This window comes from Nuphar pumila, chromosome 10 (genome assembly GCF_984573655.1).
Source record: "Nuphar pumila chromosome 10, dmNupPumi1.hap1.1, whole genome shotgun sequence".
Classification (NCBI taxonomy): Eukaryota; Viridiplantae; Streptophyta; class Magnoliopsida; order Nymphaeales; family Nymphaeaceae; genus Nuphar; species Nuphar pumila.
In genome coordinates, this window is record NC_143258.1 from 107668894 (window position 1) to 107740982 (window position 72089).

Genomic DNA, 72089 nt, shown 5'->3' on the forward strand with positions numbered 1-72089 from the left:
TTCTAATCCCTTTCCCCATGTGTTTTCTTAACCCATGTAGTTACAGGAAATAAGCTTGTTATTATACTTTATATTTATTTTATTTCTTCTCAAGGTACATTATTTTTTTTATTATAATCATATAGAAAGAAAAATAATTTTTTCGTGCCCTAATGACGGTTCAATATTATGAAAAAGTTTATATGCTCAAAGTGTATAATGTGATTGAGAAGAAAAGCAATTTTTGAGAAAACCATGCAACCATGATTATTAGAATCACGTCCAAAGTGAAGAAATTCAGATAGTTGTGGTTCATCTAAGCAAAATCTAATAGATTTCTTAGAAATTTAGATTTCTTTAAATAAAAATCAAATTTTTGAATGGTTATAGCTTTTGAAAAAAAATGAATTTTGGATTTGAATTTATTTAATTAGATTTTGGATTTGGATATACCTAAATAGATTTGGATTTACCCAAATGAATTTTGGATTTGAATATACCAAAATGTATTCAGATTCTTCTCAAATGTATTCAGATATTTCTCAAATGATTTTGGATTTGGATTTAACCTAAATAGATTTTAGATTTGGATTCATCCAAATGGATCCTCTCAAATGAATTTCAGATTTGGATATCGGGTTTGGATTTTCTCAAATAGATTATTGGATTTGGATTTACCCAAATAGATTTGGATCCTCTCAAATGGATTTACTTAATTGAATTTTAGATTTGGATTTATCCAAATAGATTTTGGATTTGGATCTATCTAAATGAATTTGAATCCTCTCAAAAGAATGTTTTGGATTTAAACCAACTCAAATGGATTTGGATTCATTCAATGGAGCTTCATAAATTGGATTACTTAAATGAATTTTTGGAATCCATACTCACCCAACTATACCTTGGGAAAATGTCAACAATATTCTACTAAAAGAATTCTTTCCAAATATGAGTCTTATGCAAATCTTTAGAAGTGATTCGAAGTGAAGCCCACGCACCCTAAGGGTGTTATGCTCAAAAAAATGAGGCTACCATAAAGCTCGCATACAACATTCAAGTTGACATGCTTTAAATCATTACATGAGACACAAATATCATTACCTTAGAAAGGGGCTAGATATGTCTATACTTAGACCATAGCCAAATATTGAAAGAAGTTCACATATGCAAGAAGTAATTAAAAACTCTATGAACTCACGCCAAAGGGTTGGGCAACAATGCACCAAAGTTGCATATGAAAAATACATACATGTGCTTATAAACGTGATGAATGTGCATTGACTTAGATTAACAACTTATGCTTGAAGTACATTACACACTTGTCTATGCATAGGCCAAATATCATGTGGTAATGTGTGTATTGCCTACAAAATGAAAGGTTAGGCAAGAAAGATGCATATCACAAATGAAAATGCTTAAGTAGGACATGTTGCATATAGGCCAATGATATTAATGTTCATACTTTCATACATGATGCTTTTGTAAAATTAAATATTATTGTACTCAACTCAACATACTAATTATTGATGTATTAAGGCATGATGAACATCTCATATGTGTGTGAAATGAATTATTTGCAAAAGACAAAAGTGCTCGGTTGAGAGTTGGGTGGCTGCACACCGTGAGATAAAGTCTCACTACTTGTACTAACTCTCATACATTTAAATCTGATATTTACGTCATCACTGGCAAGGTGCTTTTCGAAGGAGCACATGATTTGGGCTGATTATAGACCTTGTAATGACATACTACATTGCAGAAAGTATGGGGCTATTGAGCCTTAAACCCTCGCATGACACGAGAGCATCACTACTAACATACCCATAATGAAGATGAAGTCGCCCAAGTCACTCATTCATAACTGGTTCACCAAAAGATGATGGATGGTATAACCTCAAGTGATAAATGTCGCATGTAAAATTTTAAAATTACATGTCATACCGACTTGAAAAACGAGGAGCAAGGCATCTTCAGACTTCCGTCACTCGGAGTCAGGGAGGTTCAGGTCACCAGACAGGGTGTAGACCTTAGATGTTGCAGTAGTAGGGATTGAAATTCAAATTTATCCATGAACAAATCATCTCTCAGTTCTGAGGAGACCGTGGCTTGGGTTAGAGATCCGGGCGGCAGAGACTACAACAAATTCACCCCTTGCATAATAAACCTCATAGTATCTATCGCTATCGCGATGACCACCTCCGCATACCCGAAGGAGTAAGACTATCGAAACTTAATACTAACACTGCTAACTTACTAACATAGCTAGATGCAATTTATTTTGATTATATTGCTAAGATCATGATGTTCTTATTGATGTCTCATTATCATCTTGTTATTATTATCAACTCATGTTCACGACATTTCATATGATTCTAGCATGTTACATACTGCATACTAGATATTGATGCCTTATCATAATGCATGTTGTTTAATTTTACTTACCAGCTAGCAAGAGTTTGACCTCGTTGTTATGGGGTGCAGGTAATAAAGAATGATGCAGTGCAAGAGCTCGATACGTGGCGGGATCTTGAATCTAAACCTTCCTAACTAAGTTTTGATCTTGGAACTAACCTTTTCTTATCTCATTTTTATGGGATATTTTGGTTAAAGTTTGATGTATAAACTTTGATAACTTGTTCTATTTACAATGCATGAAATGGTTTTAACTTCTTAAGATTATGTAACTTTGTTTCAAACATATTTCTTATCTCTGTAATCTGCTGGAATTGTCCAACTCTTTCAAAACTCAAATTATTTTCGATGTGCTATTTAAAAAAAAAATCAGGGTTAAAATTTTATCTTTTTAAAGTTAAAAATTTTAGGGCGTTACAGGGAGAGTCCGACTGATCTAGTACTCCTCTTTTGCTCATCTGCAGACTTCTTGGTATAGTCCCTCATATAGTAGCCTATGGTTGTACTTTTTGCAATGATGATTTTAAAAAAATATATTTTTAATAAATATTTTGGAAAATTGGCAACCAAATATATAAAAAACCGAACTTCCACAGGCATGGTGAGTATGAGTCGAATCAACAAGGAAAAGGATAATATTCAATATCAAATCTAATTACTTCACTTTATTAATATTTTAAAATGTTTATAATAAAAAGTACAAGTTAACTAAAAAGAATATAAAAATCTAAACTACGTTGCTCAAGTACTTCTTCAAGTCCAAAACGATATTTTTCTCCTTTCACAAATTATGGCATTCCCACCCATGGCATAAATATGCTTTTTGACCTGCATTATGCTTGTCAACCTATAAAAATGAAAATCACAAGTTAGCAATTGGGATTACTACAATTAATTCAGAGATGCAACTAAAATTAATTCTAAAAATAATTACTATAACTAATTTACAATTTAAATTAAAGCTACACTAAGAGGTAAATTCTAATAAAGCAACTAATTTATTATAATACTGACTACTCTAAATCCTGTAATTAAACTATGTAAGCTGCAAAAAAATATGAAAATTACATAAATCTAATTGACTACTAAAATGTCTATTTTGCCCTCGCTATAGTGCATAATCCATTTTCTGATAGACTTTCAAAAACATACAATTTGAAGGGTCAATTGAAATCCAATTTTATTTTGTTGGATTTTTGACACATGCAGAAATCAGACCCTTTTCACAGAATTTAAAAATTCATCCAAAATCTTCAGATATAAGCGTTTCAAGAACACCTAAAATCTGAAAATTTGTCTGTCCCAAAATTCAATCTGCCGCTAAACCAATTTTTGAAAAAATACTTAAAAACTTGACCAAATCAACTCTGAATGTGTTGAAATTTGATCTGCACTTAGAGAACATGCAGATGAAGAGAATAGAACCAGTTTCATTTTAAAACTCTGAAAAATTTTACATGAAATGATGAGTGGAACTGACTGTAAAATTTGGTTCTAAAGTTCAATTCAACTTTAATCAAAGGCAATGTAATTCATGCACATCCAGACGAGAGAGTTACGAACGATTTAGTGTATACTTATATTTTTTTGTTTTGATTGTCACAAAACAGTGATCAGTCCATGAATAGAGCACAAAATTTCATAAAAATATAAATTTTTTTATTTTTTCAATGCAACAAACCATTCATACAAACTCCTCCAGATGAGGAAGATACAAATGATTTACTGGTCAGATGTTAGGCCTAAAATACATATTTACAAGAAATATGCATTCGGGTGGGCCAAAACAGGCCATCCGAATCCATATTTTTGAATTTTTTGACAAAAACAAGTTAAGTAAGGTTATAAAAACATCATTGCACTTCTTTTAATTAGTCTACCATGGACGAATCTTGTTTTTGCAACTGTTATGCTGGAAAACAGACCCGTCTCCCCGAATCCTATTTCCTCAAAAATAGTTTCGATAAATTTTGCAAAAAAGCACATAAAAATATGTATTTTTTTGTGACAAAAATAAGAAAAATTATGCTAATCATTTCAGTACATTCACATGAATATTAACTATAATTTTTAACTAAAATTTGTAGGCAAACAAATAGATATTACATGTATTTTTAAAAAATTCTAGAATTTATTTCTGACAAAATTGATAGCATGTATACATAGTTCTTTTTTGTTTTTAATTCAATAATTTAACTACTTTTGGGGTGAATCAATCTCTTCTAGGAAAATCAAAATCAATCTCTTTTTATTAAGTCCAATACTAATTTTTACATAAATCTTCTTTTTTATTTCTTTTATCAAAAGTTTGAATTGGGTCCTCAAACTCGATTTTGGAGGAAATGATTTTTAGAGGGTTTTTTTTTGAAAACCCTCTCTATCTTATATTTCGATAACCCTATGCCAAACTCACGTGTGGGAGGCATGGTATAGGGTCTATTCTTATGAAAAAATGGAAGAACTCATGCCTATGAGTTTTGATTTACATGTAGAGAATAGAACTCCTACCTTTTTGCAAAAATTATGAATTCGATCGTTGAAAGATGAGTTCTTCTACTCGATCTATCTTCTCCCTTTCGTATAGTGGCTGCAGCCCTATGCTCAGCCTTGGTTCAACGTGGGGTCTGCCCCTTACTTAGTTAAAGAGGAGAAAGAAAATTCAAAGAAGAAGAAGAAGAAGGGGAAGAGAGAGATGGAGAGCGAGAAACAAGAGAACTAAATAAAAAAAACCAAACCAATAGGAGGAGAGGGAGGGGGGGGGGTGAACCTCTCACCACCCCTTATATGGGCTGGCCAACCCCTCATTTCCCAATAATTTCCTTTCCCCATTTTTTGTTTCCCCCCCTTTTTTTTGTTTTTGTATTTCATTAAATTTTTTGTTATGTTTTATTTTCTACTTAGCTAGATTTAGGTTAATACTATATTATATATTATATGTATAACATATAGTATACAATACACTATATAGTAGAGGTCAATATGGGCTGGTCGAAACCCCCCATTGGGGGTTTCTTTTTTTTTCTTAAGTATTTTTTTCTTTCTTTCCTTTTTGCATATTTCTTGTTTTTTTTCTTCCTTTCTTTCTTTTTTCTATTGCTACTTCCACATTGTTCTTATTGTTCCAGCCTTTGTCGTCTCCTAAAAGGATATGAGAAAAATATGTTAGTGGATTTTACATGACAGCTTGTTGATCTTGCAATGAAAAAATGTTATTGTGGTTGACTGACTAACATTGACTAACATTCTCCAAATAATGTAACCTTATAGTGGTGGTGGTTGATTGCTTAGCTACAACTTTTCATTTGTTTTTTTAGCCCATCCTCATACAACCACGATGGTAGAACAAGCATTCATGGAACATATTCTCAAATTCCATAGCGTGCCAAATATATATTTAGTGGTTGACATCATTCACTTAAGATTATATTCTGGACTAAGATGGTTTGAGCATGAGTTCATCTTACCATCCTCAAGGGATAAACAAATTGAAGTAGCAAATAGATGAAGAGACTTATTTATGTTTGAGCTATAAGTAAAATTGGATCAAGTGGTCACCTTGGGTTAGACAATGGCCAAATATAACATATCGTGCTTACATGAAGATGAACCTCATATGAAGTTGTCTATAAACACCTCCATGAATAACACCACATGAATTGGGAGATAGCAACTTGTTTAGCATGTTGATATGAATTAAGGAACTTGACCTTCTTGGAGCTCTTCTGAGCTCTTTTTTTCATTTCTAATGCAACATAGCCACCAAAGTAGAGGCCTCCCTACAATCCCCTCAGAGCTGTGTCAACAGGTGGATTTCCACGAGGGTCGGCAGGACCCATTGTTGTTTTGAGTATTTTATTTTTTTCATAAATTACGTTTCAATCTCTTGAAACTAAATTCAAATTTATTGAATTTACATTACATACATATCAAGTTATCATGAATTTATCTCAAATCCTATTCGACTTTATTTTGACAAAGTTTATCAGTTATTTTATTAAATTCTATCATTTTCATAAATTTAATTTTGAATGCGAATTTCACTAAAATCAACATTAATCAACTTTATTTTTTCATAGAATGTTTCTTATAATTCATTTTAGGCTAATTTATATTTTTACACTTCTTTCTTGTAAAGTTTATTATTAATATTATTTTATTCATTAAAAATACCCTAAAAAATTTGTAGGTATTACTTCTAGATTCAATTTAAGATTCTAAATTAAATTTTAACAAAAATTCAAATTATTGTGTATTTCAAACTTGAATTAACATTCAATTAAGTCTTAATTTAGATTTGAATCAAACTTAAATCTAATTATAATATTTGAGATATATTTATTAAATCTAGATTTGAATCCAAATCCGATCTAGATTCAATTTTCTAAATCGAAAACCCAAATTTGATAAACTTCAAAAATTGAAATTGAAATTGAAATTGAAATTGAAATTGAAATTGAAATTCTAGTTAAGTTTAGCTTAAACCTGGATTAAAAATAAAATATTCATAATAAATTCTCAACTTAAAATTTATTTTGAATCCTAATTAATATTTAAATTATAATTACATTTTTATCTTAATTTTGGATAATATTTTAGCCTTAATTCACTATTATTTCTCATAAAATATCAAAAAATTATAGGTTTTACACATATAGGTATGAACATGTATGTGATTAATTTAGATCATAATACACACATGTAGTTATTAGGATTCATAATGATATACATGGCATAATAACTTATGTTGAATAATGTAATACAATACTAGGTTGTGTAATTAAGTATACTTTCTAAATGAGTTAGAGATATGCAGGTCTATGAAAACTACGTATTAGTTATGGGGTTTTGTAAAAGGTTATTTTATGAGTTTACCCCTTATAATTAGATTAGACTTTGAGAGATGAGATATGCCTATGTGTGAGCTTACTGTGGATGATGATAAGGGTTAAAAAAAACATGATGATGTTGAAGCACAATGGTGGCCCCAAGTGTTCAACTAAGTGTTGGCATAAGAAATTAAGAATCTCATAAGTAAAAAACTTAAGGTAATTTGTTGGACAAGACCCTGTGTACTCAAGGGATACTATGAGAACTAAATTCATAATGCATAATAAGTAAATATAAAATAAGTTACACAGAAATTGAAAGCCACAACTTGAAAGATGTGGTGACTTATAAATGGACTCAACTCATTGAGCAAGTTAGCACCAACATTGTGGGTGTTGAGTTGGAGGCGGTGGCAATTTTTGGTAATCCCCTATTTTGGTCACTGAGGGTGAACCAGTTCTCATGGCTTAGGGGACGAGGACTCCTTTTAGTTGGAGGTCTTAACTATGTACAATAAGATAAATGCAAGATTTATATAATACTTTCATGCATCTAGGATATGCATGTGTGTGATCAATCTCTTAGTTAGAGGTTGAGTCGAGTCATTCTTGAAAGGAGTCGGGAGTTTGGACTCGTGTTGAGTCACAAACTTAGTTGGAATTCAATTAGGCTAGTGACCTATTTGTGTCTGCTATTGCAGGAGAGGTGGTGGTGTTCCTACTGAGACATGTGGTTAGTCTCATCCCTATTTTTTTTCTCCATTTTAGGTACCCGTGGGAAGGTACGCATCAAGGATGATGGATGCTTAGGATTCTATTTCTGGGACCTCAATTATATTTTGGACTATTTTGCATTTGGGTCAGTTGTGTGTTTTGATCCTTGTATTCTTTGTTTACTATTACCCTATGTTGGATATGTTTTTATAAACAATATTAGTTGTTCACCAAGTTTTTTTAGGTGAACATTGAATTTAAAAATGATGAATTTTGTAACCAGTTTATAATTCAATAAATTTTTGTATGAAAAATTGAATACTTAATAAAATGAACTGTTTTTGTAAATTTTTGGTGTGCAATGAATTCCCAAGTGTGAATAAGTTTCTTTCTATCTAGTTGGTTTTAAGAGAAACTCTTTTAATAAGTTTTCTTTGGCTGTGTTCTAAATTAATTAAATATATATATAGGATCATGTCACCCTAAAGGCACAAGCTAGAGAACAAGCAATGAAAAGAAAGAAAGTTCTAGCTTCGAGCAACTATATTTCAAGAAATAAAATTATATATATGTGTATATATATTCTAATAATAGAATGATGCTCCGTTCTGTACCACTGTGGACAGGATCAGTGGGCAGGGGTCAGGCAGACCAATGATGGTGCAAGACTCTCTTTTACCTTAAAAGCAGGAGATGTTTGTCCTAAGGAAAGCAGAATATCTCTTTCAATGGTGACAGTGGGTTTTCTTTGCTGTAAACGACGATAGAAAGGGATGCGACGTAGCGCTGTCCTTTACTACGTCTTGACTTTTGTATCTACAGCATCCAAAGATTTGAAAAATGGGGTTTTTTACTTGCTCTTTTTACTCCCATCCTTAACCTGAGGTTCCCATGCTGTTAGATTCCTTGCCTTATGCAAAGAATATTATGATTGCTCCTTTGATCTGAAGAACTGGAATATTATGATTGCTCCTTTGATCTGAAGAACTGGTTTCAGTGCTGAACCTGAGAAAGTGAGCCCCAATTGTACAACATATTCTCTTGGAAAAATGAACCCAAACTTCAACACTAAAAATATGTGTTCTTTTCCCCGGTCAGTGGTTTTATGCATGTCACTAGAGACAAAATATGCCTATTAATCTGAATTCTGTTGTAATTCAATGCGGTGCAGTTGCCTATTAACCTGAATTCTCCTTCCAATGGAAGGACTGTGTCAGTTGAAAGTGTACCCAATTTTAGCACTTGATGGGGACCACCTTATCAAATATATGACATGGTCATTGCATGGTTTATCAGCAAAAGACAGCTCAGATTGAAACTTCTAGAACATGGATTTCAATGGTAGAAGACACCTAAGCCCAGCTTAACTTTAAAAAAAAAGAAAGATAAAAATGGGTCCCAGTACAAACCATGGTTTGTTTGTTTTTTGTTGAAAGGCAAGCTGGCTTGACACAGTACAAACCATGTTGGTAAAGCTAATATAATATTAACAAAAGTACGTCTAAACCAAGTTTATAATTTTCTTGTGATGATTGGTGCGTAATTATTATTTTAATGATTGAAATCCTGAAGCGCTTGTATGTATATAATCGTTTGAGCGACCAAGAGAACTTCTAGAAGTTTCTCTTTGCCTACGAATGCATATTCAAGTAGTTATTCTAAAGAGAACTCTATTATTTGAACCTTAAGGTCCACGTTTCCAGAGCTTGTGGGACCTCTTTTTCACATGAGAAAGTAGACCATTTTTCTCAGGTGACATAGTTCTTTAGAGCTTGCAAACATGTGATTTATTTTTTTAAGACAAAATGAAGAAAGCTGTCATTTTCATAGGTGAGAAATGATATATGTGAAAGTTCTCTCAGATCTTGGTCTTGAGAAGGTAAATCTATACCGCTTTTTTAGGGGAAGCGGTCTAGTTTCTTGCTTGCAACGTGCCCTTAATGATCTTCCTGCCTATGGTACTAATTGACTGTCTTAAGATCTGGCTTGCACAAACTAGCTGTATGATAGAATAACTTGGTTGAAACCATCTAAGTTCGGAGTTTGCAACATGAACTTTTACCCATAGAACATATGGCATGACTTAGAGACAATTGAACAAGTAGGAATCCATATCAATCCAATTGCCATTACAAAAGATTGGGAGTTTTTCATTACAAGGAGTTTTGGCCTAACTTCTAATCTCACCAGCTCTGCAACAAAAACCACACGTTCCTGGTGAGAAGCCATCAAGATGCTACTGAACATCGTAAAGAATGGTATTAGTATAGCTATTCCTTTAATTTTGTTAAAATAACAAGACGTATTCCACCAATACTTGTTCTTCACACAAGAAGCTAAGAAATTAAAAGAGTGTTTACAATTGATTCATTGAAGATTTAATGTGAACATGTTTTCTTCTTGCTGATCACTGCATTTCTTGTGAAGATTCAGTTATAGACACATTTTTATTTCTGCAACTTCAAAACTTATGCAGCCTTGGAATGAAAAATCCATTTCGAGATAGGCAGTTATCAATGAGAAAAAAGAAGGCTATTCTTTCCACTGCCATGTCCATGCATCTAAAGATTGGAAGAGTTCATTATGATGTTGCAGAGAACAAACAGTTCCTGCTTATACCATTTTGATAATCACTAGCCAAACAAAATTAATTGTTTGAGGCAACTCTTGAGATTAGTCTTTTCCATTATCTTGTCACTTTTAGTTGTTTGAGGCAAGAGTGAATATTTCTAGCAGCTTGAACATACTTTTTCGCTGGTTTCAATGGTGATAATAAAAGAACAGCTTTTATCAAAGTACACATGATGACAATTCTCATGCTGTTAAGTCATGTGAGAGGCCTTTTTCTTATGAATAGCTCAAGTTTCCAGAATTTAGAACTGTTAAACAAGATGGCATCCAAGTTTATTCAGTGGACCAGCACTATAACCTAAGCAAATGCTGAATGATCGTTGGAAAGAAAGAATTCCATCTCGCAACAGATGAGAGAGAGAGGGTTTAATATTCATGATACTCGAAGGAATCTGAGCTCGACATGGAATGGGTTCGACGTGACTCCATGGTTGGAGGCAATATCAAGATCCAACTCTTTTTCAGGGCTGTCGCTGCTAATGGAAGCGAAGGCTCGACATCACGATCATATGCAGAGGTAGTCAGATGCTGAGGTCAAGGCGAGGGTTACAGCAGAGCAAAACATCACTGTTCATGAAAGCCGAGCTCGGATGATATCATGGTCACGATACAAAGGAAAGCAGCTTCAGCTCTGGTTATTCCGAGAAGAAACTACGAAGAACATAGAAGTCAGAACAGGGGGTCTTCATTGGCGACAATCCAGTGAGATTAATCTCCTTGCCATTAACGAACTCACAAGAATCTTACCTCGTTTGAACCCTCCAGAATTCAGGAAATCGTGGGTCCCCACCATAGTCAGGTGTGTTCAAGCCGGTGGTCTGGAATGGGCGGATGTGCAGCAGATCCTGGAGAGGATGGGGGTCGACTACGTCCATCAGGGGTCACGTCCATATGTTGATCGGGGAGGCGATGCGCTCCTCAGGCTAATGAAGGCTGCACAAATATACAGACCTGAGATCCAGGGCTGGTGGTGCCAAGAATGTGCAACCCTCAATGCGCTGGCCTCCACAACATGCCTATGATGTCGATTTGACAGAGATTCTTGTCACCCACACTTGTTCACCATCGCTGCATCGAGGCCGAACGTTGAACGGCAAGAAGGCTGGACGAAATACATATGGTGGTCATCTCGATCGAGAGCAAGGCAACGTAAACCGTTCTCAGTAGGGGTGGCAAACGGGTCGGGTTGGCGTGTCAGCATATCTCAACCGAACCCGACCCGTTTATTAAACGGGTCGGCTGTGGCAAACACTAACCTGACCCATTTAATAAACGGGTAACCCGACATGACCCGCCAACCCGTTTAATAAATGGGTTGGGATGGGAAAATGGGTTGGCAGGTAGCGGGCGGGTTGTCAGACGGATTGGCAGGTCGGGTTGGCGGGTTGACCCGCCCGCCTAACCCGTTTATTAAACGGGTCATCCGGGTTGGCAGGGTGGCATACCCCCAACCCGAACCCGACTCGTTTAATAAACGGGTTAGGCGGGTCAACCCGTTTATTAAATGGGTTGGCTTAAGCTCAACCCGAACCCGCCTAAGAGGCGGGTTGGCGGGTCGTGTCAGGTTTTGCCACCCCTAGTTCTCAGCGAAGGGAAGCGTTCAGCTCGCACTTGGGGACTGGTTGTCTGAAGCGTGTCAGTACTGTAACTTTCGGAGACGCACCTGCTGCTTGTGCTGCTTAAGGCCCAAGGGAATGATCAACGACTCCTCTAAACCCATGTATGCTGCCCGGAGCGATGCCCAACCAAAGGAAACACATGGGACATTAACCTTGATAAAGATGAGGTGATCCTATTCGGACAGATCTGTTGCTCGCTACGGGAACTAAGGGGCGCCAACCATACACAGTCACATCGAATGGGTTCCGGCAAACCATTGCAGGAACCACTGTCTTCTCCACCTCCCTTTACTTCTGGGCCAATTTTGAGGGACACCGGCCTGACCTCTTCTCCGGCCACCAACATGGTTGGTTCGTTTAACGAGGAGGGGAACCAAGCTATCATTACCCTTGTTGGGAGGGGCAATTACACCTCTCCAATTGCCAACGTTTGGCCTTCTCTTTCCTGGAGGTTGACGTGTCTAACCCACCCCTCTCCTTGGAGAGGGGGTTGTGTTCTCCCCAAAGACAAATTTGTGTGTTTCAGTGTGTACCGAAGAATATCTTGTGACCCATGATAATTCATATGCCAATGTTGCCCGTGATGATTTTTATAATAAAATAACATATAAAAAAGATAAATAACATATAAAAAAGATAGATATGTGTTTGACGAAAATATCCTTTCATAAGATAGATATGCGTTTGACGAAAATATCCTCATTTAAATAGCTTTGCACATTCCCGCGAGTCCAGGTTTCCGCCTTGGTTTTTAGCTTGTGTTACAACACATTGTCGCCTTCTCGTTCCTGCCTTGTATTACAAAACATTTTCGGGTTTGTTCCTATCTCATGGAGATAACTATAAATCGATCGACTGGTTCAATCATTGGTGGGCATCATAGAGAGATTTGTCGACCATCTCTTTTTACAGTTTTCTCTTCTTCTTCATTTTCGTTAAGCAGTATAGAAAAAAACAATGACACACAAACATCTCAACAAGTGTCATTAAGGCGTCGTAAGTACATTTCCATGTCATCATGCTATTGTTGTCATCATGAGTGTCATTAAGGTGTTGTTTTGTTATTGCAGGTAGATGTTGACTTTTGGACGGTTGAAAAATTAAAGATATTTGTAGGATGTTAGGACCTGTTGATAAGAATGCTTGGTTACAGATGCGAGAAAGGGCCTCTACCTCATCCAGTATCGTCCATTCACTCAGTATATGCAATATATCGCAAATCGCGGTTGTAGTAACATACTACCGATTTGTGAGATATTATTTTATTTGTTAATATCGATTTGTAAGCCATTATGATAAATTACCATATCGATTTGTAATATATTATGCGATATGTATATCAATTTCTAAGATATTATATGTTTTCTAGTGTCGATTTATAAGATATTTGTAGTATGATTTTAAAACATGTGCGTGCAGAATTTATATTGTTGCGTGCTTGCGGTGGCGATTTGCTTATTCAAATCATTGCTCATTTAGCGATTTTTATTAAAATCACTTCACAACGTTGTAGATATAATTAAATCGCTGTCATGTGAATCGCTATCGTCAACACACATATACGATAAGTCATTTTTTTTATTGGCATGGTAAATAACAACTCGATGCATAGTATAAACAAATAACAGATCGTTGTTGCTTTTATATTGTGATTCATTCAATCATTTCTTTGACTTGCTTAACTAATCGGTATTCGTTGTTATATGCATCTTGAATAAATTATAGTAAACATATGCGTTGGCTACCACAAATTGATATCTTGCTTATGACAATGGTGAGTTTATCATCTGGTTGCAGTGAAGATGATGTATCTTAATCAGTAGAAAGTTATGGAGAAGTGAACATCTGTACTAATGACGCACCTGAAGAAATGAACATGTGCACTAATGATGCACATAATAAGAGGGGTGCATGCATTGGATTCACTCTTGACTTGAATGTTCTAGTAGAAGAAATGTAATTCGATAATGAGGTAGATGATCGTGACAGTACACTTGACTTTGTTCTTGCAGAAGGAATGCAGTTTAATATTAAGGAGGTTGCATATAAATTTTACAGTGATTATGCCTTCAAACTTGGCTTCAGTGTTAGAAGGTATCCTTATTCTCACTCTCCAACATCTCTAACCTTATGGCGAAGACTACCTTCTTTTTTATGGGCTGTATTGGCCACAACAGAACTATAGACCACTCTTCAACATTTCACTTATTGACCAGGTGGGTCATGGTGTTCCAGCATATTTTAAAATAATGTTGGTTTAGAAAGCTGCCAAAGTACATATTTCGTAAACGGTCCTTTTGATATTCACTCAGTTGTCCATACCACAATAGAACTACAGGCCACTGACACCTCCCTCTGTTCCTGTAACACAAAATAAATATTATTCGTATCAAATCATAATTAGTCTTATTTGTACTTATACATGTCGTTGTACACAGTAATCGCTATATATAATAATTGTTGTACACTCACTATCACTGTAATCGTATACACAGTAATCACTATACGTATTAATCGTTATTATGGTAATCGCTATGCATAGGTCACAGTAATCACTATACATAGTAATCACTATCACAGTAATCGCTATACATAGTAATCACTATATATAATAATACATATCACAGTAAATAGTTATATAATCATTATATGTACTAATCACTATTATGGTAATCACTATATATAGGTCACAATAATCGTTATACATAATAATCACTATCACAATAATCACTATACATAGTAATCGCTATTACAGTAATTTCTATATAAAATAATACATATCACAGTAAATCATGACAGATATGAGTGATTTACGTACCTTGGTCACACTTTTCTCCTCTTCATCCCCTCCCTCCATCATCTGCCTTTTATAGTTGCTCCATCATTCGCTCCTCCTCCTCCCTCCTTTGCCTTTCTTATTCCCCATTCATTCTCCCATCCTCCTCCTTTCATGCTCATCCTTTCTTGTTGCTCCTTCGCTCTGTCACCTCCCTCCTCTGCTTTTTTACTTCTTTCTTTCTTCGCTCCTTCGCCTCCCTCTTCTGCCTTTCTACTTCTTTCTTCCTTTCCCTTTCCTTCTCTTCCTCCTCCTGCTTTTTTCTTTTCCTTCTCTTCATCCTCCTGCTTCTTCTTTTCCCATTCCTTATCTTCCTCGTCCTCCTTCTCTTTCATTTACCTTTCCTTCTCTTCCTTATCCTCTTTCTCCTTCCTTTGCCTTTCATTCTCTTCCTCATCCCCCTTCTCCTTCCTTTGCCTTTCATTCTCTTTCTCGTCCTCCTTCTCCTTCCTTTGTCTTTTCTTCTCTTCCTTATCTTGATGCTTCTTCTTTTGCTTTTTCTCTTTTATCTTCATCATTTGTTTTTCCTTCTCTTTCTCCTTCTCCTTCTTCAATTGTCTTTTCTTCTCTTCCTTCTTCTCCTTCTTCTTCTTTTATCTTTCCCTCTCCTCCTCCTCATCCTTCTCCTTCTTCTTCTTCAATTGTCTTTCCTTCTCTTTCTCCTTCTCTTTATTCTTCATTTGCATTTCCCTCTCTTCCTCTTCCTCCTTCATTTGTCTTCTTTTCCTTTGCTTCTCATTATTCTCCTCCTTCTTCCTTTGCCTTTCCCTCTCATCCTCTTCTTCCTTCTTCATTTCACTTTTCTTCCTTTGCTTTTCATTCTCCTCCTCCTTCTTCCTTTACCTTTCCCTCTCCTCCTCCTCCTCCTCCTTCTTTATTTGCCTTTTCTTCCTTTGCTTTTCATTCTCCTCCTCCTTCTTCCTTTGCTTTTCCTTTGCTTTTTCTTCTCTTTGTCATCCTTCTTTTTTTTCTTCATCTTTAGTTCTTCCTCATCATTCTTCCTTTGCTCTTCATCTTCAATATCTGATGGATCAATCTCTGCATTATACAATTCAATGCTTTGTTCATATCTTTATCATTCTCAATCTTCATTATATTTTAGTCCATTTCATAACGCTCATATATATCGAATTGGCAGATAATTTCTCCAATAGTCATCCCATCGAACGATGGGGGCTTTCTTGTCTTATGAATTTTAGTCATTGCTAACCTACACAACACATAAATTTAACCGCATCATTATATGTTACAACTGCCTCTCCAAGTATATATTATTACAAGTTATCACATTTGTTACACAATCACCAACATTACAAATCATCATAATATTTAGCTTCATAAGTAAACATCGTTATAAGATTTAGTAAACTTAAGTACAAATCAAGGTAACTTCATAAATACACATCACTACTGCATCAAACATATAAATTGTTGATACGTCAAACATACAAATCGCTACTGATTTAAATATATAAATCGTTCATGATTCAAACTTATAAATCATTGTAGAAATCACATCCTTCATAAGTACATATCATTGTAACATTTGGGCTTCATAAGTAAACATCATTGTACGATTTAGCAAACCTAAGTACAAATCGTGATAACTTCATAAATCATAAATACACATCGCTATTGCTTCAAACGTATAAATCATCGCTGCATCGAACGTACAAATCGCTATTGCATTAAATGTATAAATCATTGTTGTATTCCAACGTATAAATCATTGTAAAAATTTAACCTTCATAAGTATATATCGTTGTAATGTTTGGCCTTCATAAGAACAAATCGTGCTAACTATTTTTCGATGCCCAAAAGGTGGATAGGTACAAATCGATTTGTTTCAGTACGAAAATAGGTGTTATTTAGCATGAATAATATAACCAGTTGTAAGATTTAGCATTCATATTTACAAATCGATTTGTTTACATAACGAAACTCATCAAAACGATAAGAGTTTTGGTAATCCGATAGTACAGGAGAAACACTCAAAAAGTAGATGCAACCAATGGTGGCAATGATGCTCCCATTGCGCAGACAACGACAAAGGGTACTCCGACGACAGCAGACGATGGCAAAGGATGCATCGTCAAAGGGAGCTCTTATTACAACAGATGTTGCGTCGTTTACTGCTTAGGGCAAAAATGAAATATTTGGACTTTGAAGAGTTAAGACCATCCTCTCTTTTCTGGATGAAGGATATTTTTGTCCTTTTCTCAAATCATCATTTCATGGCATCTTCCCTTTTTTGGATGGAGGACATTTTTATCTTTTTTTCAAACCATTATTTTATGGTGGGAATGGTGAGAAAGGGTACTTAAGTCTTTGCAACCGCACTGGACTCTAAGGTTAAGTGATGCTGACACACACGGGGATAAGAAACCCCACGTGCTTATATACGTGACGCTCATTCGGACCCCCAAAGATGCACCTGCGTGTTGGGGGGGGGGGGGGGCATATAACCTGGTTCACTCCCCTTGGCACCCAATAAACTCCAACCAAATCCCTTGAAACGTGAGTTTTATTTGGATGGATTAGCATTCTATCCCCATCATGAGTTGTTTGGGAAAGCTAACCACTTCACCTCTTTTGGGAAAACTTGTGGGCCCACTACGTGCCCGATCCTCCTCATAAACCGGTATATGAAGAGGGCCTAACGTCTACTCCCCATTTGACATGTGGGCACCAACAAGGTCCCTCTTTTGGCCACTTTTGGAGGATGTTCAAACGTCACCCCCACGTTTGAAGTGTGGGCCTGATGACACTGATCTAGATCCAAAAAAAACTACCATGGGACCTGTACCAAAATCAGACACTTGGGTTGACCCTGGATCGATACATCGTCTGACCCACTCCAAGAATACAAACCATATCCAAATCCAACTGAAGTAGCAGCGTCCCAGACTGTGCATGTTGAATCGACCTCTGTTGAACCAATCCCTTTGCTGCACACTGAACCTGTCCCAACCCGTCTAGAACTGGTTCTTCAGGAATCAGTTAAGCAAGTCGTTCCTTGCTGCAATGTTGGTTGTTCCTCTATGGCCGACGTACCTCACTTACAGGATATATGGTTACAATGATGTGTGTGAACCCATGGAGACAGGTATTAAAAAGGACGGGGTCTTTGATGACGATTATATTCTTAGAGATGTTCTCAATGTCACAAAAATTGAAGATGATGCCATCCACTTGTCAAGTGATGATGGCAGAAATGCGTAGTAAGAGAAATTGTTCTCGTTTGAGAACGGGTGACAATTGGGGGCTTGACCATTCAAGGTTTACAAATAAGGTCAAGCACAAATAAGCAATACACCACTACCATGCACAAGTTTGCACATCTTCTCGATGATTGTAACTTATAGGAGATCCCTATGCAAGGGGCCAAATTCACTTGGTCCAACAAAAGAGCACCACCGTGTGGAGAAAATTGGATCGTTTTTTTTTTTCTCATTATCAATGCTCAATAGGCTTCATGACAAAATATTGATTAAAATATTTAAATTATTATTTTAGTGAGTCGCAACTCATCTAGGTTTTTGAGGTGTTTTGAACTTAACAAGACACATTGTAATGGTTTTAGAAAAAAAATTGCTTAAAAAAAGGGTATTTTGATCATCAAATAATTTATGAGAAACACAATAATCAATAAATTACTATTTTAGAAAAAACCAAAACCTTGAACTATTTAAAATTATATGAGTAAGTAATGCAAATAAAATGTGAGAAACTAAATTGGAAAAACAAATTGGAAATTTTATAATGGACCCAAACTTTACATGGGTTGGACCCAAATGGATCGATCCAGACATAAAAATTTTAAGGATTTTACACAATAAAATGAGTATTATATACTTTTTTTTATCATGGCTTTGTTATTAAAACAAATTTTGTCTAAAAATAACTATTATTAATTAATTAAGTTTTGGTTTTTATTTGAGTTTTGAGGAATCAGTGTAGTTGGATGCAAAACAGATCCAAATAGAACCCGGTTTGCACTGTGCGCCTAAGAGGGGCTGGGTGGGGCCCACTTTCATTTTTTTTTCCTTTTTCTCACCCAGTGGAAACCTCAATCTATCGAAACCCTCCCTTCTTCCTCACCTATTTTCGCCGCCCTCTCCTTCTTCCTTGGGACTCCACGAGCACCGCACACCGCCGCCACTATGCCAGACCCGACCTGCTCATGTTTTCCGGCCTACCCTCGGCTTGACGTCCCTCTGCTTTCTCGTCTTCCTCAGTGTCGACACCACAAGAAGAAGATATGCCCGAGTTATTCAATTATGGTCGTCTTCTAAAGCCACTTGGGACTTGGTACTAAGGAGAAACCCTTCAGATTTAGTCTTTGATCGGTGGTCTACTCTCATCAATCAAGTTGAGATTTCATTGAGGCCTCAAAGAGAGGATAAAGTGAAGTCGAGGTTCTCTGGTGATGGTGCTTTTAAGACATCATCCTTTTACTTGGCGTTGTCCTCCCCGACTATGCAATGGCTGCCAAAGAAGGCGCTCTGGGGTGGTGGTCTACCGCTTCGGGGATCACTCATGGCTTGGAAAATCATACATGGGCGTGTTAATACCAAAATCAGATTGAAAAATAGAGGTTTTCACCTTGCAAGCAGGTGTGCATTATGCTGGGAGGAATCACTTACCTGTTTTGGGAATGCTAATTCTTTAGAACCTTGTTGAATCAAGCCTGGGGAGACTTTAATCTACATTGGGACGACCTAAATTTCCATAGGGATATGGCAGTTGCACCGCATTTAGCTTGGAAGGGCAAAAAATGATGTTTATCGGGAGAGTTTGGGTTTTATCAGCCTGAAAGTTAATCCAGTCCGAAAGGAACCAACGTCGGTTTTGTGATAGTAAGGTTGATTATGCAGTTATTTATGCTCGGCTCCATTGGGAAGTAATGTCTACTGCTCGTCAAAAATGGCCAGGAACTCCAATTGATTAGATTGAAAGACACGAGTCATCAACTAGTGGGTCGGATTTTCTGTCACAAGAAATCGTCTCAGGGGACCTTTTAGATGTTTTATGGAACAGATTTTCCGTTCGTCAGTGTATGAGCCTCACGGGGGGTTAGTCTGTGTGTGTGAATCTGTCTGAAAGTACTTCTTGCGTGCAGACCAGATGCACCTACCGTTGTTGGCACTCTCCTATATTCTGCAGGAAGCTGATCCAATATTCAGGGAAGGGCAAGGAAAACTTCCAAGGATAGCAGAAGAACCAGTCTGAGTTTGCAGGATGCAGACAGATCGAATGGGTCCCTGATACTGATGGTTGACTTTAATGCTGGATGGCTTCAAGCGGAACTGAACTTCTGCCATTCATTAAACTCGACTCACCATTACAGGAGCACAAGTTTGAGAGACGCAGACGAATCTTACTGCAGGAACTTTCAACCAGACGTATGTTCGGAAATCTTTTGGAAGCTGCTTGGATGTATAGTTTGACGCAAGAGCAGTGGAATGTGGTTGTTTAACTGGGTCTTCTGCAGCTGCTAATGTTTTCTGCAGCAGTTGTATTGGAATCAGTGGGCTGTAGCTGTGTTTTCTCTCTTTGTATATTGTTCTGTCTTATGTTACTGCAGGCGATATCTTATCAACTGCAGTAGCACTATTATGCTGAATTCTTTCTATATTTTAATGGATTTTATTTCTTTCAAAAAAAACATATGACAGAGCGCTAAGTGCAGCAAACCTCCACCTTCACCTGGCGCTGAACATGGTTCAAGTTGACCGGACACTGCTTGTTACAGCACAACAGAAATAGAATCTTCATCCTGCACAATGCATATAATGCTTCCATCTTTCTCTGGTACATTGCAGATCTATATTTCAACTACAAAAGTTTCTCCATGCAACAGGATTCTACTGCAGTGAAGAAGCAAAAAAAAAAAATCTATCTTTGCATGTACCCTGCATGACAATTGCAAAAAAAAAAAGAAAAAGAAAATATGTAATACACCTATACAATGCATGTAACAATACATTCTCATCTCTTTTACATTACACGGTGCTTCACACTGGGGCCCCATTTAACAATGGGACAAGAATGATACAAAACAGCTTTAATCATCATTATTATTAGAGTAAACTGCTGACAGTGCAACTCAAGCAACAAAATCATGCAACATATGGGGGGGACCAAACCTTTGCCTTCTGTTCCCCATATTCATGAACTCATAGTTTGAAGTGCTTGTGCCAACAGAGGTTGAATTGTATATATCCTCCCCCGTAACTGTTGCAAAATTTTGATGTTCACTGGATATTGATAGCCCGCCACCATCACAGTGTTGCAGCCCTAAAGTGAGTGAAACACCACCATTGGCATGTGCCTTGGCAGCATAAGAATCATTCTCGAATCTCCCTAAACCTGCTATTTGGTATGAAATGAACCTCTCACCAGTATCAGAATGCAAGAAAGCATCTTGGAGAAGATGGCATTGGTCGGTACCAGACCTCTGGTCCCTCAATTTTGTGCTTCCATAGCTGCTGCTATCATCAACAACATGCGAACTACTATCGAACTCCTTGGTACCAGCCATTTCTGCATCCGAGACAAGATCTGACTTTGACCCTTTGTTTTGGCTGGCATGGGTTTTGTCTGCAGCAACCTGTCTGTTACCCTGCAATTCTCTTTCTTCAGGACCTCTTTTTGAATCACCATCTTTAGTTGCATTTTCATATGAAGAGTTTGAGTCAGTCTCGCCAATTTCCTCTTTATACATCTCCTCAACCATTGGCTTCCAAAGTCTAACACGTGCATTTATAAACCAGTTTGAGACCTGAATGGACATGACATTTATCATCAGAAAATATGAGAGAGAGAGAGAGAGACGCCTCATCACAGTACCTGGCTTCTAGTTAGGCCTGTTTGCCGTGCCAGCATTAGTTTATCAGAGTCACTTGGATAACTGGCAAGGAAATATTTACAACAGAAATGTAAGTAGTCTGATGAACAAATACAAACAAAGAAAAACAGACTGTAGCCATGAAATGTCTTACGGATGAAGAAAGTGTTCAAACAGCCAAGCACGAAGAATAGAAACAGAGCTTTCTGGCAGGCCCCTCTGTGGCCTCCAAGCATGTGGCTGCATCATTCCAAGCTGTTGCAGAGCCCTCTGTTGCCTAAGCTGCTTATCTACAAAACGAAGACGAGCTATGCTACCACCCTTGCCATTTTGTGGATCTTGTTCACCAAGACTTCTTCTAGCTGCCTGTATTTGGCCATTTATAGCATCCTGCAAAGTGCGGAAGTGCCTGGAAATAGTTTGAAGGGCAAGTGCAGTGTATGTCTTAGCAGCACCACATCCAGCAATTACATCAAAGGATGAAATGACGATCTGCATTTGATGATAATATTGTTTGTATCTTCTGTCGACCTGTACAATGGAAAATTTGGTCTTTGCTTTAGAAAAAATATATTTCTCAGAACATCTAGATGGTTATGCAAGATAAATTTGATTTTCAAAGTCCAATTCGCTTGGGACCTGGACGAGTATTTCAAGTTGGACAGACCAGAGTTACTGGAAGCTTCATAGATGGGTGGGAAGTGTGCTTCCCCAAAACTCACTTCGGAAGCACAAAACTCCTAGCTTCCGAAACTTGATAGGAATCTCGATTCTCCCATGCTTCACACATGTTTCTTCCTTGCTTCCTTGCATGATTCTTGTATGCTTCTCTCACGCTTCTTTTTATGTTTTTCATGTGTTCCTTTCACGCTTCCCGCTCACTTCCCGTGGACTTTCTTTAAATTGGCAACAATCATTTTTAGATTTTGAGAAGAATTTAACTCTTACACTACGAATACAAAATTTAAGAATAATCATTTTTATTTTAGTTTTTATTTCTTTCTCCTTTGATTTGTATTTTTTTCCCATTTGACCTCATATCACTTCCTCTTTTATTCCTATTTCGCTTCCAAATTGATTTCCCACTTCCCACTTCTTACAAATTTTAAAATATCTCGTTCTTGCTTCTGCTTCCTAGTCTCGTAAGTCGTAACCTTAGGACAGACCCAGATCCACCAGGAAATATGAGATTCACCAGGTCAACTTACAAGTTAAATAACTGAAGATTGATTCCAGGTCCAGACAATAATTGAGACGGCATCCTTGCCAAGTCACGTTTAGATTTAGCAAAACTAAGATGGACTGATCTGTCAAAATTTCGTTGTCATATTCTACATACAGCTATTAATTTCAGGTCTAGAGCTAGGCTTCTGAAAGTTAATTATGGCCATAAGGTACTTAATATTTTTAATCTCATGATGCACCAAATATAAATCTATAAATGAATCCAGGATAAACAAGAGAGAGGTGGAGTAAGGCCCTCACTTCCATAGCAGGAGATAAGGCTTATTAACCTGACAGTTCCCAAACTGTTTCTTTTGAGTCTTGGATTTTTTATGTTTGCATATATTGCAGATGTCTAGATATTCTATGATAACATGGATATGCTATAAGGACCTAGTCCACTGAAGTGTTGGTACCTAAAGAAGTCATAGCCTAATAAAAGAATGCACTTAAAGAGTACAATCCCATATTACCACCTTTATTCAACAGGTTGGAAACCCTGTCCCCTCCTACAGTTTCTTGATGAGGTTTCAATATACAGTATGGCACAAGAATCATCCATCTAAAATTTTGGCAGTAAAATGAAGTCTTATAATCTAGGTGATGGCATGGAAAACAACCTCTTGCACCTGTCTAGGCTGGATGTTGCCAATGGTTATGATCAAAGCATATCGGTTATTGGTGTAAGGTGTTCAATGATTGTGGAAGGTTTAAGAATGGATGAATGAGCTTTTGCTCATGGTTGTGTCAACATAGAGACCATTCGTTTGTTTTCCCTCTTAGTGTCATTTGGAAATTCAAATGAACAAGGTTATTGGTTGATGTTTGCAACCTTGCATAGTTACATGGGAGAGAGCTACTTTGGGTGCACTCATGAAATTGAATTGCTTTCAATAATCAACAAGACAATTAAATCAGAAACAAACTTAATGTGCTGCATGAATAAAAATAAGTTTGTTACATATTTTATAGGGAACCTTACATTTCCAATGTGGTACGAAAGAGTTGATTGTATGATGGATACATCCAGGGAAACAAAGATGGAGATGCACTTTTAAATGACTTACAATAGTTGCAATTTCTGTTTGAAAGAAATCATGCACACTAATGATGATTCATGCAGCTTACATGGATGGATCCACAGGAAAATCTTTAACTTAGTAACTGCAAATTGGATTAGTGTAATGCCTCACAGTGCTTGCTTATTCCATTTCGGACAAGCTTATTCAAGAAACTTGGTTATGAATGACTTGTTATCCTATCCTTCAACCCTTTTCTTCCACCAACCACCCTCCTCTTTTCTTCTCTTTGTTTTCTTCTTAAATATTTGTTCTGGATAAATTTTGACCTTTATTGACCCAGCACTGTAACTTTTTTTTTCAATATATGATAAAATAGCTGGGAAAGATGCATAAGCCTGTGGTAGACAAGATGGAGGCAATGCACATGCTCAAGAGCGCGCACACACAGCACAACACCACACACGCACACGGGCATACAAACATGGCACACACACAAAAATATACCAAGGATTTGCAGGAAACCCCCTAACAAAAAAAGAGAGCATTCATATGTTATATCCTGACATAAAGACTAAACTAGTCCTCACATTTGCTAATGAAGACAAATGTGGCACAGTGCATCTCTTGAGTAACCCAGCAACATAGTATGGACAAAGGAAAAGATTAGATGTTTTGTGTAGGTGCAAAACCAAACTAAAGGAAATAATGCACTCTACCTAAATCCGCTATGGAAAACTAGTCTAAGGGAAGTTTACACACCTAAAAACCAGTGAGGGATATATATATAAGCAAGAAGTTTTATTGAACTGATTAAATGGACACAATTGGAGAAACCAGTAGGAAAGGTTGATTAACTTGATTACCCTAATCCCACCCAAAATTCTCACTGCAACAGATCCTAGATCACATATTCATGAAAATACAATCTACAAGTTGCCCAAATCGACAGTTTTGACCAACCTCCCTAACTTCAAATATGAGGCTGTCAACTTTATGATTTTGAAACCTCAAGTGTCTGTCCATGATTTCAGATATTTGTGTGACAAAAAGGCCCCTCCAGATATGTTTACATTGGGCATAAAAGGGAATCCATAATAACCATGTGACCACGAAATGTCACTGCCAGCAAAATAATGAAGAATTTCTTAATTGAGTTATTATCCATCCAAACAACAACTGGTACTCCCAGTGACGGTTGTTTTTCATTTTTCTGAGTACAAAGATGAGAAAACATCCTCAGATAGGAAGAGAATGGCAAAAAATGTCAAATGGAACTTTCAGCTATCTGCCCAGTGAAATTGCATTTCAGTTGAATTTGCCAAAGCCAGCTCAAGATGTGCTCTTCACTCAATAGATGATTCCACAACCAGACTTGGTGATGGAATCCCAAATCAGCAGGTTCTATAAATGTATTTCCTTTTGATGAAAATAAGCAAAAATCCATTATTGCAATCTAGTCAGTTACACCCTCAGCTTGCAGTTTGCAGTAATTGTAACCAAGACACTGGTCTGAATAATGGTTGGCTTAGCTGATTGGACTAATTATTCTTCAAGGAAAGATTCTACTTTTAACGATATCCTTCAATGACATAGCAAGATAGGAGTCACTCCAAAGTCCCACTATTTTAGTTTACTCTTTTTCATGACAACAAGAAACTGTTTCTTTTCATACTAAAAATGCATTCTTGGTCTTAGAAACCTAATAGTTTAAATCATGTATAGGATTCAAATGAAAAAGCTGCCTGACATGCTAGAGAATTGAAAACAAAACTAAGAAGAGAAAAAGTGGACTTCAGTTGAACAAGAGCAGATGACAAGCATGAGTGATGACCCAGACTCAGTGCATGAATGTAATAGAGGAAACAACCTTCTTCAGGCCTCTGGCTTTAATACAACAATCAGAAAATGAAAAGCTACTTTAAATCTTAAGCTAAGTTTTCATGCCTTATGCGCCTGTGAGTGGGACACATAGCACTGTTGACCTGAAAACTAGTGTCAATCATTAGTATTAAGAATAATGTTAAAAGAACAGAAAAATGCCACGTAAACCATTGTATACACATAACATAGCCACTCCCTGGGTATATCTCTAACTTCCAATAATAAGAACATAAAAAGACAAAAAATCCACGAACTGCAATGGGAAAATTTCTAGACATTCATCCTCATTTCCAAAATTGAAATGAATGCACACCTCACTATACAAAGTAATATACAACACTACTTTATTATGCAGTTTCTTTTTGTCATAAGGAGGTGCAGCTAAACCCCGGGGTAATTTGAACCCAAGACCTTCCACAAGATGCCATGTCTTTTCAATATTAATGCATCCCAGATTAACCACTAACTTTAAAACTAACTCCATATATATTCAGAGATATCAGGTTATTCAAGCAAAATAATATCAATATGTAACTCCGAGCGCAAAGTAAGGCAGCTTATTGGGATTGTCATCTTGTAAGTGTCAGATATCCATAAACACTACATATTGCTTGTGGTGCAATAAAATGACCTCACATTAGGTGGTGCATGATCATCCCAGGCAATAGTTTAGAATGGAAAACCTTAAATATGTGAACAATATGTTACTTAAATTTGTTGCACTTGCAAAATACTCAATGAGTGTCAAGACACAAACAAATATTTCCATGAGTAACATGGCAAAACAAATGCCACAAAATGGTCATTAGATGCATGTTCTAGTAAGATATTGTAGAGCATGGAACTCAAACTTCCAACTCACTGCATAAATTCTAGCTATAATTGAATGCCACTAAGCATGGAGCTTGCATTTGTCAGTGACCAACCCCCATACTTGGAGGAAAATGCACACTGAAGAGAGGAGGTAAAGGTAAAACAACAAAACAAATAATATGTGAATTTCAATTTGATCATGAAATTGTTTCTTGCAATAGTACCAGAAATGTTATTAAAAGGTTTAGTCCTATAAATATTCTATACTTTTTAGCTTTTATCCTTACAAATAATTTTAGAAGTAGGTGGGTGATATGATAAAATTACATATATGTGAAACACTGATTCATTTATAAGGATCACATTATTTAGTTTTCCATCATGTTCATATTATTTTTGCTGAGGGCTTCACGAAAGGAAACAGTGAATTTTAAAACAACAGATCAAGGGAAAAAAAGAATGAGAAAAATCCAAAGAACTTGTTTTTTAACTAGAAGCACATGTTGGTCAATGAATCACCATGTCATGATGTCAGATTCAAGTAGACAAACTAATTGCAGGAGGGTCAATATGTTACTCTAGATTAAATGATGAGAGGCACTTGCCTGCACATGCTTACCAGTCATCTATCGCATACAATGCTTCCTTTGAAGAGAAGCTTGACCTCAAGCTCCACCAAGGCATTTTAAGGTGCATAACCTCTAATAGCTATGGTATTCGTTCTTGAAATTGAAAGCTACTGCTCTAAAGAAATACCATTTGAAAAAAAAATGGCACAAAAGAAAAGGCAACAACCTCATGTCTGCAAAACTGCTGAACAATTTATAAGTGTACACATGTATGCAACAACACTAACAACGAAACAAAGAGAGGAATGACCAATATAAATGCTGTGAACTCTGGATTAAGTAGATTAGGAATCACCGAATTAACCTGGAATACAAGAGGGGAAAAAATTCATGCCCAATAGATTAGTATAAAGAGCAAATAATATGCCACTCTCCTTTGATAGAGGAATGACCAATATAAATGCTGTGAACTCTGGTTTAAGTAGATTAGGATTCACAGTGTTAACGTGGAATACAAGAGGGGGAAAAATTCATGCCCAATAGATTAGTATAAAGAGCAAATAACATGCCACTCTCCTTTGATAGGTCACAAAATTGCCAGATGCACAGAAGTAGTGACATGAAAAAAGGAAGAAAATCCTATTTAAAAGGCAAACATATTGTAAAGGCAAAAGGTAAGCAAAAACCATGCCAATATGAGGTCCATCTATTCTATTAGCCCATGCTAAGATATTGATGTCTCTCATGACAAGAACAAGTTCGATCCACTATCAGGTTAAAGATCATGGTGTCATGTCACATGAGAGAGAGAGAGAGAGATGTACCTCATCCAGCATAGACAAAAGTCGTGTCAGCTTCACCTGCAGCTCTTGTCTTTCAGCTGGTGAGAGTTCATTAGAGACGGTTGGAGTTGATTCTTGAGCCAACCCAGTAGAGGAAGGGTCTTCGGAGGCATTTGTTCCCATATCCATCTTCTTGGGACTGGTTATGCCAATGGACATCCGAAAGCTCCTGCTCCTGTTAGTTTCAGGCTTCAAAGCATTCTGAACATTTACAACCTCATCAAGCAGCTTCTGTGCTGCCTTGAGATACTTGGAATTCGTAATAGTACTCGCAAGATTTGTCAATCCATATGGAGAGGAACCCACATGTATCTGTTTGATCACAGGAGACTGAAAGTTGTTCAAAAAGTCCCCTTTTGTTATGTGATCACTTGCTGCAAAGGCAGCTGGATATTTATTGCTACTTGATTGCTTACTACTGAACCTATCATCTTTGTGAGGTTCATTCTCCATATTTGAATGTTGTGAACCCATAAATGCAACACCAGGGTTTTCATGACGAAACTGGAAAGAAGACGCCGGAATTGCAGATGGGATATGTGTGCCAAGGCTCAAAGATAGTCCTTGCCCTTGCATAGCTGTGACATCTGACTGCTGCAGTTGCAAACTTTGCCCAGATTGCAAAATGCCCAACTGTGTCCCCATACCCACCTCAGGGTTCATGCTAACAGTGTTGCGGACCAAGTCATCACCACTGTTTACTTGTTCTCCAATACCCTGCATACCAGTAAGGGCAATTCTTGGTTGCATAAACATTTCATTCCTAGCATCTCTCCAGGCATTCAAAATATTGTCCCCGAGGTGGGATGCTACTGAATTGGAGATAATGCCTGGGTATGATGCAGTTGGACGTGAAACCGCCGTGGACAAATCTTGTGATAGCATAGCACCAGCTACAGGAAGCTCAACACAATTTTGTGGAGACTGAGGATGGCTGGTCAAGCTGTCTGAATATGTACTAGCAGTCGAATAGTTCATATATATCACGTTGCCGGGAAGCGTTGTTTCTGGATATGGATTATGGCTAGCATCCTTCAGATATAAGGTAGGCATGACATCTCTTTGGCTACTAGAATCAGAATAATATGTAGCCATGACTATCTTCCCTAAAACTTTCCCTGCTTGGCAGATTCAATATTGGCCAAGTATGAACTTCACATAAGAGTGGTAGCTGCCCACAACAATTACTTGAATGTTCATTGATAACACTATCCCAACTGAGGTTCCATTTAGATCACCGAACACAGGGTGGTTAATAGGGAAGAAGAACATGGGCTGCAAAAGGCCATGCATAAGAAATAGGGCATCAGACCGTGAGATATAGACAAAGAGACATATAGGAACCACAAATATACCAAGTTTTACATTTCTAGCATAACCAACAACTTGAAGAATGCTCAAGAAAGCATTGAGGCTCTGTTTGGAAACCTTGCATTGAGATGGAAACACCATTACCATGTGTTATCAAAATATGGTTTTTCCCAAACATGGTATTGAAGATGGAATCGCCAAAAACATCCTCTTGTGAGTAGTGTTAAAATGTGGTGTTGGGTCGGTCAACTCCATTCCAATGCAATGTTTTGGCAACACCGCTGCTCCCAAACAGCAGAGCGCATGAGAGCACTGGGGAAAACGGCATCACACTCCCACTTCAAGGCTCCGAAACAGAGCATAAAAGCTTTCCCTTTCTTTTTTATTCAGAAAACAGGTGTACCATAAGTATTTCAGTGTATAGGTTTATCACAAACATTCAGCAAGCGAGGATATGAGAGCAGTCAAGTAGACCATCATTACCTATAGCCAGTGAATGAACAAGGAATTGAAGGCAGGATAGAAAGGCACCAATTCAAACCCGGAGTTGCAGCAGCCACAGAATTCAAGATTCCGAGACTCGTATTTCCAAACAACTCTGCCTTTCAAACACGAAAACCAAATTGAAACGCACATTCACATTTCCTCTCCTGATCACCAAAATCTGCACTACAAAACGACAGGTATTTGAAGCCTTCCAACATAGGTGCCAAAGAAACAAAATGCTGTGCAGGAAAAGAATCAAGTGATCCATTATAAGCAGCAACAACAATTTCATGCACAATGAGTATTAAAAGCGACTACCAAAAGAGCGCCAAAAATGACAGATTTTGCATAAACAGGAACAAGAAAGAAGGGGCTCAGAGCAAATTCTTACTAACAAAGCTAAAGTCCACAATATGAGACACGAGCATGCAACTATGAAAAAAATACTTACGAAAACGTCATCTTATAAAACATTTGCTCCACAAACCACAATGTCAAAGGTTAAAGGAAAAAACATATATTTTCTACCAATTGAAGAATACCACCCAAAGAGAGAGAGAGAGAGAGAGAGAGAGAGAGAGAGAGAGAGAGAGAGAGAGAGAGAGAGAGAGAGAGAGAGAGAGAGATCACTACCTAAAGCAGCAGTCCTCACAGAAAGAAACAAAAAGCAAAAACCTAAACCCTCAAAACAGAAATCTGACTTCAAACTAACAAACATTTTTCCAATTTGAAAACAACCCAAAGAATTTCAAAATAGATAGGAACTTCCTCATTCTAAAACCAGATACTACACAGTACCTAAAACCTCACAAAAACCCTAACCATTACAAATTTTCCATTAAACAACTATAACCAAACATTGACAACCAGAAAAAGAAAAACAATTTGGTATTCGCAAAATCGATAAAGAACTCAGGAAGAAAGCAACAAACTTTTCAAAATCCCTTTTTTCATAACCAAACAAAATCCATAACAATTTCAAATCTCCCATGAAACAACTGAAACCAGACATGGGAAACCATCAAAAAACACCAAGTGGGCAATCAGAAAATCAATATATAATCCAAAAACAAGGCAAAAAAAGATTATAAAAATCCAACCTTTTAGAATCCAACATAAACCTCAACCCATTTCACGCCTAAATAAACGTCACCATGTAGAGAAAACAAACAATTTATCAAGTGGGTACTCATAAAACAGATAGAAAAAGACCCCCGTGTAAAAAAAAGAATACCTCTCTCTTTCCCCCCTCTATCTCCATCACCCTCTATCTTTGTGCGCTGTGTGGGTCTAATGGGAGGCAAAATAGAGGGGAATTTGCAGAGGATCCGCAAGAGAGAAAGCGCCCTTAGAAGGAGACAACAACCCGATCCCGAGAACATAAAATTTCAAAAACAAAAACAAAAACAAAAACAAAAAAATCCGATTAAAGAACTCACAGAGACAGAAACAGGGCAAAGGCGCAGACACCAACATCATTTAAATACAATTATTTTTTCCCTTTTTCCTCCGTTTTTTTGTCACGCCCCTTTTTTTAAGATCAAGTCATACTTCACCCTTTGCACGTGAGATTTCACCATGTCGAAAAAAATTATTTTATTTATCTCACCAATTTAGGGATGAGGATTGAGGGCTCCCCATCTTAGGCAATTCCGAAAGGACGCCTCTCAATTCTCAACAAGCACCAAATGAACTCAAATTTCCTAAAAGTTAGTCCCCTACATGGCCCATTTACTCTTTGGTCACTCAGTTTCTTAATTACCATTACGGGTCTTGATTAGTTTCCACTTTCCACTCTCTTCCTCCGAGCTAATGAGTCAAACTCATCATGGGAGCCTAATGATGGTCTTGGTGGAACCACTGTATCAAATTTGGTTTGAAGAGCTCAGTGAGTTCAACCAAAGATCTGACAACTCATAGACAGTGGTTTGGTTAAGAGTACTGATTGGAGTCGCAGCGAAAGCTAGGACAATTGTCACTGCTTATAGACACCGCTAATCTGTGTGATCTATCAAGGACCAGGATGAAGCTTGCGGGTGTGAAACAAAGTGGAAGTTTGTGGTTCTAAAGTCAGGCATACTTTATTTTCTTTGCCATTCTCTGTCTCCTTTATATACTACAAACAATAAAAAAAAAACAAAAAATGATTATATCATAAGAACATGTCATTTGCTTGCACGTCCTTGGTGGCAGGCTTATATACATTGTTTTGGAGATGGATTCGTATGGTCATTAATTTAATAGTTTTAATAAATGTGTATTACTTTTATTATTATTTCAAACAAAAAGTATTTTTAAGTATTAAATATCAAACCAATTATTTTTAAAAAAAATAAAAAATTATTTATCCTCGTCCTATTTTTGATTTTTTTTTTAAGTTTGCAAGTTGAACTGGCATCCCGTGTCCTCAAGTCCGTGAATCTTTGTGATACAGAAAAATACGCCCCTCCCCCCTTCCTCCTAGCAGGGGCGTAGCTAGGATTCATGTGAGGGGGGGCAAACAGGGTTTTAGAAAAAAAAAATTATGTGTGTGATAGTCGGGGGTTTGGGGGCAGCGCCCCCGAAAATTTTTTTTTTTTAGATAAAATTAAAAATGGCTACAATTATTAATAAAAATCTATTTCATATGGACAAATCAAACTATTTGCTGCAGTCAGGGCTGGGCTAAAAAATGGATAAAAATCTATTTCATATGGAATAAGGGCAGGGCTAGGACTGAGCTTTTAAAAAATAAAAAAAAATTAACTGTTTGGGGAGGCAGGACTGGGCTACAGCCCAGTCCTGCCCCCCCTAGCTACGCCCCTGCCTCCTAGGGGTGGCAATTTCTGACACGACCCACCAACCCGACCCGCCAACCTGCCTCTTAGGCGGGTTCGGGTTGGGCTTAAGCCAACTCGTTTAATAAACGGGTCGACCCATGTAACCCATTTATTAAACAGGTCGGGTTCGGGTTGGGGGTATGCCAACCCGCCAACCCGTTTAATAAACGGGTTAGGCGGGTGGGTCGACCCGCCAACCCGGCTCCCAACCCGCCAACCCGACCCGTCAACCCGCCAACCCGACCCGCCAACCTGACCCGCGAACCTGAAAACCTATTTACCCGACCCAACCCATTTATTAAATGGGTTGGCGGGTCGTGTCGGGTTACCCGTTTATTAAACGGGTCGGGTTCGGGTTGAGGTATGCTGACACGCCAACCCGACCCGATTGCCACCCCTACTTCCTCCTCCTCCTCCTATGTACAGTCCTGTTCATGTTGTCTAAGCAACATGTTTGAATGCGATTAAGCTCTGGGATTTTCCTGGATTTTTGAATTTCCTACTGCCAAATGAGAATACCAAGGTCAAGATAACATAGCCCTTTGATGATGTTATCAAAAAATTGGATTTACTTATTCATGACAAAGCATAATTTTACAAAACTAAGAAGATTCTTGACTACCAATAATTGTACTCTTCACAGCTTGACTTGGCAAAAGCAGGACACTTAGCTGGGTCCAAGTCCATGACTTTTTGTGCTCAAAATGAATCCTCATTGTGAGGTATGAGTTGCCAAACCAGAAAAGGAGAATCGGATTCCATGGTTGTTGGGGGGGCTTTTGGTGCATCAATAAAGTCGAGGGTCATTTTTTCTTGTGGTTGGTCTAGGGTTTTGGATTGGCTTTAGGGTTGCTGCTACCCATTGTGGTTGGATGTATAGTTAAGGTGTTAAAATCCTCTAACAACCAGTTGGTGGACCTAAACACTCTCTTATCAAACCCATAAAATATTGTGGCAGAAACACTAAGGGCTTTAAAATAAAAGATATGGAAGTTGGTAATTTGGGTGATTGATTCATCATAACTAGGGTGTCAATGGGATGGGTTTGACGCCGATCCTACCCGTATCAAACCGTATAGGGTCTGGGTATGGTAATAAATAAGAAGGTTCGATTAGAATCTGGGTCAGACCCAAAGAGTCCACTTAATATATGGAGCCAGGTATGGTTTGTGAAATTTCATATCAGACCTGAGCCCCACCGGAGTTCCGACTAAGATCCACAAATTTTCAATGTAAAAAAGGATAAAAAATTATTATTTCACCCGATATGGTCCATGTAATCTTTATAGTATTTGGATAAGTTTATGTAATGGTGGATATCCGATTGAAACTGGGTCTGAACCGAGAACCAGCATCTCAAATTAAGTCTGGGTCTGAACCAAACCGACACCCCCTGATTGAAATAGTTATGTGCTGATACGCCTATTTTTTCTCATGTTTGCTTTTTCTCAAGGGAAATTTTCATTAAGGGCCATCTTTTTATTTTTAATTTAAGAAATGAGCCTTTTTGATATAATCCTCTGGTTTGTGGGGACTGACAAACAAAGGCTTACCTTTTCTTTTCTTTTATATAGTTAACGTTTTTAGGTTAGGTCAAGAGAAAACCCTCCACTCACCACCTATGTCACAGGAATATGCGTGGTGCGTCACCAGTGACATGAGCAGGCAACATCGACATGTATGGATAATATTTTAATAAATTCAATGTTTTAAGGTATTATTTTAATAAAAAATTTATTTTTAACACTAAAAATATCAAATATAATTTTTATTGAAAAAAATTTAAGACAATTTTGTGTCCTTATGTCAAAAAATTTCAAACTTGTGAATTGAATCCCCACCCTTGTACCCAAGTGCTTGTGTGAGATAGCCGACCACACAATAGCAAGCCTCCAGTTGGTAAAACTCTTGAGGTTCCTCTTATTCACGAGAAGACCTAATTTTATTTTTTTGAATAGCAGGCTGGGTTAGGCAGACCCCTACCTGTTATTATTCAACATACCAATTGAGATTTTAACCCGCAACCTCCCACCACATGGATCCAGTGTGGCCAATGAGTCTCACACATGAAACCCATTTGTTGGATCCAAAATTGGATCTAAGTAATGAATCTAAAACATAAATCTAGATAATTATATCCAATGATCCAGAATAGTGACCCAGGAATTCAATTACTCACTTGTTTAGTGGGTCATTGAGATATGAACCACTATGATAGTAGTTAGCCTCACATTATATTGCATTCCAATGCATGTTTGCAAATCCAATGAGATGATTATGGCTGGGTAATGGTTACCCAAGAGAGGATAAGTATCTCAGCTCCTGCTTCTGCTGAAGGCACTGAGCTCTCGATAATTTCATTGAGAAATCCTTTCTGAAACAGGTCGTTTACAAGAAATCTCTCATCCTTCTTTCTTCTTTCTTTTTTTCTCTTCGTTGCTCCTCCTTCTTTGCGCACACCGCAATCCAGATCTTTCAATGGTATTAGAGCTCAGTTCTAGTGTGCGCAATAGTGCTCGACAGATGTAAGCTTTTTCGACGCTGCCTGCAGGAATCAACAATAGAGGAGAAATCAGGGCAGCCAGAGAGACTGCGGCGAAGGGGAGCCTGACATCGCAAGTTTTTTCCTTCCTCGTCAAACGAGGTTCTTGCTATCAGTGTGAAGCAAGGAAAAAAAAACATGGCACACCTTGTAGAAAGCAATACGGGCACACGGGGCCATCTCCCGAGCAATTTCGATGACATAACAGAAAAGGATCGCACTTGGGATGGGTGCACCTGCAGCCGTGGTCAAGGTATGCATACTGTGGCCATTGTCATTCTGAGACAACCATTGTTATTCACTAGTTGAGCCATTGGAAGCACTATACCCAGCATAAAATACTTGGGCACCGATGAGCTTCTGGTTACAGTTACTCGCATTGAAGTTCTTTCCAGTTGTGCACTCATCCTTCCACTTGGCTGTCACTGGGCCGAGCCCAACATCGTCATAAGACTTGCTCTCTGGCCAAACCCCTGTATCAATCATTTCAATCACTACATCACTCCCTTCTTTTGATTCCGGTAGTAGGCTGTTAGCAGGGTCAAGCCCAAAAACTCTAGCGTGAGTGTTGTGTGTGGTTGGTACACCATCTTCAGAAGCACAGTGAGGACATTGGATATCCCATAGAGGAATTTGGCTTCCAATGAAGTCGGTCGGGTGGCAAAGCCCTGGAGAACGACAGAGTAGGTGTAGATGATGGTGCTCCCCTCCAGCGAATGGGACACTGAGTCGAGCGCCAATCGATACCATGCTTCGGAGCTGGTGAAGCACACCGACATCTGGGATTATGTTGTGTGCACAATGAAGGTATGCCTATCGCTCGAGATGACTATGTCCACGCGGTGGGTGACAATGTACAACAAGACTGGCAGGAGCCACTTTTGTCGGAGGACGATCGAGATTGTCGAGAGGGATGTCGTCCTTCCCGCACCTGATTCTCTAATGACAAAAAGAGGATTGGTCAGCAAAGAGCAATGGCATGACTACAACAGTTTGCCAAAAGTAGTGGTGAAGCCTCCTTCATTGGGCGGTGATTGTTGGAACCCACGACGAAGCAGGCGGTGGCCTTAACAACTGCTCCCACCTTCTCTTCTGCATTAGGTTTCCCCCTTTTATAAAAGAGAAAAACCCCAAGCATCTCTTCTTTTTACGAAATAGGTTAAAAACAAAGGTAGTTAGGGTTTGGAAGAATTGAGACCCCCTCGATTGTTTGGTTTAAACACTTTTTAAGTGTTTTTACTTTTCTGCCCTCTCTCTTTTCTGATATTTTTAGTTGCATTCATTTTTTTATTTGATTACTATTATGCCCCTACTATTTCTAAATTATTCTTCTTGTACCCTCTATTTTACAAAACAGAGGCCTCTATTTCTAGTTAATTCCAGAAACATGACTATTCTCTAGATATTATCCGAGACAAGGTTATTGTGTCAAGTTTTTCCATAACAGCCAAAGTTTTTTTGTAAAAGTATAGAAAACCACTTAGAGTTTTCTGTTTAACTCAAAAATTTATGGATATTATGTTCTAGATTGTTGATTTTATACAGAACTATTTCTGACTTTTCTGATTTTGCCAAAAAGTGTTTCTGGGTAACAGGATACCTCCCAAAACTTTATCCAGAGAGATTTGGATCTAGATTGGATCAACTTGGTATAGGTAGTTTCTTATAAATCTGGTTAAATCCAATAAATTTCTTTTGGACCCAGTTATAATCTATTTTGCATATCTACCCTGATATGGGAGAGGTTGGTTTTTACGTACATCTTACTTGAATCCTGAAATATTTGCTTATTATTTTTTATATGCTTTAATATTTTGTTCATGTTTTGGATCATATCATATTTCAATCTAGTATGTTTTTTTTTATCCGGTTTTATATGAATCAAGTATAATAGGACTAAGATTCATTAGATCTAAAGTTTGGGTCAAAATTGGATCTGATTGATATTAGATCAGATGTTTGGATCTAGTAAGGTAACACATACCTTGGTTTGATCTAGTAAAATATTTTAGATTTTGTTGAATCTGTATAGATTTGGATAAATCAAAATGAGAATAAGATCAAATTGATTGAGTATAGATCCAATCGAATGAGTTTAGATCCAGGCAATGCTATTGGATCTTGTTGAACTTCAATGGATTTAAATAGATCCAATTTGAAATTGTTTTTTACTCAAAGCTCATAGTATGATATGAACCCAGTTATGGTCGGATACATATATAATTTTGGATAATTTCTTAATTGGGTTCTCTTTTTTAACAAATTTAGTGTTGAGTTCGGATGCCCAGATATGGAATATAGATCTAGATTTGATTCAGGTTTTGTGATGAATCCAGAAAAAGTATAATGCCCAAATATGAGACATAGATCCATATTTGATCCAGAGTTTATGGTAGATCTGGATAATAAAAAGGTAGATATTGGACCTAATAATATATTTTGTATGGGTCTTTATTTGACTCTGATAGATCCAAATAAGTAGAATGTTGGATGTGTAATATGGATCTATTTGCATTTAAAACATATGGTTATGTATATGGATTTGGATTATGGTCAAATCATGAGTGCTCTATGGTTTTATTTAAGCTTGTATGGAGATCCATTTTAATATGAATTGTATTGGACTTGACAGGAATATCTCAAGTCGCATTTTGATATGGTCTTATACAAATCCAATGAATTTAGATTTAGATCGTGAGTGGATTCAATAATGAATCTAAACTTATATGTTCACAAGCTTGTGGTTTGATTAAAGATTTGAAATTCACTTTCATGTTTGACATATCTAAATGATAATGAGATAATTCGCATTGGATATAAATTTGGTGCATATCCAAATTAAATTTGGATATAGGGATTTATGCTTTACTTCATAATAGAAAATCAACATAGTCTGTGAATATCCTCATGATGGTGATATATCATGAAGGAAAAGTTCAACCAGTGTATGAAAAACCTCATGATGTCATTGCTTAATGTAAATATTGTTTAAATGTGATTCATTGAAAAAGTAGGAGCTGAATTATAATTTTATACATGCATGTATATATATTTATTTATATATGATGATAAATAATTATCATAAATAATACTCTCTATGGAATGCTTATATGAATACATGAAGGGATATTTTTTATATTTTAAAAGCTTATTCATGAAATACAACATGGTGTTAGTCAATCACATTTATGATTATTTGGATTTGGATATACTAATCTAAAATGATCAAGTGGTGATCAACATGTGATAGTGCACATAAATAGTGAATGTATAAACTATAGTGAAAGTTTGAAAAGTAAGAATATTTGTTATGTTTGGCAAATCATGAATTTATAAAATAATAAATTTCATTATACTCTTAATGTGCATGCCTATGGTATGGTCATGAAAGAGTCATAAAAACCCTATGACTATATTGGACCCACATTATGATATAGTTACTTTTTCTTTAAAATAATGCATTGCGTGACTAAGTATATAGTGAATGGTGAATACTTGAAATAAACTGTTACACATTAAAAGTTATGATAAAATTTATGACATAATGAGAAAACAACCTAGTTTGTTAATAGTCTTATAATAAAGATAAATTATGAATGAGAATTTCAACTAGTGTATGTAAAATCTCATGATGTTATATAGTTATGAGTGTGATATATAATGTACTGGTTATGATACAATGTGGGTGTTCGCCTCATATGGTCAAGTGAGAGATGTTGGATCCTGGTACAAATCCAATGTTGCCAATGGGTCTCACACATGAAACCCATTTATTGGATCTAGATAATGGATTTGAAACATAAATCTAGGTAATTAGATCCAATGATCCAGAATAGTGGCCCAAAAATCCAATGACCTACTTGCTTAATGGGCTATTGAAATATGAACCATTATGATAGTGATGGGCCCCACATCACATTCGATTCTCAACATGTTTGAGAATCCAATGAGATGGTTATGGCTGGGTAACGACTACCTAGGGGAAGATAAGTATCTTAGCCCTTCTGAGCTCTCGATAATTTCATCGAGAAATTCTCCCTGAAGCAAGCCGTTTACAAGAAATCTCTCATCCTTCTTTCTTCTTTCCTCTTCGTTGCTCCTCCTTCTTTGTGCACACCACGATTTAGATCCTTCAGCCAAGCCCCTTTTGGTGACAAAACTTAGTTTAGACCTTGTTGATTTTGAACCATAGCCCATTTCATGTGACAAACCATGGTGGCCCCTAACCAGGTAGATGAAACTTCTGTATTAATAAAGACTTACCTTTATTATTATTTATTTAGGTTAAATCTTAAGTCAATTTACAATAATAGACTCTATTTATTTTTCTTTCTTTCTTATAAGAATATATGAGTATTTTAAACCAAAGAAAATCTAGAGATGATCAATGCTAAGTTATTGCTAACATGGGTTGACAGTTTTCAGTCCCCACATCAGAAAATTTCCGAAAAATGAGGCTGCACTTTTCCAAATTAAGGGTAAAAAGTTGCTGGTAGATTGAAATTTTCTTTTCTTCAAAATACCACCAGAAGGCAATCTTTGTATGCAAGTTAACAAACATTTCTTCTGACTCTGATATTCAACCTTGCCCTCTGCCAATGGCAACTAACCTCATACTGCTGACTTCACTTTGTATGTGGTAATCCAATGAATGCATGCCAACACTATCTAAGCTCAAACGTTCAAATCAGGGGCGTAGCTAGGATTCATGTGAGGGGGGGGGGGGGGGGGGCAAACAGGCGTGTAGAAAGAAAAAATTATTTGTGTGATAGTCGGGGGTTCGGGGGCAGCGCCCCCGGAAAAAATTTTTTTGAGATAAAATAAAAAATGGCTACAATTATTAATAAAAATCTATTTCATATGGACAAATCAAACTATTTGCTGCAGTAAGGGCTGGGCTAAAAAATGGATAAAAATCTATTTCATATGGAATCAGGGCAGGGCTAGGAATGGGCTTTTAAAAATTTTTTTTTTTTTTGACTGTTTGGGGAGAGCCCAGTCCTGCCCCCCCTAGCTACGCCCCTGGTTCAAATCCTATAGTTTCCTTAAAAAAAAGCACCAACAAATTTCATTTAAACCACCAATGGACACGGGCAATGGAGTTTTCTTACATTTTTTAAATGTCATTTAGTACTCCACCAACTAAAAGAAACTTTATGCTAGAGAGAGAGAGAGAGAGAGAGAGAGAGAGAGAGAGAGATTCTCCTTGTTTCAGAGGGTTTTACCATGCTTTTCTTTGAGACAACTTTCAAAGGGTTTCTCCGTGTTTTTTTTTAATTTGACCATATAGATGTGTTCTATATAATTGATTTTATTAGAATCTACTCTTGTCATCTGATTTTGACATGCACGTAGTTTTTTATAAGGTTTAAAAATCAACTGTATAAGATTTTATAAATATTCGAGGCTTAAAAAATTTATATTTATATGAAAAACATGATCCAAGTATTGCTTTATAGCAAATCGACCATGCCATGCCAAACACATCTGCTTGAAAATAGCCGTTCACTCGTGGTAGGCTAAAAAAGTGGTAAGGCCACTTTTCTTTTATATATATATATATATATATATATATATATATATATATATATATATATATATATATATATATATATATATATATATATATATATATAGATAGATAGATATAGAGAGAGAGAGTAATGGGTCAGTGCTACACCCATTTGGTGCTAAACCCCATGCTAAATGGGGTTTTCAGCTTCTCTGTTGCTTTTTATGCGGTTCTGGCCTTGTAAATATGTTGGGCATGGTCAATTTACTAAGAATTCGCACCTGGATCATGTGTTTTCGATGAAAAAAATGATGTTTGGAGCCTAAAAAATTTACAAAGATTTTGGACCGTTGATTTTTCAAACATTATATAAACCCATCCATGTGTTGGAATCAAATGCTTCAAGAGCTAATCCCTATAAAATCAAGGAAATAGATCACATCTGTACGGTCAAAATTTAAAAGTAAATGAAAAAACCCCAAAAACCTATTTAGCAAACGGTTTAGCATCAAATGGGTTTAGCACCTATATATATATATATATATATATATATATATATATATATATATAGAGAGAGAGAGAGAGAGAGAGAGAGAGAGAGAGAGAGAGAGAAAGAGAGTAGTTGCTAATTACTTTTTTTAACTAACTGTCATGCTAACTAGGATTTTGAAGGATTTTTTATGTTTTCCTTAAATCTGACCATAGAGATGCATTCTACATACTTGATTTTATAAGAATCGACTATTGGATCATCCTATTCGGATACATATGTTGGATTTTATAAGGTTAAAAAAATTAACAGTCTAAGATTTTTTTAAATATTGAAAGCTTAAAAAATTATATTTTCATCGAGAAAACATAAACCAAGTGCCATTTTTTAATAAATACGTTAATAGATGGGGGGAAACCCCTTCGAAAGCCCGGTTAGCATGGCAGTTAGCTATAAAAATCATTAGTGGCTACCACTCTCTCTCTCTATCTATCTATCTATCTATCTATCTATCTATCTATCTACCTATATATATATATTGGTATACAAACTATCGTACAAACTAGCATTTTGGCACTTGTTTTGGTTTAATTATTTTAATTTTAATCACGCGGATATGTTCTACATGCTTGACTTTGTAAGGAGCAGCTTTTTGTATTATTTAATTACAACAAACAATCAGCTTTTTTAGGGTTTAAAAATCAACTGATTTTTTTTAAATATTTAGCATAAAAAAACCATGTTCTTGAAAAAACATGATCCAATTATCCATTCTTAGCAAATGGACCATATTGAATATATATGCATGATTGAATTTGCAAAAGTAAGAAAAACATAGTTCATATACATGGCAGATTGTACCTATATATATAAGCCCGAGTCACTAGAATATGAGAACGAGAAATATGGGCATTTCCAACAGTTTTTGCAAATTCAACCATGTGGATGTAGGGGTGGGCATCGGCCCGACCCGCAAATGAACCGGGTCAGGTTTTAGCCTGATTCTTAACCGGCTCGGGTTTGAAAAAAAACCCATGGCCCAGCTTGACCCAATCTTAAAATGCATAAATGCTTGATTGAAATTATGGGTTAACGAGAGAATAGCAAGTTCACATGCAATTAATTTCTAATTAGTATAACTAATTATGTAAATAGTAATAATTAACAAATGACTAGTTCCTATGCAACTAATTAGGTAAATAATAATAGTTATCCAAGTTATTATGTAATAGTTAATTTTTAAAAAAATTATATTATTAAAAAAATTAATAAATAACTCAGGTCCATTGGGCCGGCCCAATAGCCTGCAGGCTGGCTCACGTATATAACGGGATGGGTTTTGGCCTGGTACTTAATGGACCCGGGCCTAAAATCATGTCCCAAACCTGGCCTATGGCAGCCTGGGTCAGGTTGGCCCATCGGGCTGTCGGGCCGGTTGCCCACCCTTATGTGGATGTGCATGACATGGTGAATTTGCTAGGAATCAACCATTGTCCCTTGAATATTTATGAAGATTATGAGTCATTGATTTTAAAGCCTCTAAAAAATATCGTTTATACATCAAAATATAATTATTCAACAACGGGTTCCTATACAACCATAGATCACATCCCTATGATTAGATTCAAGAGAAAGAAACAAAAAATCAAGGTTCACACATTAGTTCTCATATTTCCCGTTCTCACATTCTAGTCTCATACAGGCCAACCATAGAAAGAGGAGGCTCCGTATGATTTTAATTGCTGGTATTGACAGAACCGATACTGACTAAGTAATAGAGTGACAGCAATGAGGATTCTCAGGGCCCGTTTTTTTGATGCTAAAGCCCGCTCACTTTCCCGCGGGATGTGAAACGAAGGCCGTGGCCACACCACATGGAGGTGGGTCCCACCTTTTCCCCCACAGGGCCTGCCTATTTCCAATGAAATTTATTTTGTGTGATATTTTTTGAAATAGGCATTATCTTATTTTATGATTTAAAAAGTTTTATATATGGTAACTAGGGGTGGCAAAACCTGACACGACCGGCCAACCCGCCTCTTAGGCGGGTTCGGGTTTGGAAAAAACGAACCTGTTTACCCGTTTATTAAACGGGTCGGGTTCGTGTTAGGGGTATGCCAACCCGCCTGACCCGTTTAATAAACAGGTTAGGCGGGTGGGTCAACCCGCCAACTCGTCTGCCAACCCGCCAACCCGACCTGCCAACCCGGCCCGTCAACCCGCCAACCCGACCCACGAACCTGAGAACCCGTTTACCCGACCCAACCCATTTATTAAATGGGTTGGCGGGTCGTGTCGGGTTATCCGTTTATTAAACGGGCCGGGTTCGTGTTTGCCACAGCCGACCCGTTTAATAAACGGGTCGGGTTCGGGTTGAGGTATGCTGACCCGCCAACCCGTCGGGTCGACCCGCCAACCCGACACGATTGCCACCCCTAATGGTAACGTCCTTATAGTGTGGCTGTATTTTCAATTACTGTGACAATATGACATTAATTTTGAGTTTCTATGTTTGAAAAGATCGCTATAAAATGATGATATTTTAGAAATGCTGGGGATGTTTGTGGCATAGCATGCACCTCAACCCTTTGTAGTTTCACTCTTGGAGGATGTGAGAAGAAAATGAAGTCATCCATTTTAGATAATGACAAATGATAATATCAACAACAGCAGCAACCAAACCACAAATAATAATATTAATAAATAAATAATAAGCAGCAACAGCTATTAATACTAGTACTTTAGTTCATGGTCCAAGATTTTGAAATAAAAGTAGCACCTTCCACTGGAAAGATATTATGTGGGAGTCCAACACGTTTGCAATGCCTTATGTTTCTTGGACTTTCTCAGCTTAGTGTGATTGCAAATCACCATCCCAATACTTTCTCAAGTTGAAACATGAGCAGGTGCAAGTTCTGATTGAGATTCTCACTTGAGAATGCTTCTCCCTTCAATATTCCTGTAAAATTCGGTCACAAGATTGACATTGTGACCGTCAATCAAAGCTTTTGGATTATCAGCTGTGATAGCTCATCCCACCTGTGACCAAAGCAAACATGAGGCTCTGATTATATTCCTTTTCTTGGGCACCTGTTGATGGTCCAAATCTTTGGGCACACTTGGCCTACCATTGCATTGGAAGAGTACTTGACACTTGATGATCTCAATCCTTTTTGTAAAGTATGAGTTCAACATTTAAACACTACATGTGCCCTGTTAAGTTGCCTCAAATTCATATTGGTCTACCATAAAGCTTAATGTCTTTTCTTTGTAGTTTTCTCACTCCATATTTGCAGTGTCACCATTGATGTAACCATCCTGATTTATAATTTGATTTTTCTCATGATTTTTTTTTTAAACTCAACAGAATATACAAATCAAGATTGTCATAGTTACAATATCAATCCATACACTAACTAAAATGCAGAAGTCAGAGTACATCAACATAAATTGAATTCAATTGGATAAAGTTCAAATTATTCACAATCGACTAGTTATGAAACCATTCACAAACCCAATGTCAAAGCCAAAACCAAACCCTCTAAACATGAAGAACAAAAACTACCACCTCGATAAGTACTGTGCAAAATCCTAAAACAGCTAAACAACGTGGGATCACTCGGCCTCCTCAGAACCTAAAATTTTACAAGTAAAATAATCAGGCAACCCGAGTCTAAATAGGTAATAACATACTTGCATAACGCATGATATCATAATACACTCAAACACAACCTTATATATCAATCATGTAACACATATCTTAGCAAACAATAACATAAAATTATGCTAATAACCAAATAACAAGTTATTTTAGTACACATTTATTTATGCTAAGATATGCAACAATATAATAAATTATGCACATTCATGATCATTTACAAAATGCATGAATATATACAAGATGCATAAACTTACCATTTCATGATGCAAGTCTTTCATGCATAAGCAAGTTCTGATCTTCAATTATTATTTTCTTGTTTATATGATGCATGCAATGTCCTATCTACATGCAATTCACAATCTTGTTTCACTTATCAATATCTGTCTGTGGGTACAACACAAACACTCCCAGTATAGAGGTACGACCCAGGTTTATTTTTTAAGCAATTGTATTTTAATAACCTTTATGATGCCCTAACTGTGACTACTCTAGAGGGAAAAATATAATTTTAAGAAAGAGTTTTCAACCTCCTGCAATCTGATATATCATATTTTTCTCATGAGTCTTACTTACCACACCACGAATAAATCATGATAGTTCCTTAGGATACGGGCTTTGTGGATGGGGTCAAAGCAACCTTTCATGCTAAAATAATATCTCTACAGAACCATTAGTATCATGCTTACTCTCTCAATAAACCACAAGAGAATTAACTTCATTTTGATTTTTTAATTAACTCTCTTGTTAATCGTTCCAATGCAAACATGCAACCACATTCAGGGTTCATGGGCAATAATATTTATGGCACTCTATGCATGTTTTTTATCAGTCTTATCAAAATATTTCTGATATTTACCATGGTGCCCCGAAAGATCAATTATATCTAGTAAAATCTTTGCAACTCTATTGGTGGCTCTAAATTTGATACCCTTGTAAAAGTAACACTTATTGGGTGGAGAATGAGGATGATGATTAAAACAAGAAATGTTAAAAAAGAAAAAAAAAAGAGAAGAAAAAGATGGAACAAAAAGAAGATGATAATGACAAAAACTGGATTAATTGTCATTAATATGTGAATAATATACCATTCCATTACAAAATGACCCCAAATTTAAGTAAGTGAGACATCTATTCATTAACTTTTTGAATTACATTATATCAATCCATCTTCATTATCACTTGTCAAAGTTTCAAAGATGTGGTTGTTCAAGCATTAAAATAGTACTTAAAACATTTCATATATGATTTTGCTTAGCTAATTAATCAACAATTGAAATGAATAGCATAATTTATAAATAAATAGATGATGACGGAGTACTCAATCATTGTTTTCATTGGAGCTTTCATTTCCTTAAAATGAACTACATTAATTTTAATACAAAAACATACTCAAAATAAAATTGCTTGGCCATTGGAACTCCTAATATTCTATTTGGCTGGCCTCTTAAAGGTTGGCATGACATTAATTAGATAAAATTAGTTCTCCAAGGAGATTCAACGAAACGATGGTTAGGTTGCACTATCATAATAAAGGAGTTCAAGGTTTGAAACCATGTTGTTATCCCTTAGGAGAAGCCACAAACTACACATTGGCAAGCTTTTAGTTGATAAAACCCTTTAGGTCCCCCTGTCAAGCCACTAGGGAGCATACTTATCTTTGACCTTATGGCAAGGGATGCCCTATGTGGGTTTCAAAACTGTGGTCATCTCATGTCAAGTGACAAACCACCATAGCCTATAGCTAAAAGGTGGAGCCTTTGAGAGCCATAGACACAAATGTAGTTCTTGGGACTTTCTTGGCAAGAGAAAATCTTGTGATAAATTGAAAGTCAATCTTTTTGTCGAGAAATTATCAAAAAAATCTCATATATTAGTTAATTAACTAAGCTTTAATTTTTATGCATTGATAAATGACGATTGATATTCATAACTATGAAATACTTATAGTATGTTTGGTTGTATTTTTGAAAAGTGAAAATATTGTTCAAAAGATATTCACTTTCAAAATTTCATGAGACGTCATGAGAAAGTGAATCTCACACAAAGTATATTCACTTTTTAAATCTCACTTTTGGGTTATGTGTCAACTTACTTTTTATGGGGCTTACTTTTGGTGTTCTATGCCAAAAAAGTTTTATGTTTGATTGTTTTTGGGTATTGTTCAAATGAGATTAACTTTCTAAAGTGTATTAGGAAGTGAATCTCATGTGATCGAACCAAACATATATGTTTGGTTGTATTTTTGAAAAGTGAAAATAATGTTCAAAAGATAATCACTTTTAAAATCTCATGAGACCTCATAAAAAAGTGAATCTCACACAAATGAGATTCACTTTCTAAATCTCACTTTTGGGTTATGTGTCAACTCACTTTTTATGAGGCTTGCTTTTAAGGTTTTGTACCAAAAAAGTTTAATGTTTGGTTGCTTTTGGGGTATTGTTTAAATGAGATTCACTTTTTAAAGTGTATTAAGAAGTGCATCTCATGTTATCAAACCAAATGTTTAATGTTCTCTTAACCTTTTATGAGAAATCTGCTCAAAACCAAAAGTTTAAGTTGTTCGATATATAGGGAATAGTCTTTTATATCCATATCGATCATGAGAGGGTGAAGAGCCCCAAGTCATTGGCTATAAAAGGCCTTCCTTCCCCTTGCACGTTTCACTAAAATAATTTTTTCTTTCCTCTTAGGAAGTGCTAAAAGGCATATTAAGGGTTTCCCAAAAAAGGGAAGGCCTTTAATGCTAAAATAAAGCAAGTGGACATTTCCCAAAAAAGTGTGCAATGATGAGTGTTGCTTCAAAATTTATTCTATTGATAAAAGTCGCAAGAAATTGAAATATGTCAGTACTTTGAAAATGATGCATTTAAAATATAAATATTTTGTTTTGTTAATATTTACATTTTTTCATGAGAAAATCAAAATATCATCAAATTTTGTGACTATGTTGAGGTCATCCCCTAGAATCCCTATAATACCTAAGAATTTTCTATAATTATTTGATAAATAAAGATGAATTTTGTCCCAAATTTGGTTTTAGTTTTAATTTCAATTTCAATTTCAATTTCAATTTCAATTTCAATTTCAATTTCAATTTGAGTTTGGATCTCAAGCTAATTTGAATATCAATTTGATTTGAATTTTATTTTAATTTAGAGTTAAATTTCAATTTGAGATTTAATTCTAATTTGAATTTAAGTTTTAATTTGAATATTTGATTTGAAAATTAATTTGGAATTAAATTTGGATTTTAGTTTGAATTAGGATTTGAAATTTCAAGAAATTTGAAAACTTAACTCATAGGGTGGGACACCCCCTCCCCTTATGTGGGCCCCTCCTGGATTATAGAGTTCATATGAGAAAGATTTAATATAGTTAATTAAATTTTTAATTAGTATAAAGTCAAACTAGTTATTAGTTTCCTAATTCTATTAAGAAATCTAGTTAGTTAATGTGTCAATATTTTTTATTTCATATAAGAATCCTAAATTTACATATAATAAAATTAAAATTTAAAAGATAAGAATTTGAGAAATTTTCTTATGGGATTATGAAACTCCACAGGAAAATAAAAATGGAGTCATCCAACCTCCTCCTTGTCACATGCCATCCTTGAATTTTCTCTCCTGCCTATTTTCTCTCTCTCTCTCCTCTTGTCTCTTCCTTCTTCCTCCCACATGCCCCACCTTAGAAGAGTTGTTGTAGAGGCTGGTGTGGTTGCATCTTGGTGGTGTATACATAAAAGGAATCTGGTTGTTGTTCATGCTTGCGGGAAAGTTTTCTAATAGATTTTTTGATTTTGAGGTAGGTACATCGTAACCTTGCATGCATGTCTAGGGCTAGATATATGAACATGTTGTGGATGCTTCTCAGTGTATCAGTATGAATACCAACATAGTTAGCGGCTTTTAATAAACCAAATTTTTTTTCAAAAATCAATTTTCAAAAAAATGTATTTTCTTTAGAATAATAGTTGATTTTGGATGTCGATCCATGTTATGAATTATGTTTATGTGATTATATCATGCTTTAATATATGCAATCATGAATATAATATATTTTTTATAGATCAAAATCGTTGAATATATGTTCTTGGTGTTTTCTTTATGAAAGTTATGAAGTTCCTGTGGTTTCTTGAAAATTGTTTGTTTTGTATATTTTGATCCGACCAGTTGTAAAAATAAATCTAGTTCTCTAAAAATAAATCTAGTTCTCTAAAATTGTTGAATATATGTTCTTGGTGTTTTCATTATGAAAGTTATGAAGTTCCTGTGGTTTCTTGAAAATTGTTTGTTTTGTATATTTTGATCCGACCAGTTGTAAAAATAAATCTAGTTCTCTAAAATGGTAAACCCATAAATCTTATAAAATTATGATGATGTTATAGACATATGAAAGCAATCTTAGTAAAAATTCTAGTCTCAGAGGATTGTGGTTTGGGAGATCTTCTCTCTCCAAGTTGACACCGAATTTTTGTCCTAACAAAAAATTTGTGTAGGAAATCATACCTCACAAAATATTTAGTATTTATGGCTGAGATTTTTATGTGTGTTAGCTTGTATATAGAAGAACACATGATAAAAATCTTGGAGGTTGATTCTTCATAGTTTGGAAATTAAAAAACACAAAAGTTCGGTCTAGAACTTGTAATTTTTACAAAGTAGTCTGTTAAATAACATAAATATCCTGTATTACGAGATTTTAAATTCTCTGTTGAAAACAAATTTAAGTCTGGGTTTTTGGATACTTATGTCAAGCATATCAATCTAACTACGGTAAAAATTTTAATATTTAATTCATTTTGTATAATTATTGGCTGATTTTACATTTGATAGATTGATTTGATCAAGATTGTTTTGTGAACAGAATACAATCTATACTTATATAATTTTTAATTGTTGATTCAAAATGAGTTTAGGTCTGCATTTTTATCTGTATACAATAACATGTATATGAATCTAGAGTAAAAATCTCGGAGCCAAAATTATTTTGTATGATTTATGAGAGAATTTCTAAAGACTGAGAAATTTTGTTTACACAGTTTCGAATTTAGAACTTGTGTTTGGATGCATGTCATCGTTCCAAAAATGAATCAAATGAACATGAATTGGTTTCAGATGGACACACAACCTGCTGAGGTACAATAAGTGTGCCTATTGAGGCTGGGCCATGGTGTCATCACTTGTGAATAATTCTTGATCGCTATACTATAATTTTGTCATAGAGTTATAATGGGTTGCATGATATATTAATGTACAACATGATGTATTAATATGCAGAATGATATGTTGATATGTAGCATGATGTTATGATAAGCAGTATGGTGTTATATGATGTTATAATGTGCTATAAGACATGAAATATATCCATGCATATGTGGATGCTCACGAATGAGCTTGTGGTTTAAAACAACCAATATTATGTCATAAGTGCACGAATATATGTGTAAGATGTGATGATCTTATGTTGTAAGACATGAAAAACGTGCATGCACACAGGATCAACCATGAATGAGCAAGGGGTTGAAAAAGAATCCATGGGTGCTAAAAGTACAACAAGTTATAAAAAATACATGCACACATAATAATCTAGTTATCGCTGCAATGCCCTGATTTTTTAAATTGAAATTTTAGAGATTTTTTTTAAAACTTTTTACACGATTTTGAAAAATACAACAGAAACTTCTTTTTAAATACGGTTCAAGCCTTGGGCGGGTTACAAATACAACACAGACACAAGTAAGACTAGAATAACTCAATGAAACCATAGTTTGCACTAAAAAGAATCAAACACTAGTCTCAACCATTATCAGAGTTTACAGGACTTAAACAAATCAAATAATAACAAAATATATCAGTCCTTTCAAAAGCCTTAAAGAACTGTGAGCATCTTGGCACTACTCTGAGCCTACTGTCATCACCTTTCAACCTATTCATTACCTGAAATATTATAAATAGAGGCATAAGTCCACAACCTCAGCAGGTAATCACCAAAATATGTGAACACTAATATTCCAATAACATAAATAAGCATTGGCACATTTCCAAATAACATCTAAATCATGTAACGTCACAATATTAAAATTAAGCATAATTTACATCTACGTAATTATTCATGCTTGCATTCATATCTCAGAATAAATATGCTATAATGTATTATGCCAATGAAATAACAATTTATGCACAAACTAAAACATTTCAATGATTTCATTCTTATTTCTTTTGTTTCACTTTTTTTTCCTCTCGAAGGCACATTCTCGGATTCCTAACTTCGATTCAACTAATCCAATGAGGGGTTTATTATGCCATGTATTTTATTAACCTCATTGAATTAAAGAATCTGCAACCTCACACTGAGGTTCCACTGAAGCGGTTCATGACCGAGAGAAACTCTCAGTGGTCCAGCACAAAATTGATTCATATTCTGCAGAGAATTTGGAATACCACCTAGGATACTTGGTAGTATGGCCCCCCTACGATCAAAGACTAGGGGCCAGGGAAACGCCATTGCCCTCTAAAAATCAAACAATGGTCAACCAGTCGTGTGTACCCCCACTCTCTCTAAAGTGGTTTCTGATCCAATGGACCTGGACTGAATGGGTCATGGGTGTTATGTAATTATTAGGCTCATCAATTAAATTACATATGCTCACAACACACACACCTGAACTCACAAGAACAACCTCTCCACCGAAGATTCCATAATGCAAGTTTGTTTTGACCCATTCAAACAACTCAGTTCAAACCATGAGCTCGACCTTCACAAGGCAATTATGTGATTATGTGCATGGATATCTTTTCTTTTCTTTGTGTACTACAGGCAGCCATAGGTTTCACCAAATCCAGACTCACACCCAAGCTATACACATACTCATATTACATATCATTATCACCATATCATATGCCAGGTTGCAACCACATACAATCATGATCATGCTTCAACAAGAAAATAACATGTATAACAAATTACTTTACATTGATCATGCCTTATGATGCACAATGTTCATTAACAAGTATATCATATGAATGTTTATAAATCAAGAATAATATAAAATATATTCAGTTTGCATGCATATCAGATCAAATTTCAATATAAACATCCATAACCATGCTGCATAAAGTAAAATACAATTAGGCATCCATACATGTCATATTATGTAGTTCAGATCCATGTTAAATTGATTTTTGTAAAACCCACCAAAATTCACAGGAACCGAATTTCACTCTCCCAATTTTACTAGTTCTACCCCTATATCTCATAAACACATTCCAAGAAATAGAACTACAACATTCATTGTAATAAATTCAGAAAAATTCTGGGACTAAACTCTAATTAAGAAGAATATAAGACAGATCCTGTCAACTGCAAAAATTCATCTCAGCTTGGAGAATTTTTCTAGACTTACAAAAAATATTTTTGACAAAAACCTTTTTACAAGATCTTCTTATACATCTTAGATTTCACCCAGATTTTTTTTAATTTATTTTGATAAATTTTAATTAGATTTTTAGAACTATTAAAATTTATGGTCGAAGCAGTCTTGCTGATAGGGAAGAAAACCTGTGCTCTGTTGCAATAGAAGTTTTGGCCTCAAAACGGATCCAAACAAAATGAAACAAGATTCTAAATTCAAGCCTTAGATGTGTAAACCACTTCACTATTTTTATTTTTATTTATAGACTTCATTTTCATAGAGATATCATTTTTTTTTTGAAATACGTCAGGATAAAAAACAAAATAGCCAAGATTCAAACTCATGCAAAATCCATTAAGCAAGAACACGATTCAAGGTAAAAATCCACAAAATCATGATTTTTCATGCTCTAAATATATTTAGATCATTATATAATACATATTTGATCATATTCATGCTAATCTTGCTAAAACATTAACATATACCATCCAAGAATTACAAAACTTTCATGAAATATCTCAAATATAATTTCATTTATGCAAGAAACCCTAAACAACATAAAATTATGGTTTCTTATGCAATAACATGTTTAATCATGCTAAACATAAAATAATCTATCATATATGCAAAAATCAACTTTCTTTATAAAAAACATCAAACCTTAAAACATTTTTTCAAAACCCTCTTCAAAAATGATTTTTGCATACAAGAACATGAATTCAATCATATATCAAATTTTCAGAATAATTTTTGCATACAAGAATATGGATTCAAGCATATATCAAATTTTTAGAACTTATATTTTATCAATATAACCTAATATTAACATCTTAAACATGCTAGAATAAATAAGATCTAACAAATAACAAGAAACGAGTTTTTTTCAAATTGTTTTTCACATTAGAAACCCGAAAATCGTCATGTTTCAAAAATCATTTTTCTTTTTTATTTCATAGTGATATGGATCCATCAAAACATGTTCTCTAAATTAAAAATCAATCTTAGAGAGGTGTTTCAAGGTTTGACCCTCATTGGTTCAGATATAAAAATTATCCCTTGCATATCCCATGCGTTTGGAAAAATCTATGCCTACCGATTGATGTACCTAGCTTAATCAGGTTCTCAAACGTAGATCGGCCTTTGTCTCCCATCTTCAAACCTTAGAGAAGCTTCAATGGCTATTGAAAAAGCTACAATAAGAAAGAAAGAAAGAAAAAAGAAGATAAAAAAGAGTATGAGACTAAAGGTAGAGAGCTTATAAAGCTCTCCATAGGGAGTTGTCAAACCAAATCCAAAATCAATTTAAAAATTCATATCCAAACATAAGATCCAAATCAACATTGGATCTAATCTCAGGTTTGGATATGAACCTAACTCATCCAAGATCCATATAACCCTAAGTCATCCCTAAACCCCTATGGGCCACCCTATCAGCACCTAGCACCCTATTGGGCTAGGCGTGATCCCTCTGAGCCTCTCCTGAAACCTAGTTTAAGTCCAAAACATAGCTTGGTCAACTTAGACTCTCAAATTTTGCCTGAATTTAAAACTGATTTTAACCTTAATTTAAAAGTTAAATTAAAACAAAATCATAGGTGTTACAATCGCCTTCGCAAGTAAAATACTCAATTGGTTTAAAGACACAGGAGCATACTAAATAGGTTATTAATACGACTAAGCAAATAAAATCTTGTAACTACCATGAATGAGTAGTATAAATTACCCTGAAGGGATACTTGGGGTATTGAGCCATGGAGTGTTGTATAAGCACATGTGATGAAAATGCATTGCTTTAATAAAAACACTGCATAACCTATTCAGACTCGAGCATGCCTTGGAGAGGGTAGGTAATACAAAACTCCATTGGACAATCATGTATTTTTTAAAGTAAGACGTCTCTTTTGGTCCTCAATCCACGGAGATAGGAGGTCAGACTATCGATATGTCTTAGGTGGTATATTCATGTTTTCTGTAGAAGTTTAGGATATATCCTCATAATCAGTGGCTTTTGGGGGGTTCTTCTTCGGTCACGGACCGCCCTCATTGGATCTGTTTCAGGTAGTCACTCGAGTTATTAAAATATATAGCTTAATAAACCGTCAGGTGATATTATTTGACTCAACGACAATGGCCAACGAGTACCTGCAGAAGGGTAAGAAAGAAATATATAAGTCTTATACTTAAGCACATTTATTCTATGAAAACTTTATTGAAAATATGCCCTAATAATTCAGATACAGAATCATGGATATGCCATGTTTTGAAATATGTTGCATGAGTTTGATTGTTATACATGCCCAATTGAATTCATGAATATAATTTTATTGGAATGCATTATGATATAATGTTGCATTGCACATGTTCGAAAGAATGTATGTATTCATGTATTCTTGGTTTTGTATACATATGCATTGTTATTATGTTTCTACTGAGACTTGATGAGTCTGACCTCTACATTACAAATACAAAAAATGAGCGTACAATATGACAAAAATAACATATTTTCTAAAAGACCTTAAAATTTTAGAAATTTGTCTGTTGTCCAAAATCGTAAATACTATTATTTTTAGGGCCTTTTTAACTTTCACACCTATCATTTTCAATGTGAGTTTTCATCATATGCGAATTTCCTCCGTCTCCACCAAAAATGCCTCAGTTGTCGCCATCATCGGCAATTGATGCCTCAACTGATGCTTAATCTCCATCACCCTGTCAAAAACTAGTCTCTGGTTGATCCCCTAGTGGTGCGGGTATGGCAGATTCTACTGCAACTGAAAGCATCACCACTTGGCGACGGAGAATGGCCTGGGTTTTCTAATGGAAACTCAAACCTTGAAACCTCACAAATACCTGAGTTACTGTGCATTAAAAAATTACCAAATTTGTATAAAATAAGTACGAGCAAACTTTCCTTTAAACTCAAATCGACAAATATCATAAATACTCGAGTTACCTCGCATAAAAAATATAATAACATTGCATAAAAAATCTATAAAGTTTATTTTTAACTCGAACCGACAAACCTCACAAATACTTGAGTTACCTCACATAAACAATTTATGAAGTTTACATAAAATAAGTTTGAGAAAACTTTCTTTTAAACCCTTGAACCTCCAAAGATCGCAAATACTTGAGTTACTTTGAATAAAAAAATTGTGAAATTTATTTTAAACTCGAACTGACAAACTACGTAAATACCTGAGTTATTTCGCATAAAAAATATAATATCATCGCATAAAAAAATTATAAAATTTCTTTTAAACTCAAACCTTCAAACTATGCAAATACCTGAGTTACTTTGCATAAAAAATTCACAAATGTGCACAAAAAAGCTACAAAATTTCTTTTAAACTTGAACCTCCAAACCTCACAAATAGTTGAGTTACTGTGCATAAAAAATTTACTAAATTCACATAAAATATGTGCAAGTGAATTTTCTTTTAAACTCAAATCTCCAAACATCGCAAATACCTGACTTACTTCGCATAAAAAATATAGGCAATTCACATAAAAGAAAGATCACATATACTTTTATGTGAATTGTCTATATTTTTATGTGAATTGCCTATATTTTTTTATGTGAAGTAACTCAGGTATTTGCTCAGTTTGTCGGTTCGAGTTTAAAATAAACTTTGCAAATTTTTCATGCGAAGCAACTCAAGTATTTGTGATGTTTGGAAGTTCGAGAGTTTAAAAGAAAGTTTCATCACACTTATTTTATGTGAATTTCGTAAATTATTTATGCGAAATAACTCAAGTATTTACAAGGTTTGTCGGTTTGAGTTAAAAATAAATTTCACATATTTTTTATGTGACACTATTTATTCTTTATGCGAGTTAACTCAAGTATTTAAGATGTTTGTCAGGTCGAGTTTAAAAGAAAGTTCGCTTATACTTATTTTATGAAAATTTAATAAATTTTTAATATGTTGCAACTCAGGTATTTGCGAGGTTTCGAGGTTCAATTTTTCATCAAAAGACCCAGACCATTCTTCGATGCCAAGTAGTGGCTTCACCAGCCACATCAAAATCTACCAAACTCGCACCGTTGGGGATCCATTGGAGACTGGTTTTTTACAGGGTGGTGGAGATTAAGCGTGCCGACGATGGCGGTGGCTAAGGTGTTTCTAGTGGAGACGGAGAAAATTTATATATTGAGAAAATCTGCACCGAAAATGATAGGTGTGAAGTCTAAAAGGTCCTAAAAATAACAGTATTTGTGATTTTGTATAGCAAACAAATTTATGAAATTTAAAGATTTTTTTAAGAAACGTGTCATTTTTGTCGTTCATTACAAATATACAAGTAATAAGTAGAAAGTTGCAACGATGGTGGGATATTGCGGGTGGTGCAAAGAACCAAATGCTTAGATTTGAGATTAGTCTTAAATCACGACAATAATTTGTTTGACAATGGTTTAGAAATAATTTAGATAATTGATGAATGATTTTAAATTTATTCATGATCTATATGTATCTTTTATGTTTCCAATTCAAATTTTTGAGTTGCGACCAAATTACGAGTTCGATCTGAACTCAAGTCCAATACAAGAATTAGATTTAGTCCCATGTTGAGTTGAAATATTTGTAACCCGCTCAAAATTTTAAGTAAAAATAAAATAAATAATTTTTGTTGTCTTTATATCTTTTTGATAAAAAAAATCACATTCTTGGATGTCTCTTTCTCAAAATTAGTTTTAGTTGGTTAATAGACACTTAGTGTTTGCACACACAAGTGGGCCCTCTAGTGCTAAGTCCAGTTGGACAAATGGCATTGATAAGGCCTTTATCAAAAAAATATTTCATGTATTTTTTTTGTTAAAATTGTAGGGCGTTACAATTCCTACTTAGAAAAACAAAATACAAAGACCATGTTTTACAAGTCCAAGAAAAATGTATAAAATATTCCAATTTCAACAAATTAAAATGAAGTTAAAATCAAATGACCTACACTTTTAGACATCATCGAAACATATTTGGAAAAAAGAAAGCAACTATGAGGACCTCTTTCAGTTGTTGTTAGGATGTTAAGAACTGAATTGAAAACCTTCAAAGAATGAACTGAAAATCATTAATAAAAAACTAATTAAACTACTTTTCTTGAAAAAAAAGAGAGGCTAAAGTATAACCAGAGTCTGTAGAGACCTTGCATCAAGATTTCACATGGAAGACAATTTATGAATTCCAACATCTTTGGTAATAGTAGGAGAAAGGCCAAATTTAGTTGTCCTATTTTTTTTACTAGGAGAAATCGCCTCAGGATCAGAGACCTAGTCATGCTGGCTCTGCCTGCCGTACTTAATGGTTGCTGTCCTGGCAGCATAAAACTATGAGGACTTACCCCTCTCCCCAGGGAGTTGCCATGCTTCAGCTTGCGCAGGAGGTGATGCTCATGGGATTTGAACCTAGACCATGCTTACCAACGTGGGCTCAGCTTGTCTGGAAGGAGCAGTTAGTGCACGTCACCTTGTGTTGGGATGTTGTAAGTTTGAATCCCAATGGTATGGTTGTATAAATGGTAGGGGTCTGCCTAACCCCAGCTTTCTCTGCTGGCAAAAAAAACTTGACCACGCTTGGCTTGAAAGTCATTGAAATGTAGAAATTATCCACAAGGGCAAGGTCTTTGCCCATGTCAATTTTTTCTTTTGGTGATAAAAAAAAAACCATAACCAGTATCTTTAGGAACCTAAAATGCTACCGAGTAGAAAACTGAAAGATAGAAATAGCATAAATTTTTTGGTTTTTTTTTTACCTAATTTTTGGTGATAAAAAAAAACCATAACCAGCATAACTGAAAGATAGAAATAGCAGCAAGACTGTTGGGGTCAAATGAGATAGGTGGACAGGTTAGGGTTGCACTGTCCTAACTGAGACCTCAGCTTGACTGAAGTTGATGGGTGATAGGCCTATCTTGTGAAGAGGGGACTTCATATGCTATTAACTGTTGATCGTGATGGAATTGCCACTTAGTCTTTTCACTTACCTACCTACCAAGAGATATGCTGTTTTTTTTTAAACATGAAAATTAGGTAAAGACCTTTATATTAGAGGCGTTAACAATCAATAAAAGAGAGGGATATATATATATATATATATATATATATATATATATATATATATATATAGAGAGAGAGAGAGAGAGAGAGAGAGAGAGAGAGAGAGAGAGAGTGGCATAGCTGCTTAATCATGCTGACCACGCACAAAAAAAAATGCTAAAACACCTCAAAACACACAAAATGGGTTTTAGCGGCATTTTTGAAGCGCCACTAAAGGGTCACACACCGCATTAGAAATATCTAATGTCGTGTGTATCCCTTTAGAGCTTTAGAGGCACTTTTGCAGCACTGCTAATGGCCTTTCCAACCATTTTTTTGTGCATTTTTTCTGCACATGTTGATCCAGCAACTTCTCTCTCTCGCTCTCTCTTTATATATATATATATATATAGTTAATCTAACATTAAAGCTTAACATTAGATAAATTTAATCTTATTAAAATAACTAAAATGCTCAAAAGAATGATACTTTTTTTAAATATATGGTTACTTTTCTAAGCATGGTAGGTCTTTTGAGCTTAGAGTGAATTGAAAAGTCCAACAATTTTTACAAAAGAAGCAACTTTATAAAATTATCAAAGTTACCTTCTATGACCTCAAAAAGTAAAATGCCATTATTTTAAAGATTGTTTTAGCCATTTTAATAAGGTTGAATCTATAAAATATTAAACATAACTAGTTTAATGTTAAATTATATATATATATATATATATATATATATATATATATATATATATATATATATATATATATATATATATATATATATATATATATATATATATATATATATATATATAAACTACCACTTCCACCAAGTTCATCCATGTAATAGCTTAGGCACGCTATATATAACCAAGAAAAAACTGTCACCAAGTTCATTAGTGTAAACCTTAGTTCTCCTTACCCAGTAATAAGCACACAGTTTTTGGACAGGTTACAAAGGACCCAAATCCACAGGTTACGAACTTGTGACGTCCCGTCAACTTGAAAACATCATGAATTGCCATTACCAGATGAGCAGCGCTGGCGTGGGTGGTAATCAACAAGATTCCATGTATTATTTTGAGCTTGGGATGCGACCATTCTTCGTACAAGGGACCACCTCATCCAAGCTAGGCCAGTTACTTAACCATTGTATTATTTTTCTATTTCTAGGATTATTTGCTGCATTGTCCTTTGGGTTTCATGAAAGTGAAAGAAGATACCATGAAATTAAAGTCTTGGAATGGAACGAGGGATTGGGCATTTAATCCCTAACAAAAGAGAAAGAGGAATAACGAGTCATGTTTCTTTTTTCTTTTTTCATTATGGGGGTGTATGTTTCATGCAGTTTTCTTTCATTAAAAGTAACCAGGCAAAAACCAAAGGGAACCTGCCTTCTGAAATTGATGGCTTACCAAACTGTAGGCTGTTTTAATGTTGTCAGTATCCGGAATCGGACCTGTATCATTTGGCCAAGGATTTAGGTGAATCGGATCATTCTGAGTCTGCCAAAAAAATAATAAAAAAATATTATGTGCCAATCGGAATGTGACACATGTTAAAACCATTAAAATAATATTAAAATTTCATTTTAAGTTATTTTTTATATTTATTAAAAAACAGCCGATTCAAGTCAGTCTCATATCGATTTTATGTCGATACTATACCTATCGGCCGATTAAGGCTGATAGACACCGATACTGACAACACTGAGCTAGCTGTTTGGTAAGTTGTAGGGATACCCGACCCGTACCTACCATTCAAGATCTAAAAACTGGCCTAGAATGACTCTGTACCAATGATATTCTTTTTCACAAAAGGAGGTCATTCGATTAGGCTTGCATGTATATAAGGTTGGTAAACAAGCTGAGCCACTTATAGCTCAGCTGGTGTTTAGCTCATAAAAAGCTCATTAGAACTAGGGGTGGCAATGGGGTCGGGTTGGCGGGTCGGGTCAGCAGGTTGGCGGGTCAGCATACCTCAACACAAACCCGATCCATTTATTAAACGGTTAACCCAACACGACACGATACGGTTAACCTGTTTAATAAATGGGTCCGGTCGGGTAAACGGGTTGGCGAGTTAGCAGGCGGGTTGGCGGGTTGGGTAAACGGGTAAACAGGTTGACGGGTGGGTTGGCAGGTCAGGTTCGAGTAAACGGGTAAATGGGTTGGCGGGCGGGTCGGGTTCGGGTAACGGGTTGACCCACCCGCCTAACCCGTTTATTAAACGGGTCAGCCGGGTTGACGGGTTGGCATACCCCTAACACGAACCCGACCCGTTTAATAAATGGGTTAGGTGGGTCGTCCCGTTTACAACACGAACCCGTTTAAGCCAAACCCGAACCAGGCTAAGAAGCGGGTTGGCGGGTCGTGTTAGATTTTGCCACCCCTAATTAGAACTCATAAAATAGACTCCGCAAACCGAACATGAACAAAAGGTGTCCGTTAGTAGCCATGAATATATTTTAGATATGTTTCATATCATATGGTATTGTGTAAAATAAATTATTGAAGTATAAAATTTTATTTCTTCCAGCTTCTAAACCATGTTCATTTGTTTGTAAACAAGCCAACCCGGGCTCGTTGTATGCCTAAACTTGGCTTGGCTGGCCACAAAAAATAGCCAATCTTGAAGACTCACTTGATCCTTGTTTATCAGCCCTGCTGCATGGTTTGGTATGCTTCATAAAATAAAGTGTGTAGTTCTATTTGATTGGCTTTCAATTTGGTGCATGAAACTATAAAAGGAATCAATGCTGTTAATTAAAGCCTGTTGGATTGGATAGTCTTATTGATCTATTGGGTTGGAAGGTCTAACGTGAACTTCTAGCAAATTTCAAGCGAATATTTAGAAAATAAGTAAACAAAAAGCAAGGTAAGCAGGCTGATAAAACAAAGGACCTTTTTCTTTTTCAAATCTCTCTCTTTTTTCCCTCGGTCTTAGGCTAATGACAGCTAAGGCAACAAGTTTAGTCTGCCTTTCTTGTAGCTCGTGCTTGTGCCTCTGAGTTTTAGTTTTTGGAGCCCTTGCTCTTGCAATCAATATCTCTAGTATTGCCCCTTTTTAGTTAAGAGGGTGTTTGTTTCAGCCTTTTTCATATGAAAGAGGTCCGACTTTCATATAAAAAAAAGGCGGACTCTCTCACATGAGAGCTGGAACAAATTTCCCCGCGGGAAAGCGAGTGTGGGACCCACATTTTACCTCTTCCAAGGGTTGATAAACATTAAAGTTTAGGGAGAAACATTTTCTTTTCTTTTTTTAATATAACAGAACGAAACCACATCCGGCACTAAGAGAGAAACATTCCCTTTGAAATGCTAAAGGGAAAGGGAGAAACACAATAAAGAAGTAAGGGTATGGGCTTAATTTATGGTCTAAATTATGTAAAGCTTATGGAATATATGGTACAACAAAAACTTGGCAAAAAAAAAACAGAAAATTAAATCAACAAGTACATTCATAGGACTGCTCTATGTCACAAAGCAACTATTAGACTCAATCTATTTACTCCCACTAGCCCTATTAAATGAGCATGTCTAGAGGTGCTAATTACCAGCGCTAGCTGTTGATTGCTTTAGTTCAAGACAAAAATAAGCACAGGCTCTTTTATGGCAATTGAATTGTCCTTTTAGCTTTTTCCAAGCTACGAATTGTTTTGGCTAAATTTTCATTTGGAGTCAACCTTCGGCCCTTTATCCGAAAAACTATCAAAGGACATATTAACATCCGAAAAACTATCAAAGATCCATCATCTCAGAAAACATGCCTTTTTTTCCTATATTGTCCTTTGAAATTAAAAATTACTCATTCATCATCTTAGAAAAAGAGCCTACTCTTATTGCAAACTTTTTTTTTTATGTATAGATTGGTTTATTATGATCTAAAAAACTTCAAAATTTTCAAATCAATCTAGTTTTTCTAAGTGTATGAGTGGCGTGTTGCCATTTACCTTGAGTTTGATTGATGGTTGGTTGACCTCTGAACTCATTGTTGGAAATTTGAGTTAGTCATTTAGGTGAGTTGCATATATGCCTCATGTATCTTGTTAGTATAAGTATGTGATTAACTGGCAGGTGATTGATCTTGGTTTTTATGAGTGTTTTGCCACTCATTTATTTGATCAATTTTATAATATTGGATGCTTAATATCTTATTTGTTCTAAGTTATTAAATTATGGAGTTTTGAAAGATTGATATTCTTATTCTTTTTAATAGCATTAGTTTCTTTTTATTACAAGCTCTTCTTACCTCTTATTATGTTTTCTCTTATCATGCATTTTATGTGTCATTGTATGTAAACAAGAGATGCTTATTTTCACTTTTGTGTGTTTGTTTAGCCTGTAAGTGGTTTTGAAATTTTACACTTGTTTTAGTAGTTGATACATTCATTTTTTTAGTGTTATTATATGTTACAAAAGTCGTTTCTTTAGGTTCTTAACAACATAGTTCGCATTCATATGATATTATTTGGCAAAAAATGCTTTTAAAATCAATTTTAAGAAAATGGCCCGGATGATTTTGTACCTTCCATTTGTTGGACGGTGCCCCTTCCCCTGAGTTAATATATAAATAGTAAAGGCAGGCTTTTGTTTGGCAGTTTACAAGAAAACATAGGCCCTCAAAACGTGAGGCCATTTTTGAAATTAGGGGAAAAAGATTGACCCCTAAATGAAATTTTCTTTTTTTTAAGGCATTAATTTGAAACACAGGACATATGTACCACAGTACCAGTATAAAAGACAAACCAAGATTGGTTCTGTCATTGTTAATTGTATCCAAAGTAATATCTCATAAACCAGAATTATTGGGCATATTATTGGTGATATCATGAAAGGTCTTGGGGGCCGCACAGTACTTTCAGTCCTGACAGTGGTGCTAAACATGCTACTGCTATGTAGTTAGTCCTTTGTTTTTTGGAAAGGCAAGCTGGGGTTAGGCAAACCCCCACCAGTTACTATTCAATGTACCACTGGGTTTTGAACCTGCAACATCTCCCACCACAAGGAGACGTGCACTGACAGCTCCTACCAACCACGCTGAGCCCAGTTGGTGCTATGTAGTTAGTCCTGGTCCTAGACCTCCTGGTGTTTGTTTGAATTCTAGTTTTTATTTCATTTTTCTAAGGTCCACCATGTCCTTCAGCAGTCCTTTGAGTTTCAGCCTTGCCGCAAAAGACATTTAGACTATGTTTGGGAACCTTTAAACCCATCAGGGCGTACTCGAACCCACCCAAATAACAAAGTGTTGGGTTTGGGTTTTGCCGAATTACAAAAATGAATTCCCAAACAGGGATCTGTATAACTTCAGAAGTTTACTTTTACTTAAAATACATATAAAATACTCGGGTAGCGTCATATACTCGGCAAAAAAAAAACAGGTTGGGTATGGTACCTGCAAAAATAATAACCCAATCCTGACCGGGTTCGGGTCATTATGCCCATACTCAAGAATTCAGGTTCAGATTGGATCGTGTACCCTGTACAAACCCAACCTGTTGGCAGCCCTAGTTAGAGGGAAACACCATTTTTGGCTCCGTGTCTAGTAACACAAAATAAAATGAAGACACGACAAATGACATGCTTATAATTAACGTCTATGGAGATGTTATTACTTTTAATAAATTTTAATATTGTTAATAATAATTTCAATAATAAGTATATTTTTATGTATTAAAGCATTGAAACATTAATCAATTAAATGCTACAAATTAAACTGTACTTGTGTCTTATTTTTGAAAAAAATCTCTGAACTTGTGTCCTTCGAGTTAGGGTTCATGTCCGTGTCTTTGTGAGATGGGTTCAAGGATAAGAACCATTAGCCACTCCAACTTCAACCTGTCAGTGGAATGGGTTAATAGTGCTAATGGAAATTAACAACAAGTACTATTTCACCTATAAACAGGACCCCAGTGTGTGATATATATTGTCCCTATTGGACTGGAAAAAGGTTGAAACACTAATTCAGTTGAACCTAGGCCTTTGTATAGTCGAATCCAAACCTGTACCTGCAGAAACAAGATAGCTTAGGAGGCGTTTGATTTGGCCAGACACACTGTCCATGGGATGCCTGCCCGTGCTCCCATGCAAATGAAAGTCTAGGACAGGACAGCATGGACACCTGTTGAAAAAAAATGTGTTTCATCCATGTGTCTTGGGCTGTCTTTAGACGGGCTAAGACAGGACACATCATCCTTGTCCTCCCTTAAGGTCTTATATGTGTTGGAATTTTGAATCCACTGAAAAACTAAATAGATCATTAATCTTGTTTGTGCTAAATCGTTGAAAAGAATAAACAGAAACCAAATCTTGATGTAGAAGTGTACCTGAATCCGTTGGTACTCCGATAGATCTATGATGAGTATTATCTTCTAGGACCTCTATATGTGGCATTGCCTTTCTCTGAACCTTATGCGAGGGGGACTATTTTATCTTGATAATGATGAAGAGCCTCAAAGAATAGCCACTATATATAATTTGGGGACCATAACCAAATTGTAACCACTTTAAAGCTTATTTTCAATTTAGCTCATCATAAAATTGAAAACTGATACATGAGGGCACATGAGATCTCTGCACATAATAAGATCATACTATATGAGATATCACGTAGCCTAACCATATTAGAATACATAATATGGGCCTAGACTTTAGACAACCTATAACGTGTGATTAAACATATGTAGGCCCACACGATTTTTCCCAATAATTTTTCACTTGGGCCATATATATCAACTTATACTCACACATTATAACCTTATGAGCTCAAAAACACTATCTTATCAAATGACATCTCTAACAATCTGCTATATTGATCATGTCAGCATAGAACCAAAGTGGTCTTCATTACAAATATTATAATTAAACCCATCAATGATCACGTATATTGACATAACCAAATGACATAGATCAAGTATGGATGTGAAGAATGAAAATTATATGTAATGTGATCCAAACATCCCTATTTTCAACTGATTATGCCTTATTCTTTAGTGAGATCACAATAAATGAGTATAGAATGAAATCGAACCTGAACTTTATACTAAAGCAGTAAAATGAAACTTTATTATATCATAGAACTTCCAAATACAAACTTTCACTAAACCAGCATATTATTAAATGATAAAACACGCATTCGAGTAGTATGCTCGTGAAAGACCTTGGGTGACAAACCTTTGGTAAGCGAATCTGTAATCATGGAGTTTGTGCCAATATGTTCTATCGATATCTGACCATTCTGCACTTTTTCTTTAACAACAAGGAACTTAATGTCAATATGCTTTGACTTCGATGAGCTCCTGTTATTATTGGAATATAGTATTGTTTAATTATTATCATAAAATAACATTAGTGGTCTTTCAACATTATCCAAAATTCGCAGCCCTATGACAAAGTTACGTAATCATATTCCTTGATTGGATGTCTCATAATAGGCTACAAACTTTGTTGTCATAGTGGAAAAAGCAATGAGTGTTTGCTTGGCACTCCTCTAAGAAATAGTTCTTTCGACCAATAGAAAAAGCATAACCTGATGTAAATTTGCGACTGTCTTGGCATCCAGCAAAGTCAAAATCAGAATACACGATGATCTTCAACTGATCTGACTTCTTGTATATAAGCATGTAACTTTTTTGTTCTTTGCAAGCACAACATAACCCGTTTGACTGCTTTCTAATGATTCATACCTGGGTAACTAAGATATATGCCTAACATCCCAACAATGTACACTATATCCAGAATGTACACACTTGAGCATACATAAGACTCTCCACACCAGATGCATAGAGAATCAGTTTCATGTCTTTAACTTCAAACTGGCGTTTAGGGCACTGAGCGAGGCTAAATTTATCTCCCTTAGCAACAAGGGTATCACCTGGTTTATAATCTTTCATGTCATATCTATCTAGAATCTTTTTTATATAGCTCTTTTATGATAATCCAAAAATACCTCGAGAACGATCTTGATGTATCTAGATCCCTAATACAAAAGCGACATCATCAAAATCTTTCATTTCAAATTTCTTTGTTAGAAATCTCTTAGTTTCATGCAATGTGGCTATATCATTACTGACAAGTAAAATGTCATCCACATATAAAACCAGAAAAATAAATTTACCCACACTAAACTTATGATATATGCATTCATCAACCACATTCATCTCAAAACCAAATGATAGGACAACTTGATGAAATTTATGATACTATTGACGGGAAGCCTCCTTAATCCATGGATAGAATTTTTTAATTTACAAACCATTTTTTTTGCATTGCCTGAGATAAAATATTCTGGTTGAACTATGTATATTATCTCATCAATGTCATCATTAAGGAATGCAGTCTTTACATTCATCTGATGCAACTCCAAATCATAATAAGCTACAAGTGCCATCATAATTCTAAAAGAGACTTTCGTAGAAACTGAAGAGAAAGTTTTTGTGTAGTCAATGCCTACCCTTTGAGTAAACTCTTTTGTAACAAGACGTTCCTTATATCTTTCCACATTAACCATTGAGTCCCTCTTGGTTTTAAATATCTATTTATAACCAATGGGTTTTACCTATCAGATAATGCGTCAAAATCACACACGTCATTGCCCATCATGGATTTAATCTCCTCATACATTGCATCAATCCACTTTTGAGAGTTAAAAGTCTGTACAGCTTGATGAAAATTGAATAGATCATCTTCCCTTAAGTCAGTATCACCCTCATATTCTTGGAGAAAAATAATATAATCATCTGGAATTGTTTTTTTCCTCTCTCTAATGGATTTTCTTAATGACACTTATTCTTGAGTTACTTAAGGTGTTTCTTGAGGTTATTGAGTTTGTACTCCAAGAGAAAAAACTTGATTTTGGATAAAAAAATTTAAAACATTACCTTGATCTGAATTTGTTGGGACAATATCAAAAAAAGAAATTCGATCATTGTCAACAACAACTGTAGGAAGAGAAATAGACTCTTCTTTAAAAGCAATATCTTTTACCTTATCACTCCTCCAAAACTCAGCATCCTCAAAGAAATAAGTGTTTTTCGTCTCAAAAAAAGACTTATACACTGGGTCATAAAACTTATAACCTCTGTATCTTTTAGAATACCCAAAAAATAGCAATTAATCGTTCTTGAATCAAGTTTCTTTTCATGTAGCCTATAGGGCTAGCCTCAACTGGACATCCCCAAATTTGAAAATGTTTCATACTAGCTTTTTAATTGTTCACATTTCGTATGGGGTCTTGGTTACTGCTTTAGAAAGTACTGTGTTTAATACATAAGTTGTAGTCTTTAATGCATCTCCCCAGAGAGACTCTGGCAAGGTAGAATGACAAATCATACTCTTTATCATATCCTTTAGGGTCTTGTTTCGTCTCTCAGCAACACCATTTATGTTAGAAGTGTCTGACATAGTATACTGAGGGATGATCGCTCATTCCTCTAAAAATTTAGCAAAGAGCCCTAGACATTATTCACTTGATCCTTCATATTTACCATAATATTCACCACCACGGTCAAATCTGTTGGAGGGCCACAGAGGAGCAAGCTCCATCCTCCCTTCTATGATTATCTTCATCTTATTCCATCGGGTTACTGCAGCCACAAGGCCACCCACAGCCGGGTGACCCATGCGCCTCCTCCGTTCTTCTTTTTTCTTGGTTCCAGCCAGATGAGAGAGACGAGCATGAAGCCCCGCCTCCTTGCCACCCGAAACCCTGTCCTTCTTTTTTTCTTTTTTCTTCTATTTTCTAGCAAGGCTGGATGATCCGCTCGACTCTTCTTTTCTTTCCTGCTCCCTTATTGTGAAAGAAAGAAAACAAAATTAAGAAAAATCATAGAAAACCAAAGGAAATGAAAATAAAAGAAAATAAAAAAAAAGAAAGAAAGAAAAGAAAAAAAAAGAAAAAAGGACAGTCAGCGTTGCCGCCGCCAAGTCTGGTGGGCCCTGCTAATGCTACCCATACTATTGTCGCTACCACTAAGAACACAATTGCCTCGGGATCCATGCACCATTTCGGGATCTGTGCAACATCTCTACATGTATGCTTGCCCAACCAGAACTGCCACCGCCTTCGGATTGTCGGCAAACACAATATACATCGCGGGCTTCAAATATCTTGCTTGTTCCAGTAGTTGATACATTCAATTTTTTTTAGTGTTATTATATGTTACAAAAGTCGTTTCTTTAGGTTCTAGACCACATAGTGGGCATTCATATGATCTTATTTGGCAAAAAATACTTTTAAAATCAATTTTAAAAAATGGTCTGGATGATTTGTACCTTCCATTTTGTTAGACGGTGCCCCTTCCCCTGAGTTACTATATAAATAGTAAAGCCAAGCTTTTGTTTGGCAGTTTACAAGAAAACATAGGCCCTCAAAACGTGAGGCCATTTTTGAAATTAGGGGAAAAAGATTAGCCCCTTAATGAAATTTTCTTTTTTTTTAAGGCATTGATTTGAAACACAGGACATATGTACCACAGTACCCGTATAAAAGACAAACCAAGATTGGTTCTGTCATTGTTAATTGTATCCAAAGTAATATCTCATAAACCAGAATTATTGGGCATATTATTGGTGATATCATGAAAGGTCTTGGGGGCCGCACAGTACTTTCCGTCCTGACAGTGGTGCTAAACATGCTACTGCTATGTAGTTAGTCCTTTGTTTTTTGGAAAGGCAAGCTGGGGGGTTAGGCAAACCCCCACCAGTTGCTATTCAATGTACCACTGGGTTTTGAACCTGCAACATCTCCCACCACAAGGAGACGTGCACTGACAGCTCCTACCAACCACGCTGAGCCCAGTTGGTGCTATGTAGTTAGTCCTGGTCCTAGACCTCTTAGTGTTTGTTTGAATTCTAGTTTTTATTTTTTTTCTAAGGTCCACCATGTCCTTCGGCAGTCCTTTGAGCTTCAGCCTTGCTGCAAAAGACATTTAGACTATGTTTGGGAACCTTTAATCGGATACCGGTTGACCCATCAGGGCGTACTCGAACCCACCCAAATAACAAAGTGTTGGGTTTGGGTTTGGACGAATTACAGAAATGAATTCCCAAACCGGGATCTGTATAACTTCAGAAGTTTACTTTTACTTAAAATACATATAAAATACTTGGGTAGGTCGTATACTCGGCAAAAAAAACAGGTTGGGTATGGTACCTGCAAAAATAATAACCCAATCCTGACCGGCGTATTGCTCGGGTCGGGTTCGGGTCATTATGCCCATACTCAAGAATTCAGGTTCAGATTGGATCGTGTACCCTGTACAAACCCGACCTGTTGGCAGCCCTAGTTAGAGGGAAACACCATTTTTGGCTCCGTGTCTAGTAACACAAAATAAAATGAAGACACGACAAATGACGTGCTTATAATTAACGTCTATGGAGATGTTATTACTTTTAATAAATTTTAATATTGTTAATAATAATTTCAATAATAAGTATATTTTTATGTATTAAAGCATTGAAACATTAATCAATTAAATGCTACAAATTAAACTGTACTTGTGTCTTATTTTTGAAAAAAATCTGTGAACTTGTGTCCTTCGAGTTACGGTTCATGTCCGTGTCTTTGTGAGATGGGTTCAAGGATAAGAACCATTAGCCACTCCAACTTCAACCTAATAGTGGTCAACTTTAACCAGGTCAGTGGAATGGGTTAATAGTGCTGATGGAAATTAACTACAAGTACTATTTCACCTATAAATCGGACCCCAGTGTGTGATATTGTCCCTATTGGACTGGAAAAAGGTTGAAACACTAATTCAGTTAAACCTAACCCTTGTATAGTCAAATCCAAACCTGTACCTGCAGAAACAAGATAGCTTAGGGGGCGTTTGATTTGGCCAAACACACTGTCCATGGGATGCCCGCCCGTGCACTACAAGAAATCTATGGATTAGCGACGACCTCAATCCGTCGCTAAACAGCTTAGCGACGGATAACTTTTATCGTAAAATTATAATCGCTAATTAGCGATAGAAACTATCTGTCGCAAGTTTCATCGCTAATTTGCGACTAATTAGCGAATGTCATGATTCATCGCAAAGTCATCGTTAATATACTGAGATTTTGGTTTGGAGACAGATTAAAATCCGTCGCTATTGTAGCGGCGAACTTAGCGACGAATTAAAATTCATCGCGAAAACATTGGCCGATTCACTTTTGCGATGAATTAATATTCGTCCCTAATTCGTCGCTAAATTGGATGCCGATAGTAAATAACAATGGATAATATCCATCGCAAACAATAAAAAAAATTTAAAAAAATTTGTTTAAAACATAAATATCGAGAAAAAATTCTTGTGATACAATTTATATTTCCTGTGTATAAAAAACAAAGTACACATAAAAAATACATATAAAAAGCAACTAAAACAATTTATCGATCCACTATAATCGTCACCAAGTTCTACTTATTTACAAGTGAACATTTACAAAGAGTTTTTTTTTAAACAACAAGAAGGTATAACAAATTCAATAGATGAATCTAATCATCGCCAAGATTTTGTGCGTCATCTTCTTCATTGTCTCGATCTGTCCCTTCAGCTCCTCTACGCTGATTATCTCTAGCATCCTACAAGAGAAAAAAATGGTTAGTATTGATAAACAAAATATAATGAAATAAATTATAAGCAATGCACTTAAGTTAAGGCAATCAGAGTAACATGAGTGAATTACACATAATCTAACTAACAATAAAGTGAAGGATATTAACATAATTCAGATGTGTTCTAAGACTGACATAAAGAATTCATAATGATTCAATCATGCAAATATGTGTTCTAATCATGCATATACTTGCTTGAAATCTAATAACATGCAATACATCACATGAAACTTTCATACCTGAGAGGCACCTGTAAACAAAGTTTTTCTGTCCTGAAAAAAGCTGCATAACTCATTACGGATAACGTCAGAAATTGCTTCATATAAATTATCATGCATTGTGTCCTTAATAAGCTGGCGTACACTATCCCAAGAATTAGGCGGGTCAATCGTATGCTTGAAGCTGATGCTGGTGGGAGAACTCTGTGAGTTGTGACGGAAGGAGGCAACGACTCGTGAGGTGTTCATATTACTCACAAACATGAACACACAACCCTTTTTGGGTTTACCTGTTGCAGTCACCCATGCTGCAGAATCAAAAGGTGGATGCTGAGTGGAGTCATCGCCATATCACTCTACCATCTGTTGATCATATGACTCCTACAAAGTAATGATTACAATATGGATTAATAATTAAGAATTATAATATTTATGATAACTTGTATATTACAATGTTTATTAATACAATAAATACACATTGTTGTCATTCTCGCCTTCTATGATATGAACTCTCCCATGGTCTTACATTTATGTGTTTCAACAAATACATCCTTATATGGCATAATGCCTCATTTTTCTGTTTCCTTTGAAGTTAAATGATAAAAAAATTATTTAACAGGTATGCAACAATACTTATTGACAATATATATATATATATTGATGAGTTACCATTTTCTTCAGGTGACTCCCAAAAGTCCTAGATCCACCTATGTGTAGATGGGCATCAAGTATCTTAACTCGGTTTTATGCAGCCTTCGCTGAGCGGTTTCCAAATTCAT

General features: G+C 35.8%; 1 protein-coding gene across 1 annotated transcript; it reads right to left on the bottom strand.

Moving 5' to 3' along the window:
* Positions 1–20970: 20970 nt before the first annotated feature.
* On the bottom strand, positions 20971–31467 carry LOC149827830 (BEL1-like homeodomain protein 10). The gene is made up of 6 exons (XM_090019676.1): positions 31250–31467; positions 30013–30198; positions 28201–29493; positions 22022–22398; positions 21870–21930; positions 20971–21801 (listed from the first exon to the last, which is right to left on the bottom strand). The coding sequence occupies exons 3-6, from the start codon at positions 29311–29313 to the stop codon at positions 21127–21129; spliced, it is 2226 nt and encodes a 741-aa protein (XP_089875802.1). The 5' UTR covers positions 29314–29493; positions 30013–30198; positions 31250–31467; the 3' UTR covers positions 20971–21126.
* Positions 31468–72089: the final 40622 nt, after the last annotated feature.

Bases quoted from the DNA above. Each gene is read 5' to 3' on its own strand.
- LOC149827830 (XM_090019676.1), bottom strand. From the start codon at position 29,313: ATGGCTACATATTATTCTGATTCTAGTAGCCAAAGAGATGTCATGCCT. The intron at 21,931-22,021 runs GTAAGACATTTC...TTTCCTTGCCAG, and splicing joins TTTGAACACTTTCTTCATCC to TTATCCAAGTGACTCTGATA. The intron at 21,802-21,869 runs GTACTGTGATGA...ATGTCCATTCAG, and splicing joins CAGGCCTAACTAGAAGCCAG to GTCTCAAACTGGTTTATAAA.